General features: G+C 38.0%; 3 protein-coding genes across 3 annotated transcripts; all 3 read right to left on the bottom strand.

Annotated features, from left to right (window-relative positions):
- Positions 1 to 14,037: 14,037 nt before the first annotated feature.
- Positions 14,038 to 14,997, bottom strand: LOC125079770 (olfactory receptor 56A3-like). Its single transcript, XM_047693532.1, has one exon. The coding sequence runs from the start codon at positions 14,995 to 14,997 to the stop codon at positions 14,038 to 14,040; it is 960 nt and encodes a 319-aa protein (XP_047549488.1).
- Positions 14,998 to 39,437: 24,440 nt separating this feature from the next.
- On the bottom strand, positions 39,438 to 40,385 carry LOC125079239 (olfactory receptor 56A3-like). Its single transcript, XM_047692716.1, has one exon. It carries the CDS (start codon positions 40,383 to 40,385, stop codon positions 39,438 to 39,440), a length of 948 nt encoding a protein of 315 aa, XP_047548672.1.
- A 16,306-nt stretch (positions 40,386 to 56,691) lies between these two features.
- LOC125079769 (olfactory receptor 56A3-like) lies at positions 56,692 to 57,663 on the bottom strand. The gene has a single exon (XM_047693531.1). It carries the CDS (start codon positions 57,649 to 57,651, stop codon positions 56,692 to 56,694), a length of 960 nt encoding a protein of 319 aa, XP_047549487.1. The 5' UTR covers positions 57,652 to 57,663.
- Between the last annotated feature and the right edge of the window lie 14,426 nt (positions 57,664 to 72,089).

The following is a 72,089-nucleotide window of genomic DNA, read 5'->3' as shown; positions in this document are numbered from 1 at the left end:
ATTACTGAATCAGAGGGTTCAAACATAATTCTCTCTTAACTATTCCGGATACTTATGCAATCCTACCAGAATTAGATTAAGTATCTTGATTTGTTATATCCATTACAGTATTAGATATTATCCAATTTCTTCTTTACAGATATGATGGTTGAAGGTAGTCCTCATTATTTTGTTTTAATTTTTGATTGCTTAGTGTTTATTTCTTATTATTTTTCTTAGTGTTTTTTTAAATAAACTTTTAGTCATTCTGGCTTTCCTTTCTCTGAATTATCTGTTTATTCTTGTTCCTCTTCTTTCTTGATGACTTACAGAATTTTTTATTTAAATTTTAGAACATTTAATTCTAGTTTTAGATTTTGCTAATATTCTCTCCTTATGTCTCACAAATTTGTCTATTTTTGAACATGATGTCTTTTTTAAGTAGGAGAGCAATCTGCTTTATTCAAATTCCACTGATTTAAATGTTAATCTCATTGAAAAACTCTCACAGAACCACCCGGAATATATTTGACCAAATATCCAGGCATTTCATGATACAGTCAAGTTGGTAAATAAAACTAACTATCACAATCCGTTTTGGTAATTTGTGTCAGTCAAGAATTTGTCCATTTTGTATAGTTGTCAAATAGTTGTGAAATTTATTGGTAGGAAGTTCACAATTTTCTTTTATTATCTTTTTACATTTCCTGTAATGATGTCCTTTTTTTTTTCATTCCAAATTTTGGAAATTTGCACTTTTTTCTATTTATCTTTTTTTTTAAGTGTACAGATCAATGTTTCTTTTAAAATTTTTATTTAAATTCACTTTAGTTAACATGTACTCTATTATTAGTTTCAAGGGTAGAATTTAATGATTCCTCAGTTACATGTAACACCCAGTGGTTATTACATCACATGCAGTCCTTAATGCCCATCACCCAGTTATCCCATCCCCCCTCACCTCCCCTACAGCAACGCTCAGTTTGTTTCCTGTAGTTAAGAGTCTCTTACGGTTTGCCTCCCTCTCTATTTTCATCTTATTTTATTTTTCCTCCCCTTCCCCTATGTTTGTTCATCTGTTTTGCTTCTTAAATTCCACATATGAGTGAAATCGTGTGGTATTTATCTTTCACTTACTGACTTACTTCACTTAGCCTAATACCCTTTAGTTCTATCCACATCATTGTAAATGACAATATTTCACATTTTGATGACTGAGTTAATACCACATTGTGTGTGTGTGTGTGTGTGTGTGTGTGTGTGTGTGTCTATACACACACATCTTCTTTATCCATTTGTCAGTCAGTGGACATCTTGGCTCTTTCCATAGTTTGGCTATTGTGGACATTATTGCTATAAATATTGGGGTGCAGGTGCCCCTTCTGATCACTTTGTTTGTATCCTTTGGATAAATACTTGGTAGTGCAATTGCTTGGTCATAGGGTAGTTCTATTTTTAAATTTTTGAAGAACTTCCATACTGTTTTCCATAGTGGCTGTACCAGTTTGTATTCTCACCAACAGTGTACGAGGGTTCTTCCTCTTTTTCCACATCCTTGTCAACATTTGTCATTTCCTAACTTGTTAGTTTTAGTCATTCTGACTGGTATGAGGTGATACCACATTGTGGTTTTGATTTGTATTTCCCTGATGCCAAGGGTATTAAGCATTTTTTTCATGTGTCTGTTGGCCATTTGCATGTCTTTTTTGGAGAGATGTCTGTTTATGTCTCCTGCCCATTTTTTGACTGGATTATTTTTTGGATGTTGATTTGATAAGTTCTTTATAGGTTTTGGATACTAGCTCTTTATCTGATATTCCATTTGTGAATATCTTCTATTCCATAGGTAGCCTTTTAGTTTTTTTTTTTTAAAGATTTTATTTGTTTATTTGACAGAGAGAGATCACAAGTAGACAGAGAGGCAGGCAGAGAGAGAGAGAGAGGGAAGCAGGCTCCCTGCTGAACAGAGAGCCCGATGCGGGACTTCCCCTGAGCATATTTAAGTCTTTCATCCAATTTGAGTTTGTGTGTGTGTGTGTGTGTGTGTGTATAGTTTAAGAAAGTGATCCAGTTTCATTCTTCTGCATATGGCTGTCCAATTTTCCCAGCACCATTTATGGAAAAGACTATCTTTTTTCCACTGGATATTCTTTTCTGCTTGTCAAAGAATAGTTGACTGTAGAGTTGAGGGTCCATTTCTGGGTTCTCGATTCTGTTGCATGGTCTGTGTGTCTGTTTTTGTGCCAGTTCCATGCTGTCTTGATGACTATACCTTTATAAAACAGTGTCAAGTCCAGAATTGTGATGCCTCCAACTGTAGTTTTCTTTCTTTCTTTTTTTTTTTTTTAAAGATTTTATTTATTTATTTGACAGAGAGAGATCACAAGCAGGCAAAGAGGCAGGCAGAGAGACAGGAGGAAGCAGGCTCCCCGCTGAGCAGAGTGCCCGATGCGGGACTCGATCCCAGGACTCCGAGATCATGACCTGAGCCGAAGGCAGCGGCTTAACCCACTGAGCCACCCAGGCGCCCCTGTAGTTTTCTTTCTCAACATTCCTCTGGCTCTTTATAGTCTTTTCTGGTGTAATACAAATTTTAGGATTATTCCAGCTCTGTGAAAAATGCTAGTGGTATTTTCATAGGGATTGTATTGATGTGATGTTGCTTTGGGTAGCATAGAAATTTTATGATTATATAAATACTGATTATTCCAATCCATGAACATGGAATGTTTTCTCATTTCTTTGTGTCTTCCTCAGTTTCTTTCATAAGCATTCCATAGTTTCTAGAGTATAGATCTTTTACCTCTTTGGTTAGGTACATTCCTAGGTTTCTTATGGTTTTTGGTACAATTGTAAATGGAATTGATTCCTTAATATCTCTTTCTGCCTGCTTCTTTGTTAGTGCATAGAAATGTGACTGGTTTCTGTGCATTGATTTTATATCCTGTAACTGTGCTGAATTCCTGTTTCATAGATTCTGGCAATTTTTTGATGGGGTCCTTAGGTTTTCTACATAGAGTATCATGTTGTTTGTGAAGAGTGAATGTTTGATGACTTCTTTACAGATTTAGATGTATTTTATTTTATTATATTATTTAATTTAATTTAATTTAATTTAATTTAATTTTGTTTTCTGACTGTTGGGGCAAGGACTTCTAGTATTATGTTGAACAACAGTGGTGAGAGTGGACATCCCTGTACTGTTCCTGACCTTAGAGGGAAAGCTCCGTTTTCCCCTAGTGAGGATAATATTTGCTATGGGTCTTCCTCTATCCCTACCTAGTGGAGGGTTTTTATTAAAAAAGAATGCTGTACTTTGTTAAATGCTTTTTATGCATCTATTGAGCAGATTATATGGTTCTTGTTCTTTTAAAAAAAAAATGATGTGAGGGCACCTGGGTGGCTCAGTGGGTTAAACCTCTGCCTTCGGCTCAGGTCATGATCTCAGGGTCCCGGGATCGAGTCCCTCATTGGGCTGTCTGCTCAGCAGGGAGCCTGCTTCCTCCTCTCTCTCTCTGCCTGCCTCTCTGCCTACTTGTGATCTCTCTCTGTCAAATAAATAAAATAAAATACATCTTTAAAAAATTAATGTGACATATCACATTAATTGATTTGCAGATGTTGGACCATGCTGCAGCCCAGGAATATGTCCCTCTTGGTCATGGTGAATAATACTTTTAATGTACTGTTAGCAACATACTATTAGCTAGTTTCTTGGTGAGAACTTTTGTATCCATATTCATCAGTGATATTGGTCTATAATCCTCCTTTTTAGTAGTGTCTTTGGTCTTGCAATCAAGGTAATGTTGGCCTCATAGGATGAGTTTGGAGGTTTTATTTCCATTTGTGTTTTTTGGAAGTTTCAGAAGAATAGGTAGTATATCTTCTTCAAGTGTTTCATAGAATTCCTCTGGGAAACCCTCTGGCCCTGGACTCTTGTTTGATGGGATATTTTTGATTACTGATTCAATTTCTTTGCTGGTTATGGGTTTGCTCAGGTTTTCTACCTCTTTCTGATTCAGTCTTGTTAGTTTATAGATTTCCAGGAATGCATCCATTTCTTTCAGATCGCCTCATTTGTTGGCATGTAGTTGCTCATAATATAACAATTGTCTGTATTTCCTTGGTATTGGTCATGATCTCTCCCTTTAGTTCATGATCGTATTAATTTGGGTCCTTTCTCTTTTCTTTTGGATAAGTCTGGCCAGAGGTTTATCAATCTTACTAATTCTTTCAGAGAATCAGCTTTTAGTTTTATTGATCTGTTCTACAATTTTTCTGGTTTCTATTTCATTGATTTCTGTTCTAATCTTTATTACTTCTCTTTTTCTGCTTGGTTTAGGTTTTATTTGTTATTCTTTCTCCAGCTCCTTTAGGTGGAAGATTAGCTTTTGTATTTGAGATTTTTCTACTTTTTTGAGAGAGGCTTGTATTGCAATGTACTTCCCTCTTAGGACCATCTTTGCTGTATCCCAAAACTTTGAACAGTTGTATTTTCATTTTCATTAGTTTCTATGAATTTTTAAAATTCCTTTTTAATTTCCTGGTTGACCCAGTTCATTTTTGAGTAGGATGATCTTTAACCTCTGTGTGTTTGAATGCCTTCCAAATTTCCTCTTGTGACTGAGTTCAAGTTTCAAAGCATTGTGGTCTGAAAATATGGGAAATAATATCAGTCTCTTGGTATTGACTGAGATCTGATTTGTGACCCATTGTGTGATCTATTCTGAAGAATGTTCCATGTGCACTTGAGAAAAATGTGTATTCTGTTGCTTTAGTGTGGAATGCTGTGTTTATATCTGTGAATTCCATCTGGCCTAGTCTGTCATTCAAAGCCCTTGTTTCCTTGTTGGTCTTTTGCTTAATTGATCTATATTGCTGTGAGTGGGGTGTTGAAGTCCCCTACTATTATTGTATTATTATCATTTTTTTAAACTTTGGTTATTAATTGTTTGCTATAACTGGCTGCTCCCAAGTTAGTTAGGAGCATAAATACTTATAATTGTTAGGTCTTCTTGTTGGGTAAACACTTTAAGTTTCTCAAAGTGTCGCTCTTCATCTTTTACTACAGTCTTTGGTTTAAAATCTAATTTATCTGATATGAGGATTGGTGCCCCAACTTTCTTTTTAATGTTCATTAGCATGACAGATGGTTCTCCACCCTCTCACTCTAAATTCTGGGGTGTATTTGGGTCTAAAATGAGTCACCTTTAAGCAGCATATTGATGGGTCTTGTTTTCTTAATCTATTCTGATACCCTATGTCTTTTGATTATAGCATTTAGTCAGTTTTACATTCAGAGTAATTATTGAAAGATATGAATTTAGTGCCATTGTATTATCTGTAAAATTGTTCTTCCTGAAGGTTGTCTCTGTTCCTTCTAATCCTTGTTAATTTGGAGCTCTCTCTCCACTCAAAGGATCCCCTTTATTATATTTGCAGGGCTGGTTTAGTGTTCACAAGTTCTTTCAGTTTTTGTTTGTCCTGGAAACTCTATCTCTCCTTCTATTCTGAATGGCAGCCTTGCTGGATAAAGTATTTGTGGCTGCATATTTTTCCTGTTTAGCATGTTGAATATATTATGCCTGTCCTTTCTGGTCTGCTAGGTCTCTGTGGACAGGTCTGCTGCCAGCCTTATATATCTACCCTTGTAGTTTAAGGACGTTTTGTCCTGAGCTTTTTTTTCAGGCTTTTCTCTTTTTCTTTGTAATTTCCAAGTTTCACTATAATATGTTGAGTTGTTGAACATTTTTTTATTTTGAGGGGGTTTCTCTGTGCCTCCTAGACTTGAATGCCTGTTTACTTCCCCAGATTCAGGCAATTCTTAGCTACAATTTGTTAAAATAAACCTCCTATCCCTTTTTACCTCTCTTCATTTTCTGAGACTCCTATAATATGGGCATTATTTCACTTTGTGGAATTGCTGAGTTCCCTAAATTTGCCTTCATCATTCACTCGTTTTCTTTCCCTTTTTTTTCTCAGCCTCATTATTCTCCATTATGCTTTTTTGAAACCTGGCTAGTATCTTTATAATCATTATTTTAAATTCTAGTTCACACATCTTACTTATATCCATATTGATTAAATCCATGACAGTGTGTACCACTTCCTGTTATTTATTTTGAGGTGAACTCTATTTTCTCATATTGTACAGAAAAGAAAGGAAGAAAGAACAAGAGAGAAAGAGGCTTAGATATGGAGGGTTTTTGTTTGTTTGTTTGTTTTTGTTTGTTTTTTCAAAGGTTTTTAACTACTAATTTAATTCTTTAATAGATATAGATCTATTTAGGTGATCATTTTTTCTCAGGTGAGCTTTGGTAGTTTTTGTGTTTTGAAGAATGTCCTTACTTCATCTCAATTGAAGTGTTTATTGTCATAAAGGTGTTCATAATAATCCATTATTACTATCTTTTTAATATGTATAAGATCTCTAGTGATGTCACCTATCTCATTCCTAATACTGATAATTTGTATCTTCTCTCCCTCTCCCTCCTTTCTCCCTCTCTCCTCCTACTCCTTACCCTCCCTCCCTCTCTGTCTTTCCCTCATTTGTTTGGCTTATACTTAGGATTTTGTAATTTTTTTTACTCTTCTGAAAGTAAAATATTTTGCTTTGAATGATTTTCTCTATTGTGTTTTGTTTTTAATTTCATTGATTTCTGTTCTGATAGTTATGCTTTTGGTTTAGTTTATTCCCGTGTTGTTGTTGTTGTTGTTTTTAATTATAGAAGTTGATCATTGATTTGAGACATTGTTTCTTTCTTTCTCCTTTTTTCCTTTCTTTATTTGTTCTTTTGTTTTTTCGTTTTTTTTTTTTTTTTTTTTTTTTTTTTTTTTTTTTTTTTTTTTTTTTAGGGAGAGAGAGGCAGGGAGAGGCAGAGGGAGAGGAAGAAAGGGAATCTTAAGCAGGCTACATGCCCAGTATGGGCTCAATCTCACAACTCTGAGATCATGACCTCAGACATGAGGTTGGATGCTCAAAATTATGAGTTGGACACTTAATCAACTGAGCCACCAGATTCCTTGAGACCTTGTATTTCTAATAAAGACTTTAATAGTATATCTTTCTAAGTACAACACAGGTAATAACACAGGTTTGAACTCTGTGGGTTTGATTATACAATGACTGTTTTTTTTTTAAATGTATTTATTTATTTACTTATATCTATCTATTTATTTGTTTATTTTAAATATTTTGTTTATTTATTTGAGAGAGAGAGAAAGAGAGAGCATGAATGGGGCAGGGGCAAAGGGAGAGGGACAAGTGGACTCCCCGCTAAGCAGTGAGCACAATGTGGGGCTCAATCCCAGGACTCTGGGATCATGACCTGAACTAAAGGCAACCATTTAACTAACTGAGTGAACTAGCCACCTCTGGACTATTTTTTTTAAGATTTTATTTATTTGACAGATAGAGATCACAAGCAGGCAGAGAGGCAAGCAGAGAAAGAGAGGGGGAAGCAGGCCCCCTGCCAAGCAGAGAGCCTGATGTGGGCTTGATCCTAGGACCCAGAGACCATGACCCAAGCCAAAGGCAGAGGCTCAACCCACTGAGCCACTCAGGCCCCCTATTTTTTTTTTTGTCAATACAGTGCAGTATTGTAAATCTATTTTCCCTCTCATATAATTTTCTTAACATTTTCTTTTCTCAAGCTTATTTTGTTATAAGGACATGGTATATAGTAAATATAAGATATAAAATATGACTTACTCTGTTATCTAAATTGTTGGTAAGGCTTTCAGAGAATAGTAGGCTATTAGTTAAGTTTTTAGAGCGTCAAAAGTTATATGTGGAGTTTTGACTATGTAAGGGGTCAGTGCCTTTGATGCTTATGTTGTTCAGGTATCAACTGTATTGGTTTAGCAGCATTTCAAAAATTTTGATATCTTGTATTTTAATTTTTTCTCAGTGCAAAATACTTTCTACTTTTCATTGTGATTACTTCTTTATCTCATGGTTAATTTATACATTTGTTTTTTTGCATGTGAATACCTTTTTTTGAGTGTTTATTACATTTTTTATTCTTTAGCACCAAAAATTAAACAAATAAAATTGAATTTTTTGATGTACTTTTAGGAGCATTAAGACTTATATAGATTCACAACCAGCGTTGTAATAAGGATGCAGAATAGTTCTGCCACTTTAGGAAAGTTTCCTTGTATCTACTCCCTTGTAGCGTATTGTTTACCTTTTAATGTTTGGAATTTTTTTCAGAGATCACTCTATTATTGATATCTAATTTAATCCCACTGTGGTCAGAGAATATACTTTGCATGAATTCTTTTAGGTGCTTTGGGATTTATTTTATGACCCAGAATATGATTTTTTTTAAATGAAAGTTCAGCGTGCACTTGAGAGAATGTACATTCTTTGTAGAAACTCATCTTTTCTGGTTAATGTAGCCATTCCCATTTTATTTTGATTAGTGTTGGTGTGGTATATATTTCTATCCCTTTATTATTTTTTTATTTCTAACTTCTTTCTTTTATTTTTAATTTTAAATTTATTTTCAGTGTAACAGTATTCATTGTTTTTGTACCACACCTAGTGCTCCATGCAATCCGTGCCCTCTCCAATACCCACCACCTGGTTCCCCCAACCTCCCACCCCCGGCCCCTTCAAAACCCTCAGATTGTTTTTCAGAGTCCATAGTCTCTCATGGTTCACCTCCCCTTCCAATTTCCCTCAACTACCTTCTCCTCTCTAACTCCCCTTGTCCTCCATGCTATTTGTTATGCTCCACAAATAAGTGAAACCATATGATAATTGACTCTTTCTGCTTCACTTATTTCACTCAGCATAATCTCTTCCAGTCCCATCCATGTTGCTACAAAAGTCGGGTATTCATCCTTTCTGATGGAGGCATAATACTCCATAGTGTATATGGACCACATCTTCCTTATCCATTCGTCCATTGAAGGGCATCTTGGTTCTTTCCACAGTTTGGCAACCGTGGCCATTGCTGCTATAAACATTGGGGTACAGATGGCCCTTCTTTTCACTACATCTGTATCTTTGGGGCAAATACCCAGTAGTGCAATTGCAGGGTGATAAGGAAGCTCTATTTTTAATTTCTTGAGGAATCTCCACTCTGTTCTCCAAAGTGGCTGCACCAATTTGCATTCCCACCAACAGTGTAAGAGGGTTCCCCTTTCTCCACATCCCCTCCAACACAGTATCCCTTTATTTTTAACCTAATTGTCTTTATATTTCCGGTGTGTTTTGTATGGTTGCATTTTTTGGTGTGTGTGCTAAATTTAAATTTATTTATTTATTTATTTTTAAAATTAATTAATTTATTTTTAAAAAACTTTTAAATCATTTTTTAAATTTATTTTCAGCATAACAGTATTCATTGCTTTTGTACCACACCCAGTGCTCCATGCAATCCGTGCCCTCTCTAATACCCACCACCCGGTTCCCCCAACCTCGCACCCCCCCACCTCTTCAAACCCTTCAGATTGTTTTTCAGAGTCCATAGTCTCTCATTGTTCACCTCCTCTTCCAATTTCCCCCAACTCCCTTCTCCTAACTCCCCATGTCCTCCATGCTATTTGTTATGCTCCACAAATAAGTGAAACCATATGATAATTGACTCTCTCTGCTTGACTTATTTTTAAAATTTTTAAAATTTATTTTCAGTGTAACAGTATTCATTGTTTTTGCACCACACCCAGTGCTCCATGCAATCCGTGCCCTCTCCAATACCCACCACCTGGTTCCCCCAACTTCCCACCCCCACCCCTTCAAAACCCTCATTTAATTGAATCTTTTTCCCCCCAATCTGTCAAGCTCTGCTTTATAGTTAATGTGATTTATGGATATAGTTCACTGTATGTATGTATGTGTGTATATATTTATTATGTTCAGTTAGCCACTGTATAGTACATTAGTTTTTACTTATTTTATTTTTTATTTCTATTCAGTGTTCCAGCATTCATTGTTTATGCACCCACCCAGTGCTCCATGCAATACAAGCCCTCCATAATACCCATCACCAGGCTCACCCAAATCCCCACTCCTTTCTCCTCTTAGTTTTTGATGTAGTGTTCAATGATTCATTAGTTGCATATAACACCCAGTGCTCATCCCAACATGTGCCCTCCTTAATACCCATCACCCAGTTACCTGCTTCCCCTCTGAAACCCTCAGATTGTTTCCCAGAGTCCATAGTCTTTCATGGTTTGACTCCCTCTCTGATCCCCCCCACAACCTTTAATTTTCCCTCCTGTCTCCTATGGTCCTCCATGCTATTCCTTATGTTCCACATATGAATGAAACCATATGATAATTGTCTTTCTCTGGTTGACTTATTTCACTTAGCAGAATCCCCTCCAGTTCCATCCATGTTGTTGCAAATGGTGGATATTCATCCTTTCTGATGGCTGAGTAATATTCCATTGTATATATGTACCTCATCCTCTTTGTCCATTCATCTGCTGAAGGGCATCTTAGCTCCTTCCACAGTTTGGCTATTGTGGACATTGATGCTATGAACATTGGGGTGTATGTACCCCTTCTTTTCACTACATCTGTATCTTTGGGATAAATACTTAGTAGTGCAGTTCCTGGGTTGTAGGGTAGCTCTTTTTTTAATGTCTTGAGGAACCTCCATACTGTTTTCCAGAGTGGCTGTATGGGCTTGCATTTTCACCAAGAGTGTAAGCATGTTCCCCTTTCTCCACGTCCTCTATAATTTGCTTTAAATAAATTGCTTGGGCATTTGTTCTCTCTTTCTTTTCCCTTCCTTTTCTTTTACCTTTTAGATTACCTGAGTATATTTTTTAAATTTATTTATTTTTAAATTTAATTTTATTTTTTCAGTGTTCCAAGATTCATTGTTTGTGCACCACAACCATTACCTGAGTATATTTTTAAAACTGCATTTTAATTTATCTATTCTCTTAGGAGTTTTAACAATTGTATTTTGGGGGCTTGCTTTAGAGATTATAGTATGATCTCTAAATAATCCCAGTCTACCTTCGAGTGATAACACATCATTTCACATATAATGTAATGATTTGCCATGATGCAGTTCCATTGCTTCCTTCCTGTTTTGTGCTTTTATTTTCATACATTTTATAAACTGCATGCTGCATTGTTATTACTTTTGTTATAGAAAATAATTTTTAAATAACTATAAATATTTTTCAAATCTTAAAATTTACCCATGTAACAACAACTTTTGATGGTATTTAAACCTTTCTGTACAACTGCATTTATATCAGATAATATTTTCTTTCTCTTGAAACTTTTCGAACATTGTTTGCAATATGAGTATGATGGTGAAAACTATTTCAGTTTTTGTATATTAAAAAACACATATCTGGTTTTGAAAAGTATTTGTGGGGGATAGAATTGTACTTGAAAAATTTTTTCTCTTTCAGTCCTTTAAAGATAGTGCTCTATGTTTTCTCACTTGCATTGTTTTTGATAAATCTGCTCTAATGTTTAATATAGTCCGTTGGTTTTTAAAAAGAGTTTATTTATTTGAGAGAGAGAGAAAATTTATTTGAGAGAGAGAGAGAAAAATTGACTGAGCCACCCAGGCACCTCTTAATTTAGTCCTATGGTTTGAAATGTGTCATTTTTTCCCCTGGCTTTTACAATTTTTTTTTTAAATTTTTTTATTTTTTCAGCATAACAGTATTCATTAATTTTTGCACCACACCCAGTGCTCCATGCAATCTGTGCCCTCCACAATACCCACCACCTGGTGCCCCCAACCTCCCACCCCCCACCCCTTCAAAATTCCCAGATCGTTTTTCAGAGTCCATAGTCTCTCATGGTTCACCTCCCCTTCCAATTTCCCTCAACTCCCCTCTCCTCTCCATCTCCCCTTGTCCTCCATGCTATTTGTTATGCTCCACAAATAAGTGAAACCATATGATAATTGACTCTCTCTGCTTGACTTTCTCTATCATTACTTCTGAACCATTGGGTTATGATGTACCCTAGTATAGTTTTCTTCATGTTTCTTATTCTTGGGTTTCATTGAGCTTCTTAGAACTCTGGATTTATGAATTTTATCAGATTGGAAACTTTCAGCCATTATTTTTTCAAATATATTTTATGTCCCTTCTTTTGTCAAGAAATGGTGTTTTGATACCCCAAAGAATCTTTATGTGCACTGAGAGGATAATACTCACATATGTAAGAATTTCTTCTGTATCTATTTATAACGTCGATTAATAAACCCATGTGTTTTATAATGGGCTTGCATGAGCCCATCCATTTTGCAATGCATCTTGCATATTAAGTTGATTATACAGATAGGGCCACCACACGCTCTACAGGGGACCTTAAATAAGGTTACCATGGCCTCTTGAGTGAATACAGTCCATTTTGAAGTGCTTTATTCTGTGACTCTTTCGTTTTTCCTTCCTTTTCCTGACTACTACTACTTTGAGTTCTCTCCAAGCTACACTCTACAAACCAGAAGGTAAGGATGATATGGGGGCTTTTAAGGACTTTTTGTTGGATTTTCTTCTATTCTATTTCATATTCTTTCTCTAGGTCTTTCCAGCTGTTTTCTCATTGTTTCAATAATGATATGTAGTCAGTTCCCAAGTATACATTTTATTTGAGGGCAGAACTTGTCAGTGCAACTGTTTAATATACACTATCACTTGGATGTTTCAGATGTGTTCAAACAAAGTCACTAAAAATTTACTTCTGGTCTTATCTCTAAGCTTTCTTATGTCCCCTGGTTGTGTCTATACAACCCAGAAGACCATGGAATATTGCATGAAATATGGTCTCTCTCTCTTGATGTCTAATGTAAAGATTCAGAGGACAAGGACCATGTCTGAATTATATTCCTACTAACTAGCATGCATTCAATCATTTATTCAATGTATATTCAGTCATTAATTTCACAAACATTTATGGTTTCTACTATATACCCAGCCCTGTCTGGGCACTGAAAATACAACAGTGAACACATCAGGTAAAAGTTCTTGCCCTTCTACTGCTTAAATTTTAGTAAATTAGGGCTGACTAAACAAATAAATGAGCAAAATGTACCATCAGTAGATAGTGATTAATGCTATGCAAAACAGGGGAGCAGAGGTGTTAGGACATCATCTGTGCTTTGGGGGAATATTGTTGGATACTATTTTTAAATTCTTTCTTTCTTTCTTTCTTCTTTCTTTCTTTCTTTCTTTCTTTCTTTCTTTCTTTCTTCCTTCCTTTCTTCTTTCTCTCTTCTTTCCCTGTGGTCAGGGAGACCCAATGGACCTGAGGAAAGGAGTTATGTGTCCAGAGGAACAACAAGCAAAAAGTCCCAGAGACAAGAATGTGGTTCATGTTTTTGAGAAGCTTTAGGGAGGCAGTTCTGACTCAGGGACTGGAGGAGATCAGATATATAAAGGAGTCCCCACCTACAGAAATGAATTCCTCTCTCCTCTGGGCTTATTTATGTGTTTTAATCTAATTCTTATTACAGTGATTTTACATGTTTTTGGCTTTTCCCCTAGGCCTTTAGAGTAGGTCTTTAGATCAAGATTTATGTATGTTTGAGTTCCATTTTCCGGTTCTGTGATGGATGTAAGATAACTTTCATTAAATATGTTTGAGGGCCTGAGGGAAAGGTTAAAGCATAATGATTATTCTTACCACTTTTTAACAGTTGCTTTTCAATCTCATTTTACTTTTCCAAAGTCAATTCACTGCCTTTAAGTTCTGGTACTTCCCATCAGCCACACATCTTTAAGTGAGTATGGATTTTCCATCACACTGGCTTTAAAAGGAATTTAATTAGGAAAAGACAGTGAAGTATGATGCTTGGCTCATGAAAATTCATAGCCCCTGGTCTGGGTACCATGATGAGACTTTTACATCTATATCCTTAGTCACTTCCTGAAAATGATGTAGGGTGAAAGGCGTGATATGATATATCACATGTGTGATATGTGATAGGTAAGAGGGAAACCATGCAGTTCATATCTTCAGGCATGTCTAGAGAGAGGATTAGGATTGTAATTTTTTCTCCAAGTTCCTGCCTTTCAAATGTAATTAGAGCATTCATGGTTGAGAAAAGTCGAGCTAGAACACGATTAGTTACTGCTCTTTCCCACTCTCCTCAGTAATTTCCCAATCCCCTCTTTAATCTCCTGGGTTCGTACCCCATAGACAATGGGGTTGAGAGCTGCAGGAATTACATGGTGTAGGATATTAAGTAAGATGGGGATATCAGGGGAAATTTTTTTCTTGGCAATATGGGTAAAAACAAAGACCAGAAGGATGGTGCTGAAGAAAAGGATGAGAATGAAGTGGGAGCCACATGTGCTCAGAGCTTTGGCAGCTGCCCCTTTTGCCTTGAGTCTAAGAATGGCTCTTAGAATGAAAGTATAGGAGAGGAAGATGAGGATGAGGTCAGAGCCCAGAAGAGTCCAGGCCACAATTAACTGGTATATTTTGTTAAGGACAACGTTATCACAGGAGAGCTTGGACACAGAGAGGTTGGCACAGATACAGTTCTCAATTATATTTTTTCCACAATAATGGAGCCGGGCAGAGAGGATGGGAATGAACATAGTAAGAAATGCATTCCTGGCCAAAATAAAAATAGCAGCCTTAGCTACAAATTGGTCAGTGATAATGGATGGGTACCTCAGTGGGTGGCAGATGGCCACGTAGCGGTCATAGGCCATGACCATGAATGTGCAGGACTCCATGGCAAGAAAGCAATTCATGATGTACATCTGAAGGAACCAGGCATAGAAGCTGATGGACTTGAGGTCAAACCAGAATATGGCCAGGACCTTGGGGATGACGGTGAGGCAGAGCACAATATCCAGCAGGGAGAGAATGCTGAGTAGGTAGTACATGGGCTCATGCAGAGAGACCTCCAGCCGGATGGTGACCAGGAGAACACCATTGGCTCCCATGGCCAGGAAGAAGAGGAGGCTGAGGGGCAGGGACAACCAGAACTTCCAGCTGGGGGACTTGACAAAACAATTCAGGAGGAAGTTTGAAACCTCAGTGGAGATGGTGCCATTTGGATGTGCTATCATCTTTTGTCTTTTTAGTGATCTGTAAAATTAAGGTAAAAATTAGCTACTGACTCAAGACCCATGAATTTACAATAATCTCCTTCACCTAGGTGATACTCATGACTCCTAGCAGGTTGTCCAGAGCCATGTGAATTCATCTGTGTATTCTTTGTGACATGGTATTAGGACATTCCTATCACTTTAAGCAGTATAGAGGACTGGGGAAATATGGCTTGTTTATATAGGTTTGATTACTTTAAGGTTTATTTTTAAATGAATTGTTATTTCTTTTTTTAAAGATTTTATTTATTTATTTGAAAGAGAGAGAGAGAGAGAGCATGAGAGGGGAGAAGGTCAGAGGGAGAAGGAGACTCTCCGTGGCGCTGGAGCCCGATGCAGGACTTGATCCTGGGACTCCGGGATCATGACCTGAGCCAAAGGCAGTGGCTTAACCAACTGAGCCATGCAGGTGCCTTTGAATTGTTATTTCTTAACAGAAACTAAAGAGAAGGAATTACTTAGTAAACTACTTTTTGACAGTTTTGTTCCCAGATTTGCATGTGTAAGTTTATTCCTTTTTGTTTTTTGTTTTTGTTTTTTAATGATGATATAGACTACCATATGACAATTTAACTATAAAAATATGCTCAGATAAGTAACAGAGCCTGGCACAAATAGGGACTCAAATCCATGTCCCTAGTTCTCTGTGCCATACCCATTCAGAGTTTCTGGCTGTAGTTTGCCTTCAGTATAGACCTAAAAGATGATACCCTGGTAATAAAGTTAGTTAGTCTTCATGATATCTAAGCAGTCATTTAATGAGGGAGGTATGGATCCTGACAAATAGTACTATTTACTCCCTCTCTACATCTTCATATTTGTAGGATTCTAAACTTTGGGAAGAAATAACCTTAAGAGGAGAAGGATCGGTTCCACACAGCTATGTGAGAGCCATACCTGCCATTAGACAAGGTGAAAATTTGATTATTCTGCTTGTAGTAGTGTAAGGGTGATGAAGACTTATCTTTAAAGTTTTTGCATCCCTTTTCTATTTTATTTTTCCATCTTCAATTTAACAATCCAGGGACATATTCCCCTGCTACCAGGCACAGTTTAATGGTGCCAAGTTCTCTTATCACTTAACCTCCTCCCCTGGCATTCTGTTAGGTAACATTGACAAAGAAACTGTCCTTCCTCTCAGGAGGTAAAAGTAAAACCACTCAGGGGACAATCAGTAATAGTGAGAACAGATGACAGGATCTTGCAAAAACCATGAGGAGAGTGTAGGGCTGGCTGAGTCACTCTGATGTGGGACTTTGGCTGGTGAAAAAGGAATTGTAAATAAAGTGAGGTGATCCTCTCCTTTACATGAAGGGTGAAGGATTCTAAGGTTCTCGTTTCTCTGAATCGTGAAAGGAAGTTGAAAGAATGCTCTAGGTTAAACAAAGGTAAGGGTCAGGTCTTTCTGGAGTCCTTCAAATCATGCAGTCCATTGTAGCTAAATCTGTGTACATGCACCAAGGCCTCTGTTTAAGTGTTATTTTCTGGATATAGAAAAACTTTTTTCATTAGGAATTTAAGTACTTCCCTCTTTATCACTCTTTGGATTCATTATATAACAATGTATATTAGTTTGGGAAATTTTTCCATTTCCTGTAGTTGTACTCAAATATGCTAGGGTTTTATCCCATTGAATTTTTGGCATCCAATGAGATATGTGGTAATATCACATTACCAACAAGGGAATTTTTATCTCCCAATCTTGTCCACCCATACTGTATCACTCTGATCTTACTACTTCTACAGTGGGCTGGGTTGGAGTAATTTCTAGGATTCCTCTGAATCTCATGAATAATTGTATACCCCATCAATCTTATAAAAAGAAAACAAACCACACCCATGATACAGTGAATTTTTTTGACCGTGGAATTTGATGGAGGAGAAAGAGTATTGGAGTGGGGTTAGGGTGGTGAGAAAGGGGGTTTTATTAAAACAGTGAACCCAGATCTGAATGATATTTTATACCTTTGGGAACACTTTTTTCCCCTTGCAGGGGTTCAAATAGTACTTTTGTTTCCACGTAAGGTTTTTCTTTTCCCAATTGTTGTTTCAGTTCTGCTCAGCTGGCTCCTGTTAGGTTCTCCCCATGAGAGAGATCCTGCTAGTGTCTGGGGCTTGCTCTCAGAGGAGGGAGGACTGGCATTCCCTTCCAGGGCTCCTCTCTTCACTCCTGATCCTCTGCCTCCCCCAGCAAAGGTTTGTGCAGCTGGTGTCTGCCAGGCGTGGCTCCCATCTGATATGAGAAGAGATTTAGACGGCCTTCCAATTCTTGTGTTCTTGCTGATAAAATACATTGATAGTGACTTTGGTAAATTTGGGATGAATTTAAAAAATATTTCATTTGTGACTGAAAGCAATGTGCAGTTGGTAGGGTAAGTTGACTTTTTTTTTCCCCCTTAAAGATTTTACTTATTCATTCATGAGAGACAGAGGCAGAGGCAGGGGGAGGAGCAGGTTCTCTGCTTAGCATGGCACCCAGTGCAGGACTTGATCCCAGAAGCCCAGGATCATGACTTGAGCTGAAGGCAGGTGTTTAACAAACTGAACCACCCAGATGCCCCTTACATTGACCATTTAACATTTTATCTTTTGAAATGGGCCAATTGAGATTCAGTGGTACTATATTTTTACTGTTTAATTATTAGGGTTTGATGAAATAAAATTTAGATCCAGAGGCAGTGAATATATGAATATATCTGCATCCTGTGTTACCACAATGATGTGGCCGTGCATATCTTAGATATCATTTTATATTATACATTTTTAGGTTTCTCTCCTTTCCTTCACAAACCCCCTCCCTTGCCCCCACACACATACAGTCTTTGGGCAGTTTTCCTAAAATCTGGAATTTGTCTTTTTTCTGCATTTACCACTCTGACTCCTGCTTCCACTTATCAAAGTCCAATGTTCTTCTTTCTTTCCCTTTATTTTGTGTATCTAACAATTGTTTTCCCTCTAGGGAGCAACCCAGTGAGGGTTCAATTAATATTCTAAAACAATTTTCACAGGCATATTCTCTGTTTTATTTTTCTGTCACAAAACTGTATACCCTCCATTCCCTAAGTCAGGATCTTGTCTATTCTTTGCCTTGGTTGAGTGTCTTACAAAGACTGGGAGACACTGAACATGCAGTAGGTCATGAAGATTTAAAACCCAGAGAAAAATGACATCTGGTTTTGAGTCGGTGACCAAAGAACCTTCTGTATATCCTGGGCAACGTGTTCATTCAACTCTGTCTTTTCCTCTCTCATTCTTTTTGAATACTTTCACTTGTATGTTTGTGGCATAAACTGATAGCACCTGCCCAACTCAGATCTTGCCACAATGACCCTCCACATGTACAACTGCAGGCTGCCAAATTCCAAATATTTCATCTAAAATCTACTTTCATCATTTTGGTTTTGTCATTTTGTATTTGCTCATCACATTCTCTGTTCCTACTCTGCAAAGTTTTACATTTAATCCTTGTAAGTCATAACCCCAGATCTCACCATCTCCAAGAAGCTTTCCTTCTCCAGGGTATTCAAAGTATTCTTGTAAAGAATTAGGAGTCATTGCATGGAAATAGTGGAAATCTTGAAATGACCTTTGGAGGGCACAGCCACATGGAAGAAATGGTAATTCAGACATGAATGTGCATGGAGAAGTACAGAGCAAGAAGTATATTCTCTTTGTCTCCTGAAGAACCTTAGGATAATTATTTCTAGCACCAGGATAAAATTTCTGAGTACAACTTAAGGGGATTATTTTATCTGTTTTTTTTTTTTTTTTTCCCACTCACTAACTCTTCCTTTCTTCTCTTTTATTTGGAATGTTCCAACATGTTCTTCAATATATAATTCATCCAATAAACTTTAAATTACCTACTCGGCCTTAGAAGTAAAGCATCTGAGACCATATATGTCCTTCTTCCCCTCCGATTTCAACTTTGGATTGCAATCCGAGCTAGCAAGTGACATCACTAGGGCTGAGGACCTAGAGCTAATGACTACTGGTTCCAGGTAGGGACAGGATGAAGAAGCCCATGAAGCTGAAGGGCAATGACAAAAACAGAGACCCAGCAGGACAAACTTTTCCCCAGGCTGCAGGACAGGCTCCCAGCATAGCACTATGGAGGCCCTGTTTGAAGAAGTAGAGGGGTTGTTAAGGACCACCTAACTATAAATACACACAGAGATGTGAGATATCTCTCTGAAGTATCATTTCAGACATCATTGATCTGAACCAATCTATGACAGATACTTCAATGATGTATGCATTATTTTCCATTTTTATAGCATAGCTTTTAAAAATTCTTTAGATTGAGCTTAATTTGAGGAACTACTTTTGTACTCCCACTGACCCCCATTTGTCTCTGTCCTCAAGTTATTTAGATTAAATCTTAAGTTATTTAGAGTTTCTCAATTAGTTATTTAGGTATTTAGATTAAATCATTAGTTATTAAGTTATTTAAAGTTACTAAATTATTAGATTAATGTGAAGTTATTTTAGATTAAAGTTATCTTAATCTTAAATTATTTAGATTAAATTTAGTTCCCACACCATGATTCAAATATCTGTGTACAGAATCTTTGCCCCAAAGTCCCTACATTTCAGTATATATGGTTGAAAACCCCAAATCATCTAAACTAAGCTGCAGATGATGGACTTTCTAGGTTCCCAACCCCCACCCCATTTAATCTCCTATGGAGAAATTTCTGCTTCTCTGCAGGTCAGGTACCACCCAGCAAAAGATCTGAAAAGGCAAGAGGGTCCCAGAGCATAGGCTGTCACATGTATCTCTTTACCTGAGACAGGATGTAGTCTCCACTTCCCCATTTTTAGACGACTTCAGATCTGAACTGAAGAGAAAGGTTCCCCTTAACCCTACACCTTGCTCCCCATGTTCTGGCTAATATTGGTATAGCTAACATAAATAGGTAGCTCTTAGCTACCCTCTACCCAGACTCACTTACAGAGGATGTGAAACACAGGTCCAGTGATATTGGAGCTCTGGTTAGTTCCTGAAGTATCTGGTGCAGTTATAACTCCAGAGCCTCAGGGACTTTACACTCTGGGAACTTCTCCATCCCTAATTCTTTGGGCCCATGAGGTCCTCTTAGGACAGATAAGTAAGCAGGTGTGAGAAGAAAATGACTTTGGTTCTCTCTAAAAGCAAAGAGCTCTGGAAATCTGACCTATGTTGACTGTGTATCCTGTGAGCAGTTAGTCTCCTGGTTGTAGGGCTATTGATTGATGTTGACTTACGACTTTTATGATGGCATTATGATAATAATGCAAGAAAAACTTGAAACAAATATTCCTGAGGAAATACATTGTTATTCAGAGAGATAGTCCTACAGAAATTTTGTTGTTCTAAAGATTTTTAAAATATGAGGTATATACAACTGTATACTAGGAAACATCACTTTAAAAAGCTTTAGTTTGCAACTAAACTTTGAACTTTGTGTGAATTAGTCACATCCCCACATTAAGGGAGCAAGCGTCATTGGTTTCTTTCTTTATTTTTTATGAATTGTTTTACTTGAGTATGGTGGATATATGATGGTTTTTTTAAAAAGATTTTATTTATTGGGGTCCCTGTGTGGCTCAGTAGGTTGGGACTTCTGCTTTTGGCTCAGGTCATGATCCCAGAGTCCTCACTGGGGAGCCTGCTTCCTCCTCTCTCTCTGCCTGCTTCTCTGCCTATTTGTGATCTCCATCTGTCAGATAAATAAATAAAGTCTTTTTTAAAAAAATATTTTATTTATTTATTTGGACACATGATGTTACATTAGTTTCAAATGTACAACATAGTGATTTACCAAGTTTATATTTTATGCTGTGTTCACTGATGTAGCTACCCCATCTGTCACCATCCACTGCCATTACAATGTTATTGATCATATTCTCTATGCTGTTCCATCATCATCAGTTTCCATAAAGTCCTTATTTTTCTTTCTTTATTTTTTAAAAGAGAGCATGAGCAGGGGGAGGGGCAGAAGGAGAGGGACAAGCAGATTCCCCACCTAGCAGGGAGCCTGAGGGGCTCTCTCCCAGGATCCTGAGATCATGACTTGAGCTTAAGTCAGGCACTTAACTGACCAAGCCACCTAGAAGCCCTTTCTTTTGGTTTCTTTTTCTTTTTCTTTTTTTCTGCACATGTCAACATAGCTTCTTTTCTCTGCCCTTCAGAAAAGTGTAAACTTCAGTGTTCTTAAAATATGCCTTTCTAAATAATCTCTATTGTTCTCATTTAGCTGCATGTTCATTTACAAGAGATAGGTTTCAAAATTGAATTTATAAGTGGTAATGGGTTATAAATGTGAGGTTATTCTTTGATTTCACTCACACTAAATTTTAAATGTCTGTCCATATTGCTCTAAGTCCACTTCATTATTTTTAACTGCTGTTCAGTTTACATTTGTGCATCTTCCTTCTTTAGTCAACACTTCAGTGACCCATTATTTACTGTTAAAGAAAAATAATGTTGCTGTCAATAACCTTGTACACTTCTCTTTATAGACCTAAAATAGCTCTATGTGCAGGAGTTTCTTTTCTTCAGTTATGGTGTAAAAATATTTAATTTCACTACAATTGTCAAATTTCTCTCCAAAATATTTACAAAATATCCCTATAAATTCCTAAAGTTTTTTTTTTATTTTTCACATTTCTTAGATCATTTGATATTTTATTTTTTTTAAGCTTGATGGATATAAAATAGTTACTCATTACTTTAATTTGAATATTTCCTGATAATTGAGATTTTTTTTCATATACCATTTAGTCATTTGAGATTTCCATGCTGTGAATTTTATGCTGACATTACTCGCCTTTTTTAAAAATTAATTTCTTTCCTTCTTTCTTTCCTTCTTTCTTTCTTCTTTTTTCTTTTTCTTTTTTTTTAAATTTCTTTTCAACATAACAGTATTCATTCTTTTTGTACCACATCCAGTGCTCCATGCAATATGTGCCCTCCCCAATACCCACCACCTGGTTCCCCCACCTCCTACCTCTGGCCCCTTCAAAACCCTCAGGTTGTTTTTCAGTGTCCATAGTCTCTCATGGTTCACCTCCCTTTCCAATTTCCCTCAACTCCCTTCTCATCTCCATCTCCCCATGTCCTCCATGTTATTTGTTATGCTCCACAAATAAGTGAAACCATATGATAATTGACTCTCTCTGCTTCACTTATTTCACTCAGCATAATCTCTTCCAGTCTCATCCATGTTACCTTTTGTTTTGCTATCAATTTTTGTTTTTCTCGTGTATCTACAAAACCTTGCATTTTTAAATATGAGAGCCCCTTTCTGGCTAGATGTTGCTAGTATCTCCCTCAATCTGTCATATACTGTGAATTTTAGTGTATGCTGTCCAGTATTCAGTAAAAATTCCTTAATTCGATCAAGTGAAATTTTATTCTTCTATGAAAAGATTTTCTCTCAGGTTCTTATGTAAGGAACATTCCACAAGATCAAAAAAGGTGGTTTTTTTGTTTTCATTTTAATTTTTTAAAAACTTATGTGTTATGTTTCACACTGATGTATTTATATCTGTTTATGGCTTATACTGTCAAAAGTAAGGAGTGGTGTTAATTTAGTATGCACTACTATGGTCCCAACAACTGGGAACATATGAAATAGTGTCTTGTCATTTTTATAAATATCTTCTACTTTGAACCCCCACCATCTCAGCACTACTGTGAGCACTCTCATGGTGTGTCCTAGAACTCCCTGTGTTCCATCAAGAGTGGGTTACTGCCAGTAGAGTGGGGTCCATCAGTGCCAGGCTCCAGTGTATGTTCTAAAATTTTGTTTTGTTGGTGGAGGTGCTGTTCAAGATATTAAGTATTTTTGAATAATTCCTCTGTATATAGTGGTAAGTAACTTTATTTTTCTCCATATAGAGATAAGTGATTGATTCTTTTCCCACTGATTTGAGTGTCACCTTTATTATATACAAAGTTTCATGCACACATGGCTGCACTTCTGTTCCATCATAGGCTTCTGTTCCATCACTGATTTTACTTACAACAATCCCACATTATTTTTTATTACTATTGATTGGTAATAAATACTATAATATGACAGGGTGAGTTTACATTTGAATTTGATCCAAACATTTTTACGGTTTTTCTGTATGCAGTTTTTTGTTTAGAAAGGGAAACCTTCTTACATTGTTGGTGGGAATGTGGAGTGGTATAGCCATTCTGGAAACTGATAGAAATGTTCCTCAACAAGTTAAAAGCAGAACTACCCTATGATCTAGCCATTGCACTACTAGGTATTTCCTCAAAGGATACAAGGGTACTGATTTGAAATGATGCATGCACCCCTTGTTTATAGCAGCATTATCTACAATAGCCAAATTATGGAAAGAGTCCAAATGTCCATTGATGGATGAATGGATAAAGAAGAGGTGGCATATATATACAACAGAATATTATTCAGCTATCAATAAGATGGAAATCTTGCCATTTGCAATGTTGTGGAAGGAGCTATTCAGTATTATGCTAAGTGAAATAAGTCTGTTAGAGAAAGACAAATTGCATATCGTTTCACCCATATGTAGAATTTAAGAAGCACAACAAATGGACATAGGGTGAAAAAGAGAGGAAAACCAATAAACAGACTCTTAAGTATAGAGAACAAACTGATGGTTCCCAAAGGGGAGGTGGGAGGGAGGATAGGTTAAATAGGTGATGGGGATTAAGGAGGCACTTGTGATGATCACTGAGTGTTGTTCATACGTGTTGAATTACTAAATTGTACACCTGAAACTAATATTACACTGTATGTTAACTAGCTGAAATTTAAGTAAAAACTTGAAAAATAAAAATTTAAAATCTGAGCAAAACAAACAGCCCCAGACATATTTGTTACAGGGCACGGTCTTCCAAGTTTCTTGGAGTGAAGCAAACCTGTAACAATCCGTGGCCCTACAGAAGAACTGAACCAACATATGCACATTGAAAAAACTGGGCTTAGGGGAACCCTCTTACACTGTTGGTGGGAATGCAAGTTGGTGCAGCCACTTTGGAGAACAGTGTGGAGATTCCTCAAGAAATTAAAAAGAGAGCTTTCCTATGATCCTGCAATTGCACTACTGGGTATTTACCCCAAAGATACAGATGTAGTGAAAAGAAGGGCCATCTGTACCCCAATGTTTATAGCAGCAATGGCCACGGTTGCCAAACTGCGGAAAGAACCAAGATGCCCTTCAACGGATGAATGGATAAGGAAGATGTCCATATACACTATGGAGTATTATGCCTCCATCAGAAAGGATGATTACCCAACTTTTGTTACAACATGGATGGGACTGGAAGAGATTATGCTGAGTGAAATAAGTGAAGCAGAGAGAGTCAATTATCATATGATTTCACTTATTTGTGGAGCATAACAAATAGCATGGAGGACAAGGGGAGTTAGAGAGGAGAAGGGAGTTGGGGGAAATTGGAAGGGGAGGTGAACCATGAGAGACTATGGACTCTGAAAAACAATCTGAGGGTTTTGAAGGGGCAGGGGGTGGGATGTTGGGGAATCCAGGTGGTGGGTATTGGAGAGGGCACGGATTGCATGGAGCACTGGGTGTGGTGCAAAAATAATGAATACAGTTATGCTGAAAAAATTAAAAATTAAAAACAAAACAAAACAAAACAAAACAAAAAACTGGGCTTATGGTATGTGTGCATTTTTGTATCCAAATTTGTTTTCCTTAATGTTATATTGTGAACATTTCCCATATCATTAAAATATCTTTGAGATCTACAAGATATAGAAATATTTTATTTTATTATTAAATTTTTTATTATGTTCAGTTAGCCAACACATAGTACATCATTAATTTCTTTTAATCATTAGTTTTTGATGTAGTGTTCAATGATTCATTAGTTGTGTATAACATATAGTGCTCATCACCACACATGCCCTCCTTAATACCCATATAAATGTTTTAAAATTAGTGTCACTTTTGCCAGATTCTGTTGGTTGTGAATGAAACCAACTGAGATCCAGTAGGAGGGAAACTGGCCTGGACTTTTTTCTGTGAGGAGTATGAAAGAAAGTGTGGCCATCATGAAGTCCTCTATACATGATGTTAATTTTTCTCCATGATTTTTGTTTATTACTAAAATTGCTTTATTTCTGATTTTTGCTTCTCTGTCCATCCTTTTATTTTCCACTTCAACTCCTCAAAATACCACCAACATACACCAGAATCTTGGAGTCTGTTTCAGAGTCTGTTTCAGAACCCACTCAAGGAAGTAGGTGATCTGCACATAGTGTTTAGAGTAGACTCTATTCCTCCAATATCACAGTATCTAGGTGATTTCATTTTTCACTATCTAATTTGTCTCTCTGCAATACCTTTCAAGAGGCAGTCTTGTTTTTTAAAAATTAGTGAGCAGTCTTCATTTCTATTTCTTCAATTTATATTCCATTTCTTTAATACCCCATGTGACTCTTATTCGACCAAATTTACATTGTTACATCTTTGCATATTATCTCTTACAATTCCTCCTCCTTTCTATATGTTCTGACCGTTATCTAACAGGACTAGGAAATTTTCTTGGCCTTCTGCAGCTCATTAATATGCCAGTCAACTACATTTATTCAGCTTTCACTCATCCACTGACTGCTTTATATTACCTATTTTATTTTATTTATTATTTTATTTATATGTTCAGTTGGCCAGCATATAGTACATCATTAGTGTTTGATGTGGTGCTGAACGATTCATTAGTTGCATATGGCAGCCAGTGCTCATCACAACATGTGACCTCTGGAACTATTTTATTTTTGAAAACAGTTAGTTCTTGGGGCACCTGGGTGGCTCAGTTGGTTAAGCATCCAACTATTCATTTCAGCCTAGTTCATGACCTTGGAGTCATGAAATGGAGCCCTGCAGCAGGGTCCATGCTCAGATGGTAGTCTGCTTGAGATTCTTTCTCTCCCTCCACCCCTCCTGACTCACATGCTCCCTTTTTCTCTAAATAAATGCATAAATAAATAGAATCTTTACAAAAATAACTAGTTTTTTATATAAGTGAATGTAGCAATTTCATATTTCTGATATCCATTATTAAGTCTCTGAAGGTATTAATGGTTTTATTTTTTAATAAATACTTGTGTTGTGTTTACACACTAAGCATTGTTAATTTATCCTTGATTGTTATTCTTTCTAACCCATTAATTCTGATTGCTATGATATGGCTGTTCATTTCTTTGCCTTTATTCCTTAGTATTATTATTTTCTTATTTTATATCTTGTATGCAAATGTCCCTGGGACAATAATTACCTCCTGTAGAAAATATACATGGGGTTAGGGGAAGAGAGGAAGATCAAATTCTAGACTGCAAATCCTCCAGGTGGGTTTTGTGATGATCAACTCAGAGAAAGTTTATTACTATCTGGGCTTTAATATTTCTCATTTCCTACACTCTAGATAAACCATCTCCTCAAGGTAACCCTCCATTATCCTTGCTCCGGCATTCCTCTGGTCCAGGAATTATTCAGTGAAATTAGTGAAATTGCATAGACCCCAGATGGGACAAAAATGGGCCTTCTCAGTGCTAACAAGTATCTGACCATGACAAATGCTCTGCAATTTTTTCCCTCCTCAATAGCTTCAAGGGCTTGTAAAGGTATTCTCAAGGTAAATCATGGGAGAAATAAGGAGCAACTAAAATCTCTCCCATTAATCCATTTGTGTGTGTGTGTGTGTGTGTGTGTGATATTTGCTGTATCCATGTATTTTTTTATTTCCTATTTTATTTGTTTGTGTTTTTCCAAATTTTTACTTATGATGGTTTTCAAAGTTCATACCATTTTCATTGGAAATTGATATGATCTCAATCTGCTTAAATTTATTCAGAGCTGTTTTGTGGTCTAATGTGTGACCTATCCTGGATAATGATGCATGTGCACTGGAAAAGAATGTGGTTTTTTTTGATGGAATATTCTGTATATATTTCTTATGTCCATCTAATCCAATGTGTCATTCAAAGACATTGTTTCCTTATTGCTTTTCTGCTTGAGTGATTTATCGATTGATGCAAGTGGGTTGTTAAAATCATGTACTATAATTGTATCACAATCAATGTCTCCCTTTATGTTCATTAATATTTGCTTTATGCATTTAGGTGTTTTGGTGTTGGGCATATAGATATTTACAACTGTTATATCTTCTTGGATTGATCCCTTTGTCATTATGTAATACTCTTCTTTGTCTCTTTTTACAGTCTGTTTTAAAGTCTTTTATCTGACATAAATATTGCAACCCTGGCTTTTTCTTGGCTTCTATTTGTATGGTAACTGTTTTTCAGTTCTTCACTTTCAGTCTGCAAGTGTCTTTAGGTCTCCTGTAGGCAGCATATAGATGGGTCTTGTTTTTGTAATCCATTCTGCCACTTTATGTCTTTTTATTGTAGTATTTAGACTATTCACATTTAAAGTAACTGTTGATAGCTTTGTACCAATTGTCATTTTGTTAAATTTTTTTTTTTTTTTTTTTTTTTTTTTTGGTTTCTTATGTTGTTCTTCTCTGGTTTGTTTTTGTTTGTTTCTTTGATTTTGTCTCCTCATGCTCTTTTCCTTTGAAATTGATGATTTTCTGTAGTGCGATGTTTGGCTTTCTTTTTCTTTAGTTTTTTGCCCATTTTAAAATTGTATTTATTTATTTATTTTTTAAAAGATTTTGTTTATTTATTTGACAGAGAGGGATCACAAGTAGGCAGAGCAGCAGGTGGAGGAGGGGCGGGAAGCAGGCTCCCCCTGAGCAGAGAGCCCCACCCTGGGCTTGATACCAGGACCTGAGCCGAAGGCAGTGCCTTAACCCACTGAGCACCCAGGCGCCCCTTTTGTCTATTTATTAATGGGTCTTGGGTTTGTGGTTACCACAAGGTTCAAATAAAACATACTATGTTTATAGTAATCTGTACTGATAACCTTATCAAATAGAATGTTTCACTGTAAGTTTTTTCCTTTGAATATATCAGTACTTTGAATATATCATAATCCAGTGCTGGCTTGCAACATTTCTGCTGAGAAATCAGCTGATAGTCTTATGGGATTTCTTTTGTAGATAACTTTTTGTTTCTTTTTTGTGGCTTTTAAAATTCTCCCTTTATCTTTATCCTTTGATATTTTAATTATTATGTGTTGTGATGTGAACCTTCTTGCGTTTATCTTCTTTGAAGCTTCCTGCACCTGGATCTCTATTACCTTCCCTAGCTTAGGGAAGTTTTAGCTATTTCTCCAAATTAGCTTTCTGCCCCCTTTTCTCTCTTCTTATTCTGGGATCCCTAAAATGTGATTGTTTGTTTGGGTGATGTTGTTAAAGAGATTCATTAACCTATTCTCATTTTTTTCAAATTTCTTTTTCTTTTCTTCTTCAGCTTGGGTGATTTCTTTCCATTATCCCATCTTCCAGACTGCTGATCCTTTCTTATACCTCCTTTAATCTACTGTTGTTTCTCTTAGTGTATTTTTCACTTCAGTTACTGTATTCTTCAACTCAGATTTTTAAAAAAAATCTATTTTCTATTTCTTTGTTAAAGGTCTCACTGAGTTCTTCCACTCTTCTCTCAAGGCCTTTGCGCATCTTTACGATTATTACTTTATATACTTTATCAGGTATATGGCTTTACTCTCTTTCAATCAGTTATTTTTCTGAGGTTTTATCTTCTTCTTTCTTCTGGAGCGTTTTCCTCTGTGTCCCAATTTTCTTTGACTTCAGTGTTTGTTTCTATGAATTAGGTGGAATGGCTACTTCTCTTAAACTAGAAGGAATAACCCTGGCTATGGTCATCTTTTATGTGGCCCATGTATGCTTGGTTACTGGCTGGCTGGAGCTGTGGCCATGGGCTGAGAATTGGGAAAGACTCCATGCTGGGGCTGCATGGTGGGATGGCCGCAGCTAAAGTGGGCATGTTTTGGGATAAGGCTGCCTGTTCAGAGGTTAATCAGGCAGGACAAGTAAAGCCAAAGTGGATGTAGGCTGTGAGATTCTTAGGCCTTTATATGAAGAGGGCACCATGGTAGAATAGCTGCAGCTGAAATGGGTGCAAGCTGGGGTGGGGTGGGGGACCCTGGTGTCTATGCAAAGAGTGTACCTTGACAAATAGCTGAAGTGGAGGTGGGTATAAACCAAAGCATTGGGAAATTCTTTTTTTTTTTAAATTTTATTTTTTATAAACATATATTTTTATCCCCAGGGGTACAGGTCTGTGAATCGCCAGGTTTACACATTTCACAGCACTCACCATAGCACATACCCAACCAGCATTGGGAAATTCTTTTCAGAAGGGTCCCTGGCAGGGCTGTGGGGCTGCTGGGATCTGAAGGTGAGCTATGGGATGTGTCAAGTCCTGGGATGTTCTGTGCAGAGGTTCCCAGGACAGACCACAGTGGTTTAAGTGGACATGAGCTGGGGTATTTTCTGTGCAATGGGTACCCTGGTAGGAGAGCTGAAGGCGGAGTGGGTGGAAGCCTGTGTGTCTTGTGGTTTTCCACATGGAAGGCACTCTGGAAGGACTGCTGTAACTAAAGCAGATGCAGTCCTGTATATCCTGGAGTCAGCAGAGGGATGAACTATTGGAGTGGCTGGATCTGAACCTGGTGTGGGTGTGGGTATCCCAGGGAACTCTGTGCAGGGGGTGTCCTGATGGGGTGGCTGGAACCAAGGCAGGCACAAGATGAATAGCTATCATTATAATATCATACAAAGTATTTCCATTATTCCTCAAATCCTCTGTGCCCAGCCTACTCCTCTCTCCTTCACTCTCCCTCCCTCATACAGCAACGTCTCATCTTTTTAAAAAAAATTCTTTTAAGTGTAACAGAATTCATTGTTTTTTTGCACCACACCCAGTGCTCCATGCAATACGTGCCCTCTCCAATGCCTACCACCTGACTCCCCCTACCTCCCATCCCCTGCCCCTTCAAAACCCTCAGATTGTTTTACAGAGTCCATAGTCTCTCATGGTTCATCTCCCCTTTCAATTTCCCTCAAATCTCTTCTCTTCTCCATCTCCCCATGTCCTCCATGTTATTCGTTATGCTCCACAAATAAGTGAAACCATATGATAGATAACTCTCTCTGCTTAACTTATTTCACTCAACATAATCTCTTCCAGTCCTGTCCATGTTGCTACAAAAATTGGGTATTCATCCTTTCTGATGGAGGCATAATACTCCATAGTGTATATGGACCACATCTTCCTTATCCATTCATCCGTTGAAGGGCATCTTGGTTCTTTCCGCAGTTTGGCGACCGTGGCCATTGCTGCTATAAACATTGGGGTACAGACGGCCCTTCTTTTCACTACATCTGTATCTTTGGGGTAAATATCCAGTAGTGCAATTGCAGGGTCATAGGGAAGTTCTATTTTTAATTTCTTAAGTAATTTCCACTCTGTTCTCCCAAGTGGCTGCACCAACTTGCATTCCCACCAACAGTGTGAGAGGGTTCCCCTTTCTCCACATCCTCTCCAACACATGTTGTTTCCTGTCTTGCTAATTTTGGCCATTCTAACTGGTGTAAGGTGGTATCTCAATGTGGTTTTAATTTGAATCTCCCTGATGGCTAGTGATGATAAACGTTTTTTCATGTGTCTGATAGCCATTTATATGTCTTCATTGGAGAAGTGTCTGTTCATGTCTTCTGCCCATTTCTTGACATGATCATCTGTTTTGTGTGTGTTGAGTTTGAGAAGTTCTTTATAGATCCTGGATATCAACCTTTTGTATGTACTGTCATTTGTGAATATCTTCTCCCATTCCGTGGGTTGCCTCTTTGTTTTCTTGACTGTTTCCTTTACTGTGCAGAAGCTTTTGATCTTGATGAAGTCCCAAAAGTTCATTTTCGCTTTTGTTTCCTTTGCCTTTGGAGACATATCTGAAAGAAGTTTCTGTGGTTGATATCAAAGAGGTTACTGCCTATGTTCTCCTCTAGGATTCTGATGAATTCCTGTCTCACATTGAGGTCTTTTATCCATTTTGAGTTTATATTTGTGTACGGTGTAAGAGAATGGTCGAGTTTCTTTCTTCTACATATAGCTGTCCAGTTTTCCCAGCACCATTTGTTGAAGAGACTGTCTTTTTTCCACTGTATATTTTTTCCTGTTTTGTCAAAGATTATTTGACCATAGAGTTGAGGGTCCATATCTGGGCTTTCTACTCTGTTCCGCTGGTCTATGTTTTTATGCCAGTACCATGATGTCTTGGTGACCATAGCTTTGCAGTAAAGCTTGAAATCAGGTAATGTGATGCCCCCAGTTTTGTTTTTCTTTTTCAACATTTCCTTAGCAATTCGGGGTCTCCTCTGATTCCATACAAATTTTAGGATTATTTGCTCCAGCTCTTTAAAAAATACCAGTGGAGTTTTGATCGTACTGGCATTAAAAGTATAGATTGCTCTAGGCAGTATAGACATTTTAACAATGTTTATTCTTCCAGTCCAAGAGCATGGAATGGTCTTCCATCTTTTTGTGTCTTCTTCAATTTCTTTCATGAGTGTTCTATAGTTCCTCGAGTACAGATCCTTTACCTCTTTGGTTAGGTTTATTCCCAGGTATCTTATGGTTCTTGGTGCTATAGTAAATGGAATCAATTCTCTAATGTCCCTCTCTGTATTTTCATTGTTAGTGTCTAAGAAAGCAACTGATTTCTGTACATTGACTTTGTATCCTGTCATGATACTGAATTGCTGTATGAGTTCTAGTAGTTTGGGGGTGGAGTCTTTTGGGTTTTCCATTTAAAGTATCATGTCATCTGCAAAGAGAAAGAGTTTGACTTCTTCATTGCCAAGTTAGATACCTTTTATTTCTCTTTGTTGTCTGATTGCTGTTGCTAGGACTTCTAATACTATGTTGAACAAGAGTGGTGAGAGTGGGCATCCTTGTCGTGTTCTTGATCTCAATGGGAAGGCTGTGAGCTTTTTCCCATGGAGGATGATATTTGTTGTGGGTTTTTCATAGATAGATTTTATGAAGTTGAGGAATGTTTCCTCTATCCCTATACTTTGAAGCGTTTTAATTAGGAATGGATGCTGGATTTTGCCAAATGCTTTTTCTGCATCAATTGAGAGGTCCATGTGGTTCTTCTCTCTTCTCTTATTGATTTGTTCTATCATATTGATTGATTTGCGAATGTTGAACCATCCTTGTAACCCAGGGATGAATCCCACCTGGTCATGGTGGATAATCTTTTTAATGTGCTGTTGGATCCTATTTGCTAGGATCTTGTTGAGAATCTTAACATCTATATTCATCAGTGATATTGGTCTGAAATTCTCCTTTTTGGTAGGGTCTTTGCCTGGTTTTGGGATTAGGGTACTACTGGATTTATAAAAAGAGTCTGGAAATTTTCCTTCTGCTTCAATTTTTTGAAACAGCTTCAGGATAACCTCTCATCTTTTTATTGTCTCTATAGTGTTGCCTTCTCCAGAATGTTATATAGATAGAATCATATAGTACACAAACAAACACTTTTCCAAAGAAGACATACAAATGGCTAAAAGACACATGAAAAGATGTTCATCAGCATTAGCCATCAGGGAGATTCAAATCTAAACCACATTGAGATACCACCTTACATCAGTTAGAATGACCAACATTAACAAGACAGTAAACAACAAGTGTTAGAGAGGATGTAGAGAAAGGGGAACCTTCTTACGCTGTTGGTGGGAATGCAAGTTCCAAAGTGGTGCAGCCACTTTGGAGAACAGTGTGGAGATTCCTTAGAAAATTAAAAATACAGCTTCCTTATGACCCTCAATTGCACTCCTGGGTATTTACCACAAAGATGCAGATGTAGTGAAAAGAAGGGCCATCTCTACTCCAATGTTCATAGAAACAATGGCCATAGTCGCCAAACTGTGGAAAGAACCAAGATGCCCTTCAATGGACAAATGAATAAAGAAATGGTCCATATATACAATGGAGTATTATTCCTCCATCAGAAAGGTGAATACCCAACTTTTGTATCAACATGGATGGGACTGGAAGATATTATGCTGAGTGAAGTAAGTCAAACAGAGAGAGTCGAGTATCTAATTATTCACTTACTTATGGAGCATAAGGAATAACACAGAGGACATTGAGAGATGGAGAGGAGATGTGAGCTGGGGGAAATCGGAGCGGGAGACGAACCATGAGAGACTGTAGGGTCTGAGAAACAAACTGAGCGTTTTGGAGGGGTGGGGGCGGGTGGTTGGGAGGGCCTGGTGATGGATATTAAGGAGGGCACGTATTGCATGGACCCTGGGTGTGGTGCATAAAGAATGAATGCTGGAACACTGAAATAAAATAAAATAAAATCTAAAATAACAACAACAACCGCCAACCAACCAACCAAGCAAACAAACAAACAAAAAACCAAGGCATGCACTTGCTGGATCAAATGGTAAGAGCATGTTTTGTTTTATAAGAAACCACCAAATCATCTTCTCAAGTGGCTATAGCATTTTATAATCCCATTAATAATGAATGAGAGTTCCTGTTGTTCTACATCCTTTCCAGCATATGACATTGTCAATGTTCTTGATTTTGGCCATTCTAATCAGTTATAATGGTATCTTATTGTGGTTTGACATAGGTATGACCTATGATATAGAGAAGTTCTCTTGACATAGGTATGACCTATGACATAGAGAAGTTTTCTTTTTCCTTTTGTAAAAGTAATAAATTTTGGGGAGGGGGGCATCTGTGCATGTTCTTTGGCGAGGTGTGTGTCCTGTGGGTTCTTTGCAAATATTTTCTCCTAGTGTATGACTTATCATATCATTCTCTGGAAATTGGCTTTCTGAGTGGAAATTTAATTAAATTAATTAATTAAATAATATGTTAAGTATCTATCTATCTATCTATCTATCTATTTATTGGAGAGTGAGAGAGAGGTAAAGAGCACATGAGCAGGGGTAGGGGCAGAGGGAGAGGGAGAAGGAGGAAGCAGACTCCTGGGCATGGAGTCTAGTAGCAGTGCTCCATCTCAGGACACTGAGACATGACCTGAGCTGAATTTAAGAGTTGGACACTTAAAACACAGCCACCCATGCAACTTGGAAATTTTAATTTTAGTGAAATCCAGTGTGTCAATATTTTCCTTTGTGTATTTTGTCTTTGGTATTGTATTTAAAAAGGAATCACCATACCCACGGTCACCTAGTTTTTCTCCTATGTTACTTTCTAGGACTTTTATAGTTTGGCCTTTTATATTGAGATCCATGATCTATTTTGAGTTAATTTTTTTGTGAAAGGTGCAGACTTTTTCTTGATTTATCAATCTGTTCATTTATTTGCAGATGGCTTTCCAGTTAGTCCAGCAGTGTTTGTTAATGACCTGCCTGTGCTTTTATATTGAAAGTGAATTTCTTGTGAATAGCGTATAGGTGAGACTTAAGTTTTTCTTTCTTCCAAATCCCATATGTCTATTTGTGCTTTTTATTTATTTAGACCAGGGTTTCTCAGCTTGTAATTTCAGTTTGGTCAGACAATGTGTGTGTGTGTATGTGTGTGTGTGTGCATGTGTGTCCTATATATTGTGGGATATTTAACAGCATTCTTGGCCCCTCAGTCACTGGTTGTCAGTAGCACCATTACACCCTAACTCTCCTCTGTGCCCACAGTTGTAATGAGCAAAAATGTCTCTAGACATTGCCAAATGAGTCCTGGGGGCTAAAATTGCCACCCCTTCTTGATCCACTGATTTAGCCATATACATTTATTATATTGATGTGATTAATGCCCGTTCATGGCTACTTTCCTTCTACGTGGCAGAGCAGTTGCAATATAGATTATAAGACCTTAAAAACTTGGCTTTTTAAAGAAAATTTCTGCTGTTGTCAGTGGTAGTGTTTAAAAATGCATCTTTCTATTATCACAGTCAACCTTTTAATATTGTTCTATTCCATGTATAAAATATAAATTCATAAAAGTTTACTTTCACTTCACCCCTTCTTTTTTCCCCTTTACCTCTTCTTATCATTCTTTCATTTTTTAAAAAGATTTTATTCATTTATTTGACAGACTGAGATCACAAGTAGGCAGAGAGGCAGGCAGAGAGTAGGATGCAGGCTCCCCGCTGAGCAGAGAGCCTGATTCGGGCTCGATCCCAGGATCTGGGATCATGACCTGAGCTAAGGCAGAGGCTTTAACCCACTGAGCCACTTAGGCGCCCCTTATTCTTTCATTTTTGCCATGCATTTTATTTCTACATATTTTATAAACCCTAGTATGTTATCATTATGTTTTGGTCCTCTACTTTGTCTCTGCCTATGCCTTCAATTACCAACTACACAAATGCTAAGTTAGGTAATATTATCTCATCAGTCATCAGGTCACTCTACATTGATTAAAACATTATTTCTTTCCATTTTTTACTTTAAAGAGTTTACATTTCTATGGCTTTCATTCCCCCCATCCCATAGTATGAAATCTGCTATAAAAGCCCTTGTATAGGCAGTACTTCTTTTTAAAGAATTAAAGCATTCCCTAGAATCATAGAGCATTGCCAGTAACCTCACCTTCATATATATAAAATAGAGCTCAGAACATTCAAGCCAAATTTTCAGTTATGTAAAAAAAAAAAAGTAAAGAGATGTAAAATGTAAAAGAAAATGTAAATAAATATTTCATTAATAACCAGAAAGCTCAAAAATTCTCTCTGACAAAAGACAGTGTGTCCTGAGTCCTGGAATTAGATTGTTACTCTTTTCTTAGGTTCTACCAGATGCAGCAAGATTTGCATATCTATGATTGTCTCAGCTTTTCCCCAGGTGACACCTAATCTAGGCATGCTGGAGTAATAAAATAATATTTGATTGATATTTTAGAAAGCAGAGGTCTTAGTATTGAGTTATCATTTCCATTAGATTGCACTGTGATACATTTTCTCTGGATTGTGCCTGTCTTTCATGAAGGACCTCCTCTTTTTCAGTGCCAATGTTTTCAGTTTATACAATTGTGTCATTTCTTTGGCTCAGACTGAATTTGCTATTACAATGTCCTGCTAGAACTTCAAATCCTATTCTATATTTGGGTCCTAACTTTCTGCCAAGTGGCCTCCTTCTTAGAACTCTACCTTAGCTTCTCTTTGGCTATGTCCTTCTTGCATATTGATATTTCCCTTTGCTTCTTGGACCTCTGTCTTACCCAGGCACAAACACTTTGCAGTTATAAACATGGGCTTTGCCTATCCTGCTCACAACTTCAATCCTAGCACCATAACAAGGATTTGTCTATATTAGGTGTAAATGTATATTTTGCAGATAGTATGATGTAGGCCTCAAGTGTCATGACCATTCTCTGTATGTGCTCTGCTTTGTTCTCTTGGGCCAGTATCCAGTGTCAGTTGAGCCTGCCCTCAAATATCTGTCTCACTGAGTCAGGTGCTTGAAGGAAGTATCTAATTTTGGGCATTGTGTGAGTAAACTGCAGAGTGTCCCCAAGAAAATCGGAGCTTTATCATTTTCTGGATATTGCTGTTTGGTTTGAAGAGACTGATTTCCTACCTATATGTTTTACTGAAAAATCATAACACTTTCACTAGTAAACATTCCATATAAAATATATTTTATTAAAATAATAGAGCAAAAAATAAATATTCATATGTACATGTAAATAGTGTTAAGAAATTTTAAAGCATTACAAGGTTTGATTATTATCATCTACCTTTTGAGAAATGTTTGATGCTGACATCTACTGTGTCCCCCAGCACTAATATTCCTGCCTTTTCATGAATAAAGTCTTTATTTACATTTTTCCTTAGTTCTTTGACTTCCAAGGTTTATATATGGCTCTCTTTCAAATCTGTCACTGCAGGATTTGAGGGCTATGTGTTATAAGAAGCCAAAAAATGAACTGGTTATGAAAACATTTAAAATTAAGTGTGTGGGGGCGCCTGGGTGGCTCAGTGGGTTAAAGCCTCTGCCTTTGGCTCAGGTCATGATCCCTGGGTCCTGGGATAGAGCCCTGCATCGGGCTCTCTGCTTGGTGGGGAGCCTGCTTCCCCTCCTCTCTCTCTGCCTGCCTCTCTGCCTACTTGTGATCTCTGTCTGTAAAATAAATAAATAAATAAAATCTTTAAAATTAAGTGTGTGGCTCACATTGAACAGCACTTTCTAGAGGAGATCCTTATTAATATCAGTTATTTTGGGGATAAAGCCATCATTAATCTGTTCACTTTGTTTATGAAATGAATCTCTCAATACCACTTTTTGTGTTAAAACTGCCTTAATGGGAACTATAAATGTGTAAAAATTGCATATAAACACAACAATCACAGCTTTCAAAAATATATGTTTTAAATACAAAGATCTTACCACTCTATTTTGGAAGACAAGACTTGTGTTAAATTTTCTTCAGTCTTGAGTGATATGTGCTTTGAATACCCTGAAGTAGCCCTTTTTGTGCATTCATGTTCAAGTTTTCTAACAGGTAACTGGGGAGATCTGGGTTTGTTGTACAATGTGACCCTGGTAGAGATTAGTCCTAAAGGTTCTTGGTCCCTTGACGAGTAGATGTTAATATATGATAACATTAAAACTGGTAGACCTTTAATACTCCCTAGGAGATTGTAGCTTATATTTACCTTCGCATATTATATGTTCACCTTTGTAAGACCTTCCTGTTGGTTTCACGTGCATGTTAAACCACGTCATTTTTTCTTATGTTGAAATGTGTGAGAGAATGAGATTTTGGGGAATTCTTTTTGAAGTACCAAGGAAAAAAGGCATCTATTGTATGAACCTAATTGGATTTGGACATTCTGTTTTTACTATTGAGAAATATATTATTCCCAGTTCAAATGCAGATTATGTGCTTTTAGCTATTCATTCTTAATTACATGAATTTATGTTTATTACTCAGATGTAGCTCACAGTGATATCAAGGAGCAAAGGACTGAAATTCCAATTTATTGTACTTCACTGTGAGATAGAGAAGATGAAGAAATGGGTGGAGTTTTGCTGAATGAAACCTTAATTAATTCAAGGATGAAGTAGTGAAGGGTATAAGACCCAGATTTTGGTAAGAGTATTAGTTTTAGACTATTGAGAGATTTTCCTTCCATGGTGAAACAAGGAAACACACTTGCAGGTTGTTATTGAAGCACAGAATCTTATAATTAGAAAGGATCTTCTAAAACAAATGATTCACTCTTCTCAGGTGGAGCAGATGAGTAATATGAAACATAATGAGAACACCTTATTTGTTCCCTAGAACCTACCATTTTGTGGTAGTTGTGCAAGGCTTACAGTTCAGACCTTTAACTCTATATCTAGTGGTTTCTTAATTGCCTGATACCCTACTTCGTGTAGGTACCTTATTCTATTTCTCAGTCTCATATATGTATTTCTTCTAATCGAACTTTGGTCACCTAACAGCAGCAATATTCTATTTTTGTGTTTTAATAGCTAATAGAATTCCTAGAACACAAAGTGTGCTTAGAAATGGTCCAATTAATATGACAACAATGTTCAGGGATTATGTTTTCCACATTTTAATTATTATTATTACTTAACCATGTATTACAATCTTTATACAATCTTTAACTCATTAGCAGAGCTATGTGTGCTTACATAAACGATGACAGCCTGGATCCAAAGATAAATATCCAAAGCACAAACCCATTGGTGAGGAGAAATTAGGAGTCTCTTGAATCTATCAAACTCATTGCTAATTGTTGCTTAAATGAGAAATGCATGCAAAAACCCTCTCCTTGGGGTGCCTGGGTGGCTCAGTGGGTTAAAGCCTCTGCCTTCGGCTCAGATCATGATCCCAGGGTCCTGGGATCGAGCCCCACATCGGGTTCCTGGCTCAGCAGTGAGCTTCCCCCTCTCACTCTCTGCCTGCCTCTCTGCCTACTTGTGATCTCTGTCTGTCAAATAAATAAATTAAATCTTAAAAAAAAAAAAACCTTTCTTTTTCTCATGCCCATTTCCTAATGTCACCTAATTGCAGACCCAGTTACAGACCACTAGCAACCTTTCATCATTCGGGACTGAAATTTCACTCCTATTCTTTGTCTCCAATATGTTCCCTTCCATGGAAATAAGAATGAGAGTGCATTATATGTTGCACAAGCTTACCCCAAAGTATCCACACTTGTATATTCACTAAATAAAGTCATGACATATTAACAGGTGTTAATAAACATAAATTTCTGTTTAGAACCTTCCTGGAGGATCCCCAGTATTTCATCAAAACAGAAAAACATGTATGGAAAAAAGCAAAAGAGTTTAAGTATATTAAAGGAGAAATGAAAGGGAAATTATTAGGGCACTTAAGTTTATTCAGGAAGAAACAATATGCAATTTATGCATTTTGAGATTGTAACTCATAGATAATGAATTTCTGCCCACTCACCCATTGTTGATTCAAAACTCATCCTAAATTAGGAATGGAGAGATCCAGTTGTCCTCACTACCATCCTCTGTTCAGTAGTCTCTGGATTCCTTGCTTGATCTCCTGAGTTCGAACTCCATAAACAATGGGATTGAGGGCTGCAGGGATGACATGGTGGAGGACATTTAGCAAGACTGGCACATCAGGGGAGACCTTCTTCTTCACCACATGAGTGAGGACAAAGACCAGAAGGATGGTGCTGAAGAAAAGGATAAGAATGAAGTGAGAGCCACATGTGCTCAGGGCCTTGGCCATAGCACCCTCTGCCTTGAGTCTCAGCACAGCTCGAAGGATAAGACTGTAGGAGAGGAAGATGAGGATGAGATCAGATCCTAGCAGTGTCCAGCCACCGGCAAACTGGTAGAGGCGATTGATGGTGACATCATCACAGGAGAGCCTGGAGACAGACATATTGGCACAGATGCAGTTCTCAATGACATTTCTCCCACAGTAACGGAGTCGTGATGATAGAATGGGGATAGGCACTGTAGAAACAATATTCCTGGCCAAAATAAAAATAGCAGCCTTGGCTACAAATTGGTCAGTGATGATGGATGGGTACCTCAGTGGGTGGCAGATGGCCACATAGCGGTCATAGGCCATGACCATGAATGTGCAGGACTCCATGGCAAGGAAGCAATTCATGATGTACATCTGGAGGAAGCAGGCATAGAAGCTGATGGACTTGAGGTCAAACCAGAAGATGGCCAGGACCTTGGGGATGACGGTGAGGCAGAGCACAATGTCCAGTAGGGAGAGGATGCTGAGTAAGTAGTACATGGGTTCATGCAGAGAGGCCTCCATCTGGATGGTTATCAGAAGAATACTATTGGCTCCCATAGCCAGGAGGAAGAGGAGGCTGAGGGGCAGGGAGAAAGAAAGCTGCCAGCTGGGGGATCTGACCAAACAATTCAGGAGGAAGTCTGAAACCTCAATGGAGTTATTGCCATTTGGGTGTGCTATCATCTTTTGTCATGTATTTCTATAGTTTTCTTTTAGTGATCTGTAAAATTAAGGTAAAAATTAGCTATGGACTCAAGACACGTGAGTTTTTAAAATTTAAACTTTGTTTTATTTTTTCAGTGTTCTAGGATTCATTGTTTATGCATCGCACCCAGTGCTCCATGCAATATGTGCCTTCCTTAATATCCACCACCAGGCTCACTCAAGCCCCACCCACCTCCCCTCCAAAATCCTCCATTTGTTTTTCAGAGTCCACCATCTCTCATGGTTCTTCTCCCCCTGTGATTTCCCCCACTCACTTCTCATCTTCTTTTTCCAATGTCCTCTGTGTTATTCCTTATGCTTCACAAGTGAGACCATATGATAATTGACTCTCTCTGCTTAACTTATTTCATTCAGCATAATCTCCTCCAGTCCCATCCATGTTGATACAAAAGTTGAGTATTCATCCTTTCTGATGGAGGCATAATATCCCATTGTATATATGGACCATATCTTCTTTATCCATTCATCTGTTGAAGGGTATCTCAGCTCTTTCCACAGTTTGGCGACTATGGCCATTGCTGCTAGGAACACTGGGGTACAGATGGCCCTTCTTTTCACTACATCTGTATCTTTGTGGTAAATACCCAGTAGTGCAATTGCAGGGTCATAAGGAAGCTGTATTTTTAATTTTCTAAGGAATCTCCACACTGTTTTCCAAAGTGGCTGACCACTTTGGAACTTGTATTCCCACCAACAGTGTAAGAGGGTTCCCTTTTCTCAACATCCTCTCTAACACTTGTTGTTTACTGTCTTGTTAATGTTGGCCATTCTAACTGGTGTAAGATGGTATCTCAATGTGGTTTTGATTTGAATATCCCTGATGGCTAATGCTGATGAACATTTTTTTATGTGTCTATTAGCTATTTGTATGTCTTCTTTGGAGAAGTTTCTGTTCGTGTCTTCTCCCCATTTTTTGATGTGATTACCTGTTTTGTGGGTGTTGATTTTGAGGAGTTCTTTATAGATCTTGGATATCAGCCCTTGTACTGTCATTTGCGAATATCTTCTTCCATTCCGTGAGTTGCCTCTTTGTTTTGTTGACTGTTTCCTCTGCTCTGCAAAAGCTTTTGATCTTGATGAAGTCCCAGAAGTTCATTTTTGCTTTTGTTTCCTTTGCTTTTGGAGACATAACTTGAAAGAAGTTGCTGTGGCCAATGTTGAAGAGGTTACCGCCTTTGTTCTCCTCTAGGGTTTTAATACATTCTTGCCTCATGTTGAGGTCTTTTATCCATTTCGAGTTTATCTTTGTGTATGGTGTAAGAGAATGGTGAAGTTTCATTCTTCTATACATAGCTGTCCAATTTTCCCAGCACCATTTATTGAAGAGACAAGACACATGAATTTAGAATTTGTTTCATTGAATGAAACCTATGAGTCCTAGCAAGTCATCTAGAGCCACGTGAATTAATGTGCCATCCTGCTCAGATATTCCTATCACTAAGCAGTATAGAGTAGATTTTTTATTTGTTCAAGTTTTGTTTTTTTATTATTTTTTATTTTTTTATAAACATATAATGTATTTTTATCCCCAGGGGTATAGGTCTGCGAATAGCCAGGTTTACACACTTCACAGCACTCACCATAGCACATATCCTCCCCAATGTCCATAACCCCATCCTCCTCTCCTGACCCCCCTCCCTCCAGCAATCCTCAGTTTGTTTTGTGAGATTAAGTGTCACTTATGGTTTGTCTCCCTCCTGATTCCATCTTGTTTCATTTACTCTTTTCCTACCCCTAAACCCCTCATGTTGCATCTCCACTTCCTCATATCAGGGAGATCATATGATAGTTGTCTTTCTCTGATTGTGTTCAAGTTCTATTTTATATATATATATATATATATATATATATATATATATATATTTTTTTTTTTAATTTATCTTCAGAGTAACAGTATTCATTGTTTTTGCACCACACCCAGTGCTCCATGCAATCCATGCCCTCTCCAATGCCCACCACCTGGTTCCCCCAACCTCCCACCCCCTGCCCCTTCAAAATCCTCAGATTGTTTTTCAGAGTCCATAGTCTCTCATGGTTCACCTCCCCTTCCAATTTCCCTCAACTCCCTTCTCTCTAACTCCCCTTGTCCTCCATGCTATTTGTTATGCTCCACAAATAAGTGAAACCATATGATAATTGACTCTCTCTGCTTCACTTATTTCACTCAGCATAATCTCTTCCAGTCCCAACAAAAGTTGGGTATTCACCTTTCTGATGGAGGCATAATACTCCATAGTGTATATGGACCACATCTTCCTTATCCATTCATCCATTGAAGGGCATCTTGGTTCTTTCCACAGTTTGGCGACCATGGCCTATTGCTGCTATAAACATTGGGGTACAGATGGCCCTTCTTTTCACTACATCTTTGGGGTAAATACCCAGTAGTGCAATTGCAGGGTGATAGGGAAGCTCTCTTTTTAATTTCTTGAGGAATCTCCACAGTGTTCTCCAAAGTGGCTGCACCAACTTGCATTCCCACCAACAGTGTAAGAGGGTTCCCTTTTCTCCATATCCCCTCCAACACATGTTGTTTTCTGTCTTGCTCATTTTGGTCATTCTAAGTTGTGTAAGGTGGTATCTCAATGTGGTTTTAATTTGAATCTCCCTGATGGCTAGTGATGATGAACATTTTTTCATGTGTCTGATAGCCATTTGTATGTCTTCATTGGTCAAGTTCTATTTTTAAGAGAACTGTTATGTCTTTGCAGCAACTAAAGAGAAGGAGAAAATTATTTGGGAAACTACTTTGTGACAGGTGAGTCTCTAAATTTGTACTTAAAAGTTTCTTCCTTTTTGTATTTTGTACTTTAATGACCACCTAGACTAACGGATGACAACTTAACTATAATATACAGAAATGATAGCAGAGTCTGGCACAAAATAGGTACTCAGGTACATGTTCCTAGTTCTCCATGACATTATTGTTCTGAGTTTTCAACTATGGCTGGCTTTAATCAGAGATTAAAAATATTATATCCTGGCTTTAATATTAGTTAATTTTCATTTTGTCTAAAAAAGCATTTTAAGGGGTGTCTGGGTGGCTCAGTCATTAGGTATCTGCCTTTGGCTCAGGTTATGATCCCAGGGTCCTGGGATGGAGCCCCCATCGAGCTGTCTGTTCAGCAAGAGAACTGCTTCTCCCTCTCTCACTCTGCCCTGCTTGTGTTCCCTCTCTTGCTCTATCCCTATCTCTCTCTGTCAAAAAAGTAAATAAAATCCCCAAACAAAACAAAACAAAACAAAACAAAACAAAAAAGACATTTTAATTTGGTGGGTAGGGTTTCTGCCAAATAATTGCTAATGCATCTTTATATGTGTAGGTTATTTTCAATGTTTTTAACAGTTGCTTTTAAACAGTTGCCCTTTAATCTCATTTTACTTTTCCAAAGTCAATGCACTGTCTTTAAGTTCTGATATATGACCCAGGTCCTCTTGTCTAGTGATTATACTTTGCATTTGTGGAGTGGCTTACAAAGACTGGAGATGCTGCATGTACTGGAAGGCATAAAGATAAGAACCAGAAAATAGAAAAATAATATCCAGTGTGGAGATTCCTCAAGAAATTAAAAATGGAGCTTCCCTATGACCCTGCAATTGCACTACTGGGTATTTACTCCAAAGATACAGATGTAGTGAAAAGAAGGGCCATCTGTACCCCAATGTTCATAAAAGCAATGGCCATGGTCACCAAACTGTGGAAAGAACCAAGATGCCCTTCAACGGACGAATGGATAAGGAAGATGTGGTCCATATACACTATGGAGTATTATGCCTCCATCAGAAAGGATGAATACCCAACTTTTGTAGCAACATGGATGGACTGGAGGAGATTATGCTGAGCAAAATAAGTCAAGCAGAGAGAGTCAAGTATCATATGGTTTCACTTATTTGTGGAGCATAACAAATAACATGGAGGACATAGGGAGATGGAGAGGAGATGGGAGTTGAGGGAAATTGGAAGGGGAGGTGAACCATGTGAGACTATAGACTCTGAAAAACAATCTGAGAATTTTGAAGGGGAGGGGGGTGGGAGGTTGGGGGAGCCAGGTGGTGGGTATTGGGGAGGGCATGTATTGCATGGAGCACTGGGTGTGGTGCAAAAACAATGAATTCTGTTATGCTGAAAAGAAATTAAAAAAAAAATTCTACATATGAATGAAATAAAAAAAAGAAAAATAATATCCAGTCTTAATTTGGTGAGCAAAAGACCTTCTTTGTTTTAGGCACTATGTTCATTAAACTCTTCCTTTCTTTTAGTTTTTCTTGTTGGATACATTCACTTATAAGTTGAGATTTAACTAATATCATCTGCTTAGCCCAGACCTTGCCAAAATGACCCTCAGCATGTATAACTTATGCCCCTAAATTTGAGAAATACTCCTTCTAATCACCACTTTCATCATTTATATTTTGTCTTTTGATCTTGCTTATTGCATCTGCTGATCCTCCTCTCTGCAAATTATGAAATTTAAATCTTACAAGTCAGAGCCCGAAATCTCACCACAACCAAGAATCTTCTCTTCTTCAGGCACTTCAGAATATTCTTGGGAGGAATTAGGAATTCACTGCATAGAAGGAGGGAAAATCTTGAAATGAACTTTGGAAGGTACAGCCAAATGGAAAAAATGGCAATTCAAACATGAGTGTCCATGCAGTATCCATAGAGGAAGAAGCACATTCTCTTTGTCTCCTGAAGAAATTTGCGATAATTACTTATAGCTCATGGATGAAATTTCTGAGGACAACATAAGAGGAGTTTTGATATGTTCTTTCCACTCACTAACTCTTCCTTTCTCCTTGTTTCTCTGGATGTTCCTACATGCTCTTCAATCCATAATTTATCCAACAAGCATTGAACAATCTACTCAGGCCTAGAAGTAGAGCATCTGAAATCATGTATGTCCTTCTTCCCCTCTCCTCTTTCAATCTTGAATTGCAATCAGAGGTAGCCAATGGCAATACTAGGCCCAAGGATTAGAGTTAATGTCTACTGGTTCCAGGTGGGGACTGGATGTAGAAGCTAGTGAAATTGAAGGGAAATGACAAAAGCAGAGACCCTGTAGGACAAGCTTTTCCCCAGGCTGCAGGACGGGTCCCCAGCATAGCACTATGGAAGCCCTGTTTGACGAAGAGGAAGAGTTGTTAAGGACCACCTAACTCCATAAGTACAAACACAATTGTGAAACATCTCTCCCAAGTATCGTTTCAGACATCATTGTTCTGAACCAACCAGTGACAGATACCTCTATGATCTATGCATAATTTTCTGTTTTCAAGCAGAAGTGGCTTTTAGAAATTCTTTATTGAGTTGAAATCTGAGAAGCTACCTTCTGAACCTTGGGGCCCCTCCAACTGTGGTCTGTGTCCTCAATCTCTGAAGTTGTATAGATTAAATTTAATTCCTATGCCATGATTCAAGTATCTATGGGCAGCTTTTTTGCCTTAAAGCTCCTAAATGTTCATATTCACAGATGAAACCACTGAATTTTCCTGTCTGAGTTCCAGATGATACAGTTCCCCCAACAACCCCTGCTCATTAATCTATGGACATATACATGCTTCTCTGCATCTCTAACACCACCCAGCAAGAGATCAGAAAAGGCAAGAGGAGGACAAAAGGGAAGGTCTCAGAGCACAGGTTGTCACATGTGACTCCTTACCTGAGACAGGATGCAATCTCTACTACCCCATTTTCAGACTACTTCAGCTATACTGACTCAGGAATGGAACAGAGCACAGATCTGGACTAAGAGGAACATCTACCCCATATTCTGGCTAATCTTGGTATTTCTACCTCTCAGGCACCCTCTAAATAGACTCACCTCCAGAGGATGTGAGCAGGGTGTCTGGCCCCACCGATATTGGAGTTCTGGTTAGTTCCTTAGGTATCTGGTATAGTTATAACTCCAGAGCCTCAGGGACTTTGCGCTCTGGGAACTTCCCTATCCCTACTTCTTGGGCCCAAAATGCCCTCGGGGGGACAGATAAGCAGGCAGGTGTGAGAAGAAAATGATTTTCTTTCTTTCTAAAAGTAAAGAGATCTGTTAATCCAGTCCTACATTGGCTATGTGTTTTGTAGGCAGTTAGTCTCCTGGGTGTAGGTCTGATACATCCATCTATCCAATGTTCACACTCAAGTGCACATGCACACTCAGTGCCTTCCATGGGTCCAATAAGCTCACTCAGAAGTTCTCATAGGCTTCCTGCACATAATTATTACATAAGCTCTCCAAAACATGCTCTCAAATAGATTGATGTTAACTTGTCATGGTTTTATCATTGCATTATAATGATAATAATGCAAGAGAACCTTAAAAAAGTATTCTTGTGAAAAGGTAACATGTTTTTGGAGAGAAAATCTCATAGAAAATGGTGATGTAGTGAAAAATGTTTTAAATTGGATGTATATACAATAGGAAACAATTTTTTCCTTTTTAAAAATTTTCATTTTGAGGGCACCTGGGTGGCTCAGTGGGTTAAGCCGCTGCCTTCGGCTCAGGTCATGATCTCAGGGTCCTGGGATCGAGGCCCGCATCGGGCTCTCTGCTCAGCAGGGAGCCTGCTTCCCTCTCTCTCTCTCTCTGCCTGCCTCTCCATCTACTTGTGATCTCTCTCTGTCAAATAAATAAATAAAATCTTTAAAAAAATTTTTTTTCATTTTGAACTTCATGTGAATTATTCATACCTCTCCAATAATGGGAACAAACATGATCAGTTTCCTTATTTTTTCTTAATTTGTTCTCATTAATTTTTCTAGTATGTGTAGTTGATATACAATGTTACATTAGTTTCTGGTATACAACATAGTGTTTGGACAAGTCTATACATTGTCCATAGATGTAGCTACCATCTGTCACCATGCAAATCTATTACAATGCCATTAACTATGTTCCCTGTGCTGTACCATCACCATCAGTCTCTTTAAAGGCCTTCTTCTACTCTATTTTTACCTGTCTTTTCTCTGTATATCTCAATATCGCTCCTATTCCTCTTGCCTTCAGGGAAGTGAAAACTCAAGTGATCTTAAAGTATGTCTTTCTAAATTAATCTTAAGGTTTTTCTGGGGAGGGGCTTAAAATTTGAAGATGAATTTTTAATACAATATTAGGTATGCTTATTAATTACATGTTTGTTTATGGTAGAAAAGTTGGAAATTGAATTTGTAAAAATGTCACTGATTTATAAATCTGATGTTATTCTTTGTTTACACTTAACACTAATTTTTAAATATCCATCCATGTTGCTCCATAAAAATCCATTTTATTCTTCTTGACTGTTGTTCAATTCCCATTATGTGCATATTTCCTTTTAATGTAGTAGTCAGGGCTCAATGGCCTATAATTAATTGTTATCAGAAATATTGTTGCTGTCGGGGTGCCTGGGTGGCTCAGTGGGTTAAAGCCTCTGCCTCTGCTCAGGTCATGATCCCAGGGTCCTGGGATCGAGCCCCATATCGGGGGTCTCTGCTCAGCAGGGAACCTGCTTCTTCCTCTCTCTCTGCCTGCCTCTCTGCCCACTTGTGATCTCTATCAAATAAATAAATAAATAAAAATCTTAAAAAAATATTGTTGCTGTCAATATCCTTGTACACTTCTCCTTATAGACTTATACTAGGTATATATGGAGGAGTTTTTATTCAATCAAACCATATAAAGTATTTATTTTCACTAGAAATCACCAAGTTTTTCTCCAAAATATCTATAAAATCTCACTAGAAATTCCTACAGTTTCTTTATTTTTCACATTCCTTACACCATTTCATGCTATTGAGTTAAAAAAAGATTAAGGATATAAAGTAGTGAGCTGCAGGCAGAGGGTGAAACAGGCTCCCTGCTGAGCAAAGAGCCAGATGTGGGATTTGATCCCAAGACCCTGGTATCTTTCACTGAGGAAACCTCTGAACTGATCTGAGCTCCAGATGACATACTTCCCCAACAACCCCTGCTCATTAATCTCCTATGGACAAATTCCTGCTTCTCTGCATCTCTGACACCACCCACCAAGAGATCAGAAAAGGCAAGAGGAGGACAAAAGGGAAGGTCCCAGAGCACAGGTTGTCACATGTACCTCCTTACCTGAGACAGGATGCAGTCTCTACTACGCCATTTTCAGACTACTTCAGCGATACTGACTCAGGAATGGAACAGAGCACAGATTTGGACTGAAATGGAACATCTACCCCATGTTCTGTCTAATCTCGTTATATCTGCCTCTCAGACAGATGCTTAACTGACTGAGCCACCAGGTGTTCCAGTATGTTACTATTTTTAACCTGATTTTCTCCCAATAAGAGAGCATTGTACATACACTGTTAAGCCATTTGTGGCTTTCATACTGTGAATTATATGTTGACATCCTTTACCTGCTTTTACTATTAATATTCATTTACTTGCATATTGACAAAATCTCAATGCATATTTTATTTTTTAACATATAATGTATTATTTGCCCCAGGGGTACAGGTCTGTGAATCGTCAGGCTTACACATTTCACAGAACTCACCATAGCACATACCCTCTCTAATGTCCATAACTCAACCACCCTCTCCCTACCCCCACCCCAGCAACCCTCAGTTTGTTTTGTGATTTTAAGAGTCTCTTATTGTTTGTCTCCCTCCCGATCCCATCTTGTTTCATTTTTTCCTTCCCTACCCCTGACAATACCCCACCCTGCTTCCTGATATCAGAGAGATCATATAATAATTGTCTTTCTCTGATTGACTTATTTCATTTAGCATAATACCCTCTAGTTCCATCCACATCATTGCAAAGGCAAGATTTTGTGTTTTTTGATGGTTGCATAGTATTCCATTGTATATACATACCACATCATCTTTATCCATTCATCTGTTGATGGACATCTAGGTTCTTCCATAGTTTGGTTATTGTGGACATTGCTGCTATAAACATTTGGGTGTATACACCCCTTCAGATCCCTACATTTGTATCTTTAGGGTAAATACCCAGTAGTGCAATTTTTGGGTCATAGGGTAGCTCTATTTTAAACTTTTTGAGGTCCCTCCATACTATTTTCCAGCTTGATTGCTTGCATTCCCACCAATGGTGTAGGAGGGTTCCCCTTCCTCTGCATCCTCACCAACATCTGTCATTTCCTGACTTGTTAATTTTGGCCATTCTAACTGGTGAAAGGTGGTATCTCATTGTGGTTTTGATTTGTATTTCACTGATGGCAGGTGATGTTGACCACTTTTTCATATATATGTTGGCCATTTGAATGTCTTCTTTGCAGAAATGTCTGTTAATGTCTTCTGCTCATTTCTCGACTAGATTATTTGTTCTTTGGGTGTTGAGTTTGATAATTTCTTTGTAGATTTTGGATACTAGCCCTTTATCTGATATGTCATTTGTAAATATCTTTTCCCATTCTGTCAGTTGTCTTTAGATTTTGTTAACTGTTTCCATTGCCGTGCAAAAGCTTTTGATCTTGCTGAAATCCCAATAGTACATTTTTACCCTTGCTTCTCTTGCATTTGGCAATATTTCTAGGAAGAAGTTGCTGTGGCTGAGGTCAAAGTTGTTGCTGCCTGTATTCTTCTCAAGAATTTTGATGGATTCCAGCCTCACACTGAGGTCTTTCATCCATCTGGAGTCTATTTTTGTGCATGGTGTAACGAAATGGTACAGTTTCATTCTTTTGCATGTGGAAGTCCAATTTTCCCAAGACCATTTGTTGAAGAGACTGTCTTTTTTTCCATTGGACATTCTTTTCCTGCTTTGTCGAAGATTAGTTAACCATAGAGTTGAGGATCCATTTCTGGGCTCTCTCTTCTGTTCCATTGATCTATGTAGCTGTTTTTGTGCCAGTATCCTACTGTCTTGATGATTACAGCTTTGTAATAGAGCTTGAAGCCTTGAATTGTGATGCTTACGACTTTGGCTTTATTTTTCAACATTCCTCTGGCTATTCTGGATCTTTTCTGGTTACATATAAAGTTTAGGATTACCTGTTCCATTTCTTTGAAAAAAATTAATGGTGTTTTGATAGGGATTGCATTAAATGTATAGATTGTTTTAAGTAGCATAGACTTTTTCACAAAATTTGTTCTTCCAATCCATGAGCATGGAACGTTTTTCAATTTCTTTGTGTCTTCCTCAATTTCTTTCATGAATACTCTGTAGTTTTCTGAGTACATTTTCTTTGCCTCTTTAGTTAGATTTATCCCTAGGTATCTTATGGTTTTGGGTGCACTTGTATATGGGATTGACTCCTTAATTTCTCTTTCTTCGGTCTTGTTGTTGGTGTATAGAAATGCAACTGATTCCTATGCATTGATTTTTCTATCCTGACACTTTACACAATTCCTGCATTAGTTCTAGCAGTTTTGGAGTGGAGTCTTTTGGGCTTTCCACATAAAGTATCATATCATCTGCAGAAAGTGAGAGTTTGATTTCTTTGCCAATTCAGATGCCTTTAATTATATTTGTTGTCTGATTGCTGGGGCTAGGACTTCTAGTACTATGTTGAATAGCAGTGGTGATAGTGGACATCCCTGCCGTGTTCCTGACCTTAGGAGAAAAGCTCTCAGTTTTTCCCCATTTCAGAATGATATTCACTGTGGGTTTTTCATAGGTGGCTTTGATGATATTGAGGTATGTACCCTCTCTCCCTACACTGTGAAGAATTTTGATCAAGAAAGGATGGTGTACTTTTTCAAATGCATTTTCAGCATCTATTGAGAGTATCATATGGTTCTTGTTCTTTCTTTTATTAATGTGTTGTATCACATTGATTTGCGGATGTTGAACCAACCTTGCAGCCCAGGAATAAATCCCACTTGGTTGTGGTGAATAATCCTTTTACTGTACTGTTGGATCCTATTGGCTAATATTTTGGTGAGAATTTTTGCATCTGTGTTCATCAAGGATGTTGGTCTGTAATTCTCTTTTTTGATGGGATCCTTATATGATTTTGAGATCAAGGTGATGCTGGCCTCATAAAGTGAGTTTGGAAGTTTTCCTTCCATTTCTATTTTTTTGGAACAGTTTCAGGAGAATAGGTATGAATTCTTCTTTAAATGTTTGGTAGAATTCCTCTGGAAAGCCATCTGGCCCAGGGCACTTGCTTCTTGGAAGATTTTTGATGACTGCTTCAAATCTTACTGGTTATGGGTCTGTTCAGGTTTTCTATTTCTTCCTGGTTCAGTTTTGGTAGTTTATACAGCTCTAGGAATGCATCCATTTCTTTCAGATTGTCAAAATTGTATAGTTGCTCATAATAAATTCTTATAATTGTTTGCATTTCTTTGGTGTTGGTTGTGATATCTCCTCTCTCATTCATGATTTTATTACCTTGGGTCCTTTCTCTCTCTCTCTCTCTCTCTCTCTCTCTTTTGATAAGTCTGGCCTAGGGTTTATCAGTCTTATTAACTCTTTTAAATAACCAGTTCCTAGTTTCGTTGATCTGCTCTAATATTCTTTTGGTTTCTAGTTCATTGATTTCTGCTCTGATCTTTATTATTTCTCTTTTCCTGCTGGGTTAGGTTTTCTTTGCTGTTCTTTCTCCAGGTCCTTTAGGTGTAAGGTTAGGTTGTGTACTTGAGACCTTTCTTGTTTCTTGAGAAAGGTTTGTATCACTATATACTTTCCTCTCAGGACCACCTTTGCTGTGTCCCAAAGATTTTGAACTGTTGTGTTTTCATGAGTTTTTAAATTCTTCTTTAATTTCCTGGTTGGCCCATTCATTCTTTAGTAGGATGCTCTTTAGCCTCCATGTGTTTGAATTCTTTCCAACTTTCCTCTTGTCTTTGAGTTCTAGCTTCAGAACACTGTGTTCTGAAAATATGTAGGGAATGATCCCAATCTTTTGGTTCTGGCTAAGACCTGATTTGTGACCCAGGATGTGAATGTTCCATGTGCACTAGAGAAGAATGTGTATTCTGTTGCTTTGGGATGAAATGTTCTGAATATATCTGTGATGTCCATCTGGTCCAGTGTGTCATTTAAGGCTTTTATTTCCTTGTTCATTTTTTTTGTTTGAATGATCTGTCCATTTCAGTGAGGAGGGTGTTAAAGTCGCCTACTATTGTTTTATTATTGTTGATGTGTTTCTCTGATTTGTTATTTATTGGTTTAGTTGGCTGCTTCCATCTCAGAGGCATAGATATTTAACATTATTAGATCTTCTTGTTGAACAGACCCTTTGAGTATGATATATAGTGTCCCTCTTCATCTCTTATTATAGTCTTTGGATTAAAATCTAATTGATCTGATATAAGGATTGCCACCCCAGCTTTCTTTTGATGCCCATTAGCATGGTAAATGGCTCTCCACCCCCTCACTTTAAATCTGGAGGTGTCTTTGGGTCTGAAATGAGTTTTTTGTAGACAGCATATTGATGGGTTTTGTTTTTTTTAATCCACTCTGGTACCCTGTGTCTTTTGATTGGGGCACTTAGCCCATTTACATTCAGAGTAACTACTGAAAGATATGAATTTAGTGCCATTGTATTGCCTGTAAGGTGACTGTTACTGTTTATTGTCTCTGTTCCTTTCTGGTGTACTACTTTTAGGCTCTCTCTTTGTTTAGAGGACCCCTTTCAGTATTTCCTGTAAATCTGGTTTGGTGTTTACAAATTCTTTTAGTTTTTGTTTGTCCTGGAAGGTATTTATCTCTCCTATTTTCAATGATAGCTGTGATGGATATAGTATTTTTGGCTGCATGTTTTTCTCGTTTAGTGCTCTGAATATATCATGCCTGCCATGTTCTTTCCTGCCTGCCAGGTCTCTGTGGATAAGTCTGTTGCCAATCTAATATTTTTAACATTGTATGTTACAGAGTTCTTGTCTTGTCTGCTTTCAGGATTTTCTCTTTGTCACTAAGACTTGTAAGTTTTACTATTAGATGATGAGGTGCAGACCTATTTTTATTGATTTTGAGGGGGGTTCTCTGCACCTCCTGGATTTTGATGCTTATTCCCTTTGCCATATTAGGGAAATTCTCTACCATAATTTGCTCCAAAACACCTTCTGCCCCCCTCCCTCTTCTTCTTCTGGATTCCCAATTATTCTAATATTGTTTCATCTTATGGTATCACTTATCTCTCAAATTCTTCCCTCATGGTCCAGTAGTTCTTTGTCTCTCTTCTGCTTAGCTTCTTTATTCTCTGTCATTTGGTCTTCTATACCACTAATTCTCTTTTCTTCCTCATTTATCCTAGCAGTAAAAGTTTCCATTTTGGATTGCACCTCATTAATAGCTTTTTTGTTTCAGCTTAGTTAGATGTTAGTCCTTTATTTCTCCAGAAAGGGCTTGTATTTCTCCAGACAGATTTTCTCTAATATCTTTCATGCATTTTTCGAGCCCAGATAGCACCTTGACAATCATCCTGAACTCTAGATCTGACATATTACCAGTGTCTGTATTGATTAGGTCCCTAGCCTTTGGTACTGCCTCTTGTTCTTTTTTTTTTTTTTTTTTTTGTGGTGAGTTTTTCCGCCTTGTCATTTTATCCAAATAAGAATATATGAATGAGAGAATAAAATACTAGAGGGTGGCGAAGACGCCAGAAATATGTATGCTAACCAAATCAGAGAGACCCCTAATTGGGGAGAGAAGAAGGGGGCAAAAAAGTAGTAAAAAAATTAATGAAATTAAAAAAATATATATATATATATATTAGACTGATGAATAGAACAGAGCAACCCACTTGATTTTGGGTATATTTTGGTCTTTTTAGAAGAAATTTTAAAGAAAGAAAAGCATATATATATATATATATATGTAAACACAATGAATAAGGGTAAACATGACTGTAAAGATGAAAATTAAAAACAATTCTAAAAAAGGAATTGATAAGATAAGTTGTTTGGACAAAGAAAGAAAAATAAAATGGAGAGAATTTGCTCTGTCTGGAAACTGGAACATAGCCCTGTGCTAGATTTTTTTTTTAAGATTTTATTTATTTATTTGACAGAGAGAGAGATCACAAGTAGACAGAGAGGCCGGCAGAGAGAGGGGGGTAAGCAGGCTCCCTGCCGAGCAGAGAGCCTGACACAGGGCTCTATCCCAGGACCCTGAGATCACGACCCGAGCTGAAGGCAGAGGCTCTAACCCACTGAGCCACCCAGGCGCCCCTATCCCTGTGCTAGATTTATGGTATATTTTGATCTATTAGAAGAAATTGTATCCCAAGATTTTTTAGAAGAAAAAAACATATATGTATACAAAAAATAAAGGTAGATACAATGAAGGATAAAATATGACTGTAATAATGAAGGTTTAAAAAGATATATATATATTTTAGAAAGGCATTGTTAAGATAAACTAGTTAAAAAACGTTAAAAGAGGAATGAGGAAAAGTTAAAAAAATAGAATAAGAAAAAAATAAAATTAAAAAAATTTAATTAACTTTGCAAGACTAAATAATCATGGGGAGAAATCCATGAATTCATGGGGAGAAATCCATGAATTCTGTGCTTTGCTTTCCCATCCTCTGGAATTCCACTCTTCTCCTTGATCAGTGAACTTGGTCTTGGCTGGATGTTCTTGCTGATCTTCTGGATAAGGGGCCTGTTGTAGTGATTCTCAAATGTCTTTGCCTGAGGTGGAATTGCACTGCCCTTGCCAGGGACTGGGCTAAGGAATCTGCTTGGGGGCTTTTGGGAGCTTTTGTTCCCTGAATGCTTTCCATAGAGCTCTGGAGGACAGGAGTAAAAATGGTGGCCTCCCAATCTCCAGCTGAGAGCTTGTGGCCCCACCCCTCAGTGCGCCCTTGGAGAAAAGTGTTCAGTCACTCCCATCTCCCTAGTCTCTGGTTGCGCTCCGAGCTCACCCACCCTGTGACTGAACATTTCTATCTCTGGTGTGCAGCTGTGTTTGGAGTCTCCAAACTCAGAAGATTCCTGCCACACTGCTACTCCAGAGCAGGAAGGTGAGACTCTCCAGATCTGCCACTTGTGGGGGTCCCTGATCAAAGAGCAGATCACAGTTTAAGGTAACCCAAAGCTGAGAGCTCACTCCTCAGCTCCATCTCTGTAGTCAGCTTCCCTGCTCTGATACTTGTGAGCTCTGCTACACTCACACACCCCTGATCCTTTGGTGACCCCGTGGGACCTGAGACCACACTGTCCCCATGAGGGCTTCACCCATGCTTAGCCTCTGGAGTGATATCCCTCAGTGAAGCAGACTTCTAAAAGTTCAGATTTTGTGCTCAGTTGCTCCACCACTTGCCAGGAGCCAGCCCCTCTCACCACAATCTGTCTTCCAGTGGCTTTGGATTTGCTTCTCTGCAAGTCCTACCTTTCAGAAAGTGGTTGATTTTCTGTTTCTAGATATGCACTCTTCTCTTTGATCTCCTGTTGTGTTTGTAGGTGTTCAGAATGGTTTGATAACTATCTAGCTGAACTGCAACCCAATGTCATCTCAGTCTGCTACTCCTCTGCTATCTTGACTCCCTTTTTTTTTTGTTGGATACTATTTTTAAATACTGTGGTTAGGGAGACCCAATGGACCTGAGGGAAGGAGCTATGTGTCCAGAGGAACAACAAGCAAAAGTCTCAGAGACAGGGATGTGGTTCATATTTTTGAGAATCTGTTAGGGAGGCAGTTTTGACTGAAGGACTGAAGGAGATCAGATATATAAAGGAGCCCCCACCTACAGAAATGAATTCCCCTCTCCTCTGGGGTTATTTATGTGTTTTAATCTAATTCTTATTACAGTAATTTTACATGTTTTTGGCTCCCACCCCCAGGACTTTAGAGTAATAGGATCAAGATTTATGTATGTTAGAGTTCCATTTTCTAGTTCAACGCTGGATGTAAAATAACTTTCAAAATATATTTGAATGCCCAAGGGAAAGGTTAAAGCATAATGGTTATTTTCAACATTTTTTAACAGTTGTTTTAAATCTCATTTTACTTTTTCAAAGTCAATTCACTGTCTTTAAGTTCTGATACTTCCCATAAGCCACACATCTTTAAGTGAGTATGGATTTTCCATCACACTGACTCTAAAAGGGACTTCATTCAAGAACAGACAATGAAGTATGATGATTGCCTCATGAAAATTCATAGCCCCTGGTATGGGTACTATGATGAGACTTTTACATCTATATCCTTAGTCACTTCCTGAAAACGATGGAAAGTAAGAGATGTGATTTGACTGGAGGTAAGAGGAAACCAAGCAGTTCATATCTTCAGGCCTGTCCAGAGAGATGATGAGGATTGCAATTTTATCTCCAAGTTCTTGCTTTGCAACTGTGATTTGAGTGGTTGTGGTTGAGAAAAGTCAAGCTAGAACACAACTAGTTACTGCTCTTTCCCACTCTCCTCAGTAATTTCCCAATCCCCTCTTTAATCTCCTGGGTTCGTACCCCATAGACAATGGGGTTGAGAGCTGCAGGAATTACATGGTGTAGGACATTAAGTAAGATGGGGATATCAGGGGAAATTTTTTTCTTGGCAATATGGGTAAAAACAAAGACCAGAAGGATGGTGCTGAAGAAAAGGATGAGAATGAAGTGGGAGCCACATGTGCTCAGAGCTTTGGCAGCTGCCCCTTTTGCCTTGAGTCTAAGAATGGCTCTTAGAATGAAGGTATAGGAGAGGAAGATGAGGATGAGGTCAGAGCCCAGAAGAGTCCAGGCCACAATTAACTGGTATATTTTGTTAAGGACAACGTTATCACAGGAGAGCTTGGACACAGAGAGGTTGGCACAGATACAGTTCTCAATTATATTTTTTCCACAATAATGGAGCCGGGCAGAGAGGATGGGAATGAACATAGTAAGAAATGCATTCCTGGCCAAAATAAAAATAGCAGCCTTAGCTACAAATTGGTCAGTGATAATGGATGGGTACCTCAGTGGGTGGCAGATGGCTACATAGCGGTCATAGGCCATGACCATGAATGTGCAGGACTCCATGCCAAGACAGGAATTCATGATGTACATCTGGAGGAAGCAGGCATAGAAGCTGATGGACTTGAGGTCAAACCAGAAGATGGCCAGGACCTTGGGGATGACGGTGAGACAGAGCACAATGTCCAGTAGGGAGAGGATGCTGAGTAAGTAGTACATGGGCTCGTGCAGAGAGGCCTCCAGCCAGACAGTGATCAAGAGGGTGGCATTGGCTCCCATGGCCAGGAAGAAGAGGAGGCTGAGGGGCAGAGACAGCCAGTGCTGCCAGCTGGGAGACCTGACAAAGCAATTCAGGATAAAGTCCGAGACTTCGACAGAGAGGTAGCTGCTGTTATAAGGTAGCATTAGCAGTGACTTTAGTAATGCAGATATCTTTGAGTAACTAAAGAAGAGAGAAGGAATTAACCTATCATAGACTCTGATGACTATGTACTTAGCTTATAAAATCTATGAGGGTAACACCTACCCCACCACCCTTTTCCTAGCACAAATTTTTTTTGGCACATGAGAGGTGGTTAATAGACATTTGTTGAATATACAATATAGTGTTTCCTCATCTTTGTTCTTTCGTCTGTATTTCATCTTACAGTTTCTCTTGCATGAATGCATATTTTCAGTTTGATTGCCTGGTTAATATTAAGTAAATCAAAAACTAAGTATCAAATTTTATTTAAATGAAACACACAAAATCAAAGGCTGAAAAAACATTTTGGTTTAAATTTTATAAGGTACAGAAATGTATTCCAAGAGCTTGATGGGATCAACTATTAAGATCTTAAGGATGTAAATGATGATAGTATCCAGTGTCAAGATGAACTGGAGTACTTAGAGCCAATTTCCCACTGAAGATATATACAACTCATTTTTATGATTATGTCTGTATCTAATCTCTTTTTTATTAATACCTAGCTCCCTACTCATACATATATCTACACCTAATTTATACCTCTACCTATGCCTATATTTATATTTGAATGTCTTGGAGACACCCATGAGCTGGTCAAAAAGAGAATTGTCAAGCCAAGGATTGAATGAAATTGGAACATTAAAATCAAATATTGATGTTGGCTTTCAACGTGAGGGCAGTTGTAGCACTCCATGAACTTAAGCACTCATCTCCATTACCTAGGGGAGCTCAAAATCTAAAATGCAGGGACAGAAGGTAAATTTAGGCTCAAGCAGGTGGAGAATGTAGTAGGAGATCCTCTACTATTTAGATAGGGTTTTACAAAACTACATCCTGAATAAAAAGGCATACACTAGAAATAAGCCCATTTCTTCATCTTTATCCTTCATTCCCACCTGGGACTTCCTATAAAACTGACTACCTCAAAGCTTCTAATATGGGGGAAATAGTCTCCATAAATACTGAACCATAGGCTGGTCCTCATATGACTTTGCAGCCTAGTTCACACTGACTGCTTCTCTCAGAAAGGAATTTGAAGTTATCCTGGATAGGTAGTGGTTTCAGAAAATAACAGAAACAAACCTAAATCATTTCTTGAGATCCTCAAACTTCAACACAGAAGTTTTGAAGAAATTGAGTTGTGGTAATGAAATTTACCAGAAGCTTGTGGTAAAAAGACAATTTATTTAAAATAAGCAGATTGTTAATAAAAGCCCATAAGGATGACAGAGAGCCAAATATATGCTACAAAAACTTAAAATATTGAAGTTATTTGATGAAGGATATTGAAAAGCATTTTCTTTACAAGGTTTTAAGTAAAAAAAGTCTTGAAAAGATACATAACAAAATAAACACACTCAAAAGAAAAATCAGTCATATCTCTTAGAAAGGAAAAAAACCCATAAATTTAACATTGAAAGAAGTAGATTTAAGGACAGATTAGTCACACTTGGAAAGATAATTAGTGATCTAGAAGATTGAACTTGAAAAAATTTTTAAAATGAAGCCCCAACGGATACAGAGAAAAAGCAAATGTATAGTTAGGAGCAAGGACATGGGATTCTGATTAGACAGAGTTACTCTACCTTTTTATTTTCCTGGGATTAAGAAGATGAAGTCCAGAATTAATATTTTGATCTGGGCACTGGAGTCTTTAAAAAGTAACAGGGCAGATTTAAAAAAGAACAAAATATAGTTAAAAATAGAATATCAACAATAAGAACTCAGTGGTGAATTAAACAGTAGATTAGGACCAGCTATTGGGAGAGTCAGTTACTGTCAGAATGGTGGTCAGAAGAATCTACTGAGAATGAAGATGGGAGGAAAATGAAAACAGATGGAAAATACTGAAGAATATGTAAGAGAAATAGCAGGTGGATTGGGAATGTCTAACACAGAATCAGAGCTCCAGGTTGAAGAAGAAAGAAAATGAGACAGAGACATCTGAACTTTTCAGTTGAGATGAAATACCTCAATAATCAGATTCAAGCATTTCAATAAATTTGAAGTGGAATGAGTAAAAATAAGTGCACACCTAGATACATCTAAATATATACACCTAGCTATCATGGTCTAACTTCAGGAACCAAAGACAAATAAATGATCTTAAAGATCAGTATGATTATTACAATCAGAAGAATGGGTGTGGGGGTCCATGGGTGGTTCAGTTGGTTAAGTATGACTTTTGATCTCAACCCAGTTCTTGATCTCAGGATCATGAGTTTGAGCGTGGCATTGGGCTCCACACCGGGCATGGAGCCTACTTAAAAAAAAAAAAAAAGGGCAAAAAAAAAAAAAGAAAGAAAGAAAGAAAGAAAAGAAAAAGAAAAAAAGAATGGGTGCATGCAGAGCCACTGGTACTAGCATTCCAGGTTAAGGGTTGCAAAGTTGCCACAGGATTATTGGCTTTTTTTTTTTTTTTTTTTAAGAGTGCTCTTGCTCTTGGGGTGCCTGGATGTCTCAGTCATTGAGTGTCTGCCTTCAGCTCAGTTCATGATCCCAGCGTCCTGGGATCAAGTCCCATATCGGGCTCCTTGATCAGCAGAGAGTCTGCTTCTTCCTCTCCCACTCCCCCTGCTTGTGTTCCCACTCTTGCTGTCTCTCTGTTGAATAAATAAATAAAATATATATAAAAAAAGAATGCTCTTGCTTTCACAGCACCTTCACAATTTTCCTCCTAACTCCTTGTATTTTTATCATTCTGCACTCATTTCTCCAATTTTTTTTTAATCCAGGTTAATAAGATCTCTATGCCTTTTTTTGTGAACTGCTGTAGGTAGGTAGTCTTCAGACTGCCCTCTTGGGGCAGCAATTATGACCTCTAAGTGTCATAACTTACTCAACCTATAAGATTGTTCCTCATGTCTAGAGGAGCCACATCTGTGCAGAGACTTTTCTATGTAATCTTTTTGGGTATTAAATTGGCATATATAGAAGGTGGATAAAAATCTGTGTTAATCTTGAAAAATCACTTGATGTCAAAGCTGTCAATAGGACCTAAAGGCAAGAGAGAGGGGTAAGGAGTAATAAATGATGATGAGGGGAGCAGAGAAAGTCATTGAGTAGAAAATGGTGCTCTAACCTTGCTTCCTTTGGGGAGTCTGTTGATCTGGAAGAAGCTATGTACAGTGGGGTGAATAAAGATGGAGGATAGACTGAGAGAAAGTAGAAGGAGTCAGGAGAACAGGAGCTTACATGCCCAGAAAATAGAAGGCGGAGAGAAGATGGAAACAAACAGACAAACAAACAAACAAAAACCTGGAATTAAAACAGAAGATCAAGTGGAGATTGGATGAAGAGGACAAAGGAAGCAAAAGAAGTAAAGGACATAGCAGAAAGAGGAGAAGGTACTTTTAGGAAATGAGAAAGGCAGTACAAGGTGGATTAGAGATTTCTAAGTAATGGCAAGCCAGGAAATATGATTGGAAACTTTCTTTCCCTTCCAAATCTGCGTTCTCCCCTGTATTTCCACAGAGTTCAGTGAAAGATGTTCAAGATTTCTGATCCCCCATCTTACTCTGGTGCCAATCCTCGAACCAGACCTCTCTCCAGAGCACACAGTAGTCTGGTTCAACATGGGCACCGTCATCTCCATCTGGCCCTGCGCCATTCCTCTCTCCCACTTCCCTGCAAGCTTCTATCCTCAAACTTCAACCCTGCAGCTTTCACAGTTGCAAGCCTGGCTTTAGTCCCACCATAAGCCCTGCTCTGGCCCTGTGTCCAGTATCAGAATGGTGGGTTGGTGCCTTCATTTTCTGGTGGAGACAAACTTACTGGATGGAGACAGTGATCTCTGCCTTGGAAGGATATTTCTGGCTCTGTCCAAATCTCCTACACTCTGGCTTTCAAAAAGGAGAGTTTATGCCTGAGCTTCAGCTTCCTTTGATTCCCCAGGGAAAGACTGCTTTGCTGGCCCTGGAAGAGCCAGAGAATCAGAAGCCCAGTGTTTACTTACCCTTTAGGGAAAAACCTTTTCTCTCAGCTCTTCACTCTGTGATCCCTAACTGGCGACAATGCTGCCCCTGAAGACAAAGGGAGAGGCACATAGTTAATTACCTTGTATGAGTTGGATGGGTAGAATGTGATCCTTAGGAAGTAAAAGTGTGGTTAATTACACAAAAGTGAAACCTTAGGGCAAGAAAGTTCAAGGCAAAATGTCAATACCAAGTTCTAATGTTCCAGAAACGTATTTTTAGAAAATGCATAATGGACATGAAACCAATCATGTGTACTTCTATACTGATACTTTGAAGTAACTATGAAACACTCAGATCCCCTCCCTAATTTTTTTGTCTATGACCAGAAGTTCTTTTGGGAAATGTTTTCAAGAGCCCTTTTCTAGTGACAGTATTCATACAAAAATCCAAGAGGATTGTTTATATCTAACTGCTTCCTTCATGATATACCTCATTAGTGTCTGGCAGCTTAAAGATATGGTTGATGTTGTGATAATGATTTTTTCTAACTGTTCCCTATCCCTGTGGCCAGTGGGCCAAGGTTGGAGATTAGACAGAACAGACGAGTTCTCAGCTGTGCCACTTGACAAGTTGCTTAATTTTGACACAAATTTTATTATCAAAACCATTTTAATATATAGTTCATTGGTATTAAGTGCATTCATATTGCTGTGCAACCATGAACAGCATCCATCTACAGGATTTTCTTCATCTTGCGAGACTTAAACTGTTCACCCATTAAACAATAACTCCTCATGACCCTCTCCCCTTGCCCCTAGAAAACACCATTCTACTTCTTTTGAAAACTGCTAAGATGTTAAATCATTATTATTGTTTACAGTGGTCACTATTTCATTATGTTCAAATAATCCTAATTTGTTATTTGTTATGAGGAGTAAGTGATCATGTTAGCAAAGCATATGGTAGTTATTACATTGTTATTATTATTACTGTTACTACAAAATTTGGTTTCCTGGCATTTTTTTATGTATATGTGTGGAAAATCATTAGTCAACAATAAATTATTACATACCTGTTGCTATTTATCTTGGAGTCTTTTACATAGAATTACTCCTGTCAAACATTGTTTGATCTCAAACTAGTGCCTACTATTTGGAGAACCTTTATTTATAATTGTTGATGTTGTGCTTGTTTTCTTTTTATAATTTTCTCTGTTCATAGCATCTTAATAAATGTGATTGTTTCAGATGCCAACAGTCACGTGCACCTCTGAGGTAGCTTCAGGTGGTTTATCTCTTTTGTATTACTACCCGCCTCTTGGAGATGACCTTCTCATGCACCAACCCTCCATAGTCAATTCTGTACATGCCAAATAGTTACTTCTTTAAGTCAGACATCTCAAAGCCTTGAAATACAGCTATTTTCATTTGGTCAGTAACCAGGATAATTTAATAAAATTTAAGTTACATAGGCTTTCTTTTTGAATTGATTCATGTTGGGTAACAGGGAGATGGAGCACTTTTTCATGCCCATAACCTTCTAACAAGATCCGTCTCAGGACAACAAATGAATACTTGGATCCCTACAGCCTCTATGTAATCACCATTTCCTTTCTTCCATACTATTTCTAATATACAAATTTTCTGTAATCTAAGCATTTATCATATCACATTTTAAAAATCAAGTATCATATTATGTTACTTCCTTATAAAAACAAGCTCCATTGAAGGCCTTCAGAAAGTTTATTCTCAGCATAAAAATTATTTATTAAACTTGCCATACCCCACAGTAGATCTTAATGTGGTAAATCAAGGCTCAAGGGGCTGCTAAGTGATCTCTTCCATATTTACTGCTTTCTGCAGAAGTCATTTCAACACCAGTGTTCTGTCTTCCACACATGGCTAGCAAACCTTCTAACACAGACTTGTCACAGGAGGCATAGTGTTGTATCAAACTCAAATAGTGAGCTGGGGACTTCCCTTCAACAATATAAGGGGTCTGGCCTTCATACAACTAACAAATTCCTCTAGAATCCTTTTTTCTTAATTTAAATTCAACTAGCCAACATATAGTGCATCATTAGTTCAGATGTAGTGTTCAATAATTTATCATTTGCATATAACATCTAGTGCTCATCACCTCACGTGCCCTCCTTAATGCTAATCACCCAATTACCCTATCCTCCCTCCTACCTCCCTTCCTGCAACTCTGTTTGTTTCCTATAGCTAAGAGACCCTCATGGTTTTTCTCCTTTTCTTATGACTTCCCCTTCAGGTTTCCCTCCCTAACCCTATGATCTTCTGCACTTTTTCTTATATTGCATATGTGAGTGAAATCATATGATAATTGTCTTTTCTGTTAGACTTATTTCACTCAGCAAAATACCCTCCAGTTCCATCCACATAAATGCAGATAGTATCTCACATCTTTATCCTCTAAAATTCTGCTGTGCAAATTCTTCAGTTTTATGAGCCACCAGACACCCCAAGGCATTTTTTAAAATTAAATTTATTTTCTTTAATAAAATGTGTACATGTGTACATTCCCTATAATACATTTTTTAAAGATTTTATTTATTTATTTGACAGAGAGAGAGATCACAAGTAGGCAGAGAGGCAGGCAGAGGGGGAGGGGGGAGCAGGCTCCCTGCAGAACAGCAAGCCCAATGTGGGGCTCAATCCCAGGACCCTGGGACCATGACCTGAGCCAAAGGCAGAGGCTTAACCCACTGAACCACCCAGGTGCCCCACCATAATACATTTTAAAGATAAATATTATGAAACTAAACCCATAAAATTAAAGTTACAACCCCACAGTAGTTGAGAATCACCAATTTAAAGTCCAAATATCAGAATTCAATAGCAGTGAGTAAGTCTTGCTTGTCCTTGAGATATATTTATGCCAAATACTGGACTAACCTTACCCTTTGCTGTATTATAGTCCTAATAGTTTTAATGTCTATTCCAATTTTCAAACAATGTGCTGGGCTATATTTTACTACTTCTGGTTATACACTCATTCATTTAATAGAAAATATTTGATTATGTAATATATATTAGATGTAGTGCTGGATGCTGGTGATACAGTAATGAATGGGAATTGGTGTTGAGTCAAAAAGTAAAGCAATTATTTTGGGATGGACCCTGGTGGTTGCTGGATCACAGTTGAGTATTTGAAAATGAGTACAAGCCAGAGAGGCTGGAGGCTAAAAAAAAACACCAAACTTCCAGACCTATCAGCAGTAAAAGCGAAGGCCTGGGTCAAGGATCTTAATTATGCTGGGATCTATAAGCAGCCTACTGTTGTAGCCATAAGTTTAAAATAGAATATGTAAGAAAGTGGCTGGGTTAGAGTTTAATGTAATCTTAGCAGGGAATGGCGAAATTACCCAGAGTGAAAATGAGAGGTTGAGAAGACATTCCATCTTACAAAAGAATATGCAAGAGAGAAAAAGGGAAAACATGTGATTTGCCAGTTGCAAAGGAAAAAATTATTGGAAGATAAACTTTGGAGTCAGACAGCCTGAGTTTAAATCTGGCTTCTGCTGCTCATTTTCTTATGTAATATGTATATTTTTCTTTTTCTTTTTTTTTCTTGTGTAATATTGAGCAAGATATCTATTCTTTCTGAATGTCAAATTCATCAGCTATGAAATGGGAATAACAATATCATACTTCTAGAATCTTGGGAGAGTCAAAGAGATAACGTTGGTATGGATTCAATTTTACTTCATGGACAGATCCTCAAAAACTGCTAATGGGATCAAGACATTCAAATATTTTGCTACAATTAATATAAATTCATAAACATTTTTTGAGCTATGTGCAAAAACTTATGAAGGAAAATGTTATGAGTATGAATAACTGTCAGAATTTGTGCCCAATTGCTATCAGTGTGCACATAAATTAGTGGAAAAATTCTTTGTTGTTTGTGTTTACTGCCTGCTATGGCTTCCCAGTGAATTCCCACGAGTGTGAAAAAAGAGTTCTTAAATAAAAATATGTTGGGTTTATTGGTTTTTAGAAAGACAGTTTTTAGGGTACCTGGGTGGCTCAGTTGGTTAAATATCCAACCCTTGATTTTGGCTCAGGTCATGATCAAGCCCCATGTCAGGCTCTGCACTCAGCAGGGAATCTGCTTGAGATTCTCTCTCTCTTCTACCTTACCCTCTGTCTTTCCCTCAACTCTGTCTCCTGAGCTCTCTCTCTCTCTAAAATAAATAAGTAGATTTTTTTAAAAGAAAATCCTTTTTAATTTGAATCTCCCTGATGGCTAGTGATGATGAACATTATTTCATGTGTCTGATAGCCATTTGTATGTCTTCATTGGAGAAGTGTCTGTTCATATCTTCTGCCCATTTTTTGATATGATTGTCTGTATTGTGTGTGTTGAGTTTCAGGAGTTCTTTATAGATCCTGGATATCAATCTTTTGTCTGTACTGTCATTTGCAAATATCTCCTCCCATTCCGTGGCTTCCCTCTTTGTTTTCTTGACTGTTTCCTTTGCTGTGCAGAAGCTTTGATCTTGATGAAGTCCCAAAAGTTCATCTTCGCTTTTGTTTCCTTTGCCTTTGGAGCCATATCTTGAAAGAAGTTGCTGTGGCTGATATCAAAGAGCTTATTGCCTATGTTCTCCAAGGATTCTGATGGATTCCTGTCTCACGTTGAGATCTCTTATCCATTTTGAGTTTATCTTTGTGTATGGTGTAAGAGAATGGTCGAGTTTCATTCTTCTGCATGTAGCTGTCCAGATTTCCCAGGACCATTTATTGGAGAGACTGTCTTTTTTCCACTGTATATTTTTTCCTGTTTTGTCGAAGATTATTTACCCATAGAGTTGAGGGTCCATATCTGGGCTCTCTACTCTGTTCCACTGGTCTATGTGTCTGTTTTTATGCCCATACCATGCTGTCTTAGTGATCAGGGCTTTGTAGTAAAGCTTGAAATCAGGTAACGTGATGCCCCCAGTTTTATTTTTGTTTTTCAACATTTTCTTAGCGATTCAGGGTCTCTTCTGATTCCATACAAATTTTGAGATTATTTGCTCCAGCTCTTTGAAAAATACCGGTGGAATTTTGATTGGAATGGCATTAAAAGTATAGATTGCTCTAGGCATTATAGACATTTTAACAATTTTTCTTGGGTTTCAATTTCATTGATTTCTGCTCTGATCTTTATTATTTCTCTTCTCCTGCTGGGTTAGGTTTTCTTTGCTGTTCTTTCTCCAGGTCCTTTAGGTGTATGGTTAGGTTGTGTATTTGAGACCTTTCTTGTTTCTTGAGAAAGGTTTGTATCACTATATACTTTCCTCTCAGGACCACCTTTGCTGTGTCCCAAAGATTTTGAACTGTTGTGTTTTCATGAGTTTTTAAATTCTTCTTTAATTTCCTGGTTGGCCCATTCATTCTTTAGTAGGATGCTCTTTAGCCTCCATGTGTTTGAATTCTTTCCAACTTTCCTCTTGTCTTTGAGTTCTAGCTTCAGAACACTGTGTTCTGAAAATATGCAGGGAATGATCCCAATCTTTTGGTTCTGGCTAAGACCTGATTTGTGACCCAGGATGTGAATGTTCCATGTGCACTAGAGAAGAATGTGTATTCTGTTGCTTTGGGATGAAATGTTCTGAATATATCTGTGATGTCCATCTGGTCCAGTGTGTCATTTAAGGCTTTTATTTCCTTGTTCATTTTTTTGTTTGGATGATCTGTCCATTTCAGTGAGGAGGGTGTTAAAGTCGCCTACTATTATTGTATTATTGTCGATGTGTTTCTTTGATTTGTTATTTATTGGTTTAGTTGGCTGCTTCCATCTCAGAGGCATAGATATTTAACATTATTAGATCTTCTTGTTGGACAGACCCTTTGAGTATGATATAGTGTCCTTCCTCGTCTCTTATTAGTCTTTGGCTTAAAATCTAATTGATCTAAGAATTGCCACCCAACCTTTCTTCTGAAATCCATTAGCATGGTAAATTGTTTTCCATCCCTTCACTTTAAATCTGGAGGTGTCTTCGGATCTAAAATGAGTTTCCTGTAGGCAACATATTCATGGGTTTTGTTCTTTTTATTCATTCTCATATCCAGTCTTTTGATTGGGGCATTTAGCCCATTAACATTCAGCATAACTATTGAGAGATATGAATTTAGTGCCATTGTATTGCCTGTTAGGTGACTGTTACTGTATATTGTCTCTGCTCCTTTCTGATCTACTACTTTTAGGCTCTCTCTTTGCTTAGAGGACCCCTTTCAATACAGCTTTCAGTACAGCTGGTTTGGTGTTTACAAATTCTTTCAGTTTTTGTTTGTCCTGGAAGCTTTTTATCTCTCCTTCTATTTTCAATGATAGCCTAGCTGGATATAGTATTCTTGGCTGCATGTTTTTCTCGTTTAGTGCTCTGAATATATCATGCCAGCTCTTTCTGGCCTGCCAGGTCTCTGTGGATAAGTCTGCTGCCAATCTCATATTTTTACCATTGTATGTTACAGACTTTTTTTCCCGGTTGCTTTCGGGATTTTCTCTTTGTCACTAAGACTTGTAAATTTTACTATTAGGTGATGGGGTGTGGACCTATTCCTGTTGATTTTGAGGGGGGTTCTCTGCACCTCCTGGATTTTGATGCTTGTTCCCTTTGCCATATTAGGGAAATTCTCTCCAATAGTTCTCTCAAATATATCTTCTGCTCCTCTCTCTCTTTCTTCTTCTTCTGGAATCCCAATTATTCTAATGTTGTTTCGTCTTATGGTGTCACTTATCTCTCGAATTCTCCCCTTGTGGTCCAGTAGCTGTTTGTCCCTCTTTTGCTCTGCTTCTTTATTCTCTGTCATTTGGTCTTCTATATCACTAATTCTTTCTTCTGTCTCATTTATCCTAGCAGTGAGAGCCTCCATTTTTTTTAAGATTTTATTTATTTGACAGAGAGAGAGAGATCACAAGTAGGCAGAGAGGCAGGCAGAGGGAGAGGGGAGGAGGCAGGCTCCCTGCGGAGCAGAGAGCCCGATGCGGGGCTCGATCCCAGGACCCTGAGATCATGACCTGAGCCGAAGGCAGAGGCTTTAACCCACTGAGCCACCCAGGCGCCCCAAGAGAACCTCCATTTTTTAAAAAAATATTTTATTTATTTATTTGACAGAGAGAGAGAGAGAGATCACAAGTAGGCAGAGAGAGGAGAGCCTCCATTTTTGATTGCACCTCATTAATAGCTTTTTTGATTTCAACTTGGTTGGATTTTAGTTCTTTTATTTCTCCGGAAAGAGCTTTTATCTCTCCAGAGAGGGTTTCTCTAATATCTTCCATGCCTTTTTCAAGCCCGGCTAGAACCTTGAGAATCGTCATTCTGAGCTCTAGAGCTGATGTATTACCAATGTCTGTATTTATTAGGTCCCTAGCCTTTGGTACTGCCTCTTGTTCTTTTTTTTGTGGTGAATTTTTCTGCCTTGTCATTTTGTCCAGATAAGAGTATATGGAGGAGCAAGTAAAATACTAAAAGGGTGGCAAAGACCCCAGGAAAATACGCTTTAACTAAATCAGAAGAGTCTCCAAATCATGGGGGGGGGGGGGTGAAAGGGGATAAAAAGCAGTTAAAAAAAAAGATACATTTAAAAAAAGAAAACAAATAAAGAAAAAATATAAAAAAGAAAAAAATATATATATATATTAGATAAACTAGTTAAAAATGTTAAAAAAAATAGCAGAAGAAAAAAATAAAATTAAAAAAAATTAAGTTAACCGCAAGACTAAGGAATCATGGGGAGAAAGCCATGAGTTCCATGCTTTGCTTTCTCCTCCTCTGGAATTCTGCTGCTGTCCTTGGTAGGTCAATTTGGTCTTGGCTGGATGTCTTGTTGATCTTCTGGGGGAGGGGCCTGTTGTAGTGATTCTCAAGTGTCTTTACCCGAGGTGGAATTGCACCGCCCTTTTCAGGGGTGGGCTAAGTAATCTGATCGGGTTCGCTTTCGGGAGCTTTTGTCCCCCGAACTCTTTCCATAGAGTTCCAGAGGACGGCAATGAATATGGTGGCCTCCCAGTCTCTGTCCCAGAGGAGCTGAGAGCTTGGGGCCCCACTCCTCAGTGCACCCTCAGAGAAAAGCGCCCAATCACTCCAGTCTCCCTGGCCTCTGGCTGTGCTCCGAGCTCACCCAGCCTGTGACCGCTTCAAGGTGACCCCAAGCTGAGAGCTCACTCCTCAGCTCTCTGTTGCCAGCTTCCCTGGTCTAATACCTGTGAGCTCTGTGACACTCAGACACCCTCAGTCCTTCTGTGACCCCGCAGGACCTGGGGCCATGCTGACCCCACGTGGGCTTCACCCCAGTTTAGCCTCTGGAGCAATGTCCCTCATTGGAGCAGAGTTTTAAAAGTCCTGATTTAGTGTTCTGTTGGTCCACCGCTATCCGGGAGCCGGCCCCTCCCCCTGCGGTCTATCTTCCCATTGCTTTGGATTCACTTCTCCGCTGGTCCTACCTTTCAGAAAGTGGTCGATTTTCTGTTTCTAGAATTGCTGTTCTTCTCTTTGATCTCCCATTGGATCTGTTGGGGTTCACAATGGTTTGATAAGCTATCTAGCTGATCTCCTGCTACCTGATGTAGTCTCAACCTGCCACTTCTCTGCCATCTTGACTCCTCCCTGCTCCCTTGGAAAACAGTTAAAATTCTAGCAACTATCTCAAGTTTATTGAGTATGTTAAGTAAGGTAACATATACAAGACTGAATGTGGTGCCTGATATGTAGTTATTTATAAATATTATCTTTCACCATTAGTAGGGAGTGTGATTGTCTAGAGAAACTGGCAGGTATTGAACTATTAAATACACATGTGGTCAGTGTTAAACAAGGAGACTTTCAGGGTGCTATAGAAGATGATGAAAGTGGAGTCAACTATAGGTGTAAAGATTATGTAAAGGCATCCTGACTAAATCTACAGATTGAATGAAAAGAGAAGTTGGCATCAAAGCAGGGTAAAAGAGTATCTCAGAAAGTGACACCTGCACATAAAGAGGCTCTGTACTATGAGAGAAAGTATATTATGTTTTAGAAGCACAGAGGACAATATAGCTTTAAGTAATACATAGTTTTGAGGCATATTCCCTTATTCATTGAAATTGACTTCACTAGCAATTTGAGTCCTTATCAGGGAGAATAAAAGAATTTTAAATGTGGGCTCCTCTAATCCAACTATGCCCCCATGAATTCCATGTTTGTTCAAATACTCCAAAATTTTGTGAAATAGGAGACCCCTGGTAGGTTCCAGCAGTCAAAGACACTCCTCCAGTTATTAAGCAATATTTTTTCCTTGCAGTATTATAACTTTAAGTCACTAAATCCCTTTCTCCTCATCTTTGTTCCACTACTTTTGTTTGTGAGGGAGGATGCACCATCTGTCCTTTTTCAGATTCAGAGGTACTATCTCTTGTAACCCCACATTGTCCACTTAGCATCAACTCTACAATGGTATATGTTTTCTCAAAAGACAGGAAGGACCTTGACTTTCTGTCCTTGCCAATGAGCTAGTAGATGAATAACTATTAAGGATCTGATTGCTTATTTGGAATCAACACAGTGATCAGGAGGATGACACCGGCCCCATAGCCAGGAAGAATAGGGTGTGGAAAGTATTTAGTACTGCCAGCTGGGAACCTGACAAAACAGCTCTGTAAGAGCTTGGAGATCTCAATAGAGTGGGTGTTGTTGGAGAATAACATGATACTTGATCTTATCTTTGAAGATGTTATCAAGTAGCTAAAAGAAAGTGATATCTCAATAAATCATTTAAGTTTGTGGAGAACTATATAAAAAACTTTATGGGAAGTATTAGGACACCAAAAATTAAAAAAAAGTGAGAAATAACATAATAATCTGTTTAGGGGCACCTGGGTATCTCAGTAGTTGAGCATCTGCTGTTGGCTTGGGTCATGATCCCAGGAGCCTGGGATAGAGCCCCACAATGGGATCCCTGCTTAGCAGGAAGCCTGCTTCTCCCTCTCCCACCCCCCTTGCTTGTGTTCCCTCTCTCATTCTCTCTCTCTCTCTCTCTGTCAAATAAATAAATAAATAAATAAATAAATAAATAAATAAAATCTTTAAAAAGAAATAATAATCTGTTTAGTCCGAGTGTCAGTCACCACATAAAGCTTTGGGAGAAAAGATCAACTATGATTCATCTCTGCCTTTATTCATTGAATAAAGAAGGGCACAGAAGTATCAGATGGGATAGTATCATTAACAGTGTGGATCACCATGGTAAGATGTGCTCATGGTGTGATGGAAGTACAAGACAGTGATTTCTTTCTAATTTTTTTATTTTTTCAGTGTTCCAAGACTCATTGTTTATGCACCACACACAGTGTTCCATGCAGTACATGCTCTCCTAAATACCCACCTCCAACCCTCTCCCCTCCAAAACCCCCAGTTTGTTTCTCCAAGTCCATAGTCTATCATGGTTCTTTGTACCAATTGGAGGTTCAAG

This window comes from Lutra lutra, chromosome 10 (assembly GCF_902655055.1).
Source record: "Lutra lutra chromosome 10, mLutLut1.2, whole genome shotgun sequence".
Lineage (NCBI taxonomy): Eukaryota > Metazoa > Chordata > Mammalia > Carnivora > Mustelidae > Lutra > Lutra lutra.
The sequence above is the reverse complement of the archived record's forward strand: the minus strand, read 5'-3'. Positions and strand labels throughout refer to the sequence as shown.

Bases quoted from the DNA above. Each gene is read 5' to 3' on its own strand.
- LOC125079770 (XM_047693532.1), bottom strand. From the start codon at position 14,997: ATGATAGCACATCCAAATGGCACCATCTCCACTGAGGTTTCAAACTTC.
- LOC125079239 (XM_047692716.1), bottom strand. From the start codon at position 40,385: ATGATAGCACACCCAAATGGCAATAACTCCATTGAGGTTTCAGACTTC.
- LOC125079769 (XM_047693531.1), bottom strand. From the start codon at position 57,651: ATGCTACCTTATAACAGCAGCTACCTCTCTGTCGAAGTCTCGGACTTT.